Below are 60,948 nucleotides of genomic sequence, written 5' to 3'. Positions count from 1 at the left end.
ACTAAAGCTCAACTTTGCCTGTAACAATTTTGCGCTGATTAAAAATAAAAAAAATGGGAAAGTCTCCATCTGCATCAGCCACCTGTGCTGAGTTGAGGGGATTTGTATTTGATCTGGAGTCGTGGGCCGCACAAAATCACTCCAGAGGTCAAAAATGTTCACCAGGCCGCACATTGGACATCTCTGCCTTACACAGTTTGTCTGACTGTGTAAGACAAACTGTGGAAGTCATTTTGCCTTACACATTTTAACAAAACTCATACAGACAGGTTCCCAGTAAGTACTGGGAGTTTTGTTAAAATGACTTTTTTTTCTCCTAAAGTTCCTTGAAAAGAGATGTTAATTGGCGCCATATGAATAAACTGAACTTTATTGAAAATTCAGGTTGTTTTTGACATTAACATCAGTTTGAACATTTAAAACGTTTAAGTCTGACAAAAAACAACAACATAGTACTGCATACATAATTATCACTGTACAGATTTTTACAAAGTAGTACAATCACATATGTAGCTAGTTCACTGAATACAAAGAACATTTGTAATATGATCTCACGTACAAAGATGAAATTTGGTCCAAAACAGCCCCAGAGATGGCAAAGATTTATTTAGTTTTATAAACCAAATGCTTCAGGTCATAATAATAGTTTTATGTGCAGTCACTCCAGAATCCATTGACGGACACTGAGAAGATGGGATCCACCAGGCTGCATTACTTTTAGATTTTTACTAAAGAGTGAAGGAGGTTGTCTGAGGCTATAAAATAAAGGCTTAAAATGGATTCCAACAGCTTTTTGCTAATACATATTACAAATGTAACAACTATTACTGTAATATTATTAAGGATTTTCTCAAGCCAGTCAATATTGTGCATTTAGAAAGAGCCACTAGGTAAAGTGATACCAGTATCAGTACTGGTATCAGTATTGGGCCTGGTACCAGCAGCCAGAACTCATACTTGTAAAAAAAGCTGATACTCCAAACAGATATCAGTCCTCTGGTGGATTTTCCTCCAGGGCTGAGCTGTGAAAGTTGCTCTGTTATTTTAGTTCTGATTTGTTGTTTTTCTAGACTTCTGTTCTTTTTTTTTTTTGGGTTGAGGCATTGCATGTTGCATGACAATTATTCTTTCTGGTTCTCGTGCGGAGAAGCTGGAAAGATTCAGCTAACTGTTTAAAGCACTTAAAACACTGATCAGCATCTTGAAAGCTCAAATAATACCTGAACTACGACCCCCAAGTCTCAGAGGAGCGTGGATTCGGAGCAGGACCAATGAGCAGAGAGATGGAGGAAGTTCTAACCATCTCTTCTTTCAATCATAATGAGGAAGGATCATATCCTCTACTCCAACCTCTCTCTGCCGTCCAGCCATCCAGGCAGCCAGAGGTTTAAAAAGGAGTGGCAAAGCAAATGAGGTGGATTAGCAGTGCTAGCCAACAACTGATGGTGTCATCCAGAATATGTTGCTGTGGAATAACATCTGCTGCCCTGACATTGAGCTGTTAGCATGTGTTGACAGCCATGAGGCTCTCATTCAGTAACAGCAGCTGCAGTAAGAGGCCTCTTAAAATTCATCGCAAGACTTACTGCGACCCGAGATTCATCCTGCCCACAGCATCACCATCCACAACTCTTTACAGATACTTTCACGACATGAGTCATGACAACATTTCATTTCCCTTTGGGATAAATAAAGTGTTTCTGAATTGAAGTGTGCAGCACACATTTGTTTCCAATGAACAGGAAACTGTTCTTCTCTGTGCTTCTAGGAAACTGATATGACTGAGGCATCTTTTTCATCTACACCAAATCATTTCCTGTTTTTTATGAAAAATTCCAGTTCATATATATACACTGCAGTTGGAGGCAGACACAGGAGTGGCTTTGTGACCAGCATATGAATAAAAACTATCTGTGGAGAAACAGTGGCAGTGTGTATAGAAACAGAAAAGCAGAAAGCCACTGGCACTAACCAATAAATAGTAAATGTAGTGATGAATGGGAATTACCCGCCCATTCAATCTGGTTTACAAACTGACATTAGTTGCGTTTCCACTACAAATGAGCGCAAATATTTGTTGCTATGATGCTGATGTCCAAAAAGACATAATTTCTCAATTGCGATTTCTGTTAAGTAAGAGATTAAATTAAAATAAAAGATTAAATTCACTATGGCACGGCATAGATATTAACAGATACATGAGTTACATGTGTCTGTATTCATTCACTCCTCATCTATCAGCCAATCAGAGGAGACGTCAGCGTCTTATTCAGGCATTGGAGTACTAATGCAGCGTTTTGGGAAAATTTTAGTCTGCAATTTTACAATTTTTTTTAGTTATGGATTCAACACGTTGGAATGACACACAACTTCTTAGAAACTGCCCAACTCTGCGCAGATCGTCCAAAAACACCAAGAACAACATCGTCCGTCCACTTCCTGTCACGTTCTTCATCGTTTTCGCCACTAGTGACATCTGGCTGTTCATCGTGTGACTAATGTGATGCAGAAAAGTGTTTCCATCGCAGTTTTGAGAAATACATCTATTTCAATATACGGCTGAAAAACCACCACATCCTACCGCAAAAAGGATTTTGTCATAATTGTTGTGTTTCCATTAAGTAAAATTATTGTCATAATTTTACTTTACGCAATTCCATGGTTAATGGAAACGCTGCATGGCGACTGCTACAATCTAAACAGATCAGCAGCTCATCACAAGGCAAAGACACACGACACAAACACCTGCACCTGGTACCTGTGACACTGAAATTGCACCTTATGTCTGCAGCAATGAGCCTCAGACTCCCCCCTGGTTGTGCTACGTGTGGCTGGTTTCCCATCTCTGGACCTCTATATTTAGCCGGGCTTGTGACCTGGCTGCTGCAAACCGAACCGGGCTCCACACATTGTCAAAACAAGGGGCTAATCCTGCCCAACAGGTGCTGGGTCTGTACAGACAGGCAGTCTGTGATCACTCCCCAAGCTCCCATGCAACACAGTTAAAAACTGACACTGTTGCTAAGCAAACACAGCCCCCCAAGTCAGGAACACAGTGCGTGTGTGTGTGTGTGTGTGTGTGTGTGTGTGTGGAGGTCAGGGGGGTCAAGACTCTGAGCCGTGCAGGTGATGAAGGATGAGAGTGTCATACGTCACTTTGTGATGATGCCCTCATCCAATGATATCATGTGGTTGTGTCAGCCGTTTAACTCAAGCGTGACCTGTACACAGGTCGGTTAGCCGTGTTAGCATTGGTCTCTACGTGCTGCCGTGCTCCTGGGACAAATCCGGGCATCTCCACTCTTTACTCCTAACGGTGGAATCATGAGAGCTTTAGGGCAGCGAGTCAGAGACCGAGCCGTTCGTTGCGACTTCCACGTGAGGATAAACGTGCAACTCGGCAGGTGGCGCCTCGGTTGCTGCGGCAGGAGCAACGGTCTCCGTTCGGCTTGCGGGGTATATGCTGACCTGAAAGCAGAGAGCGTCAACAGTTCGGTGAGCAGATAGGTCCAGACAGTCGCTGATGCATGTCCTAGCTGAGAGAGTTGTGTTATTTACCATGGGCTGGTGACAGATGGCAGAGTTCATCTTCAGCTCAATTACACTCAGAATTACCTCTATTCTACCCAAACACTTCCCAAACAACCATGTTCCCTAAAACGTTGGGGTTCTGTGTGAAATATAAACAAAACAAAACCAAAGTCCAATGGTTTAAAAATGACTTGAACCCTATTTTTCTTTTTATCAGACACAGCACAAACAACATGTGAAATGTTCATGCATATTTTAGTATCTGGAACCAGAGACACAGCGGGACAGATGCAGCACCTCAGATAAAGTTAAGACACTAAAAAAAAAAATAACAACGTTTACTAGTTGATGCTGGAATTCTGTCGCTTTATGAGGTTCAGCAGTTCAAATGGTTAATACAAATAGCAAATCAGCCAAATCAAAGAAAGACATCTAGATGTGCCGAAGTCAGCTTGGTGAAGTTCAATTTGAGCATCAGAATGAGGAATAAAAGGTCATTTAGATGACTTTAGGTCTGACTGCATTGGCTCCCCAACATTTGCAGCGGTTAGGGTACAACAACAGAAATGAGCAAATACTTCAGCCCCCCCTCTAAAACACTTATGTCTTTTCATTTTAACAGTTTAAACACCAAAATATATCCAAATATGCATTAAAGTGCACAGTCCAAACCACCTTCCTAGTAAAGAATACTCTTGGTCCTCCTTATCTTTACTCTTTGTGGGTACAGCAATTACCAAGGAAAATGGATGCTGCACCTGGATAGTCTGTTTTACAGCCAATAGCATGTCAGATAGAACTACCATGGAAACCATGGATCATCCTGCCAACAAATTTGCAGCAGCTGCTTGAATCAATCATGTCAATGTAAATAAAAGTATCAGAAACGTCTCCAATGCCTTGTTGCCATACCAACAAGGCATTGGAGACAATGTCTTGTTGAAATGGCTACACCATTTCTAAAGGTGTACCCATAAAGACCAGTTGGTGCAGACTTATTAGAAAGCTATAAAGAAACAATTTAATTTAGTTCAGGTAACAAGACACATGGCAAAATTTACCCTGCAACAAAAAGCTACAAGAAAAACAATTCAAAACAGTTTTATAGGACAGATTCAACTCAAGCTTTAATTTTGTGATCTTCTATATCAGTTGTTGTTTGGCTTAAAATTCTGTCTTCATCATTATAGATAAAACAACTTCTCCCCTTTGTGTCTTTGCACCTACAGGCTTTTAATGATCTGTCTTAAGCCGAGCTGATACCTTCCAGTCGGCTCTAATGTCCACTCAACCACAGCGTCGTACCCACTCACTAGACTCTCAGCAGACATCCGCATCCAATCAAGGTTTTTGTGACCACACTGGCCGTGCACACCAGCAGGGAGAATAATATTCAGTCAGACACCAATAGAGTATTGATAATTTATCTTTCAAAGACAACAAAAGCTGAACTGATTTTCTGATACGTCACTTTTTTCTTTTCGGTTCTATTCCTCCTTTGAGTAGATATAAATATAAATCAGAGCATTATCATCCCCAGCCCTCATGAGGTTTGATAAAAACTCTTTTTATCTGTGGAGCTGATGCCCACAATTCAGCTGCTTTGCAAGAACAAGCCAATAGCGTGTCAAGTAATAATATCGTATTTCAGCTGTCCAACCTTAATTTTCTATTGAATAATGTTCAACAAAAAATACTGAACAGCAGTCGGGGTTTCACTGGGTAGAGGTTCAGCTGGGTTAAAAATAGCAGAAGGACTAGGAGCAAAAGCTTCTCCACTAGCACTAAGTGACTTTAATAGATGGACAAGGGAAGTGTGTCAAGTCCTTACAGTTACAGTAGCTGCGTTTCCATTAACCATAAAATTGCGCAAATTTAAATTGCGAAAATAAGTTTGCTTAATCGAAACACGGCAATTTTGAAAAAAAAAAAACCTCAAGTTTTTTGGTAAAACGTTTTTAGCGCTATGACGAGGTGGTTTTCAGGCCGCATCGAAATACATCTATTTCACAAAACTGCATGTAAATTGATCAACCGTACAATGTTACTACTGGCAGAAATGTTGAAGAAGGCAACAGGAAGTAGTCTCAGGATGATGTTTTATTTTTTTTTTTTGAGCTCTCACAGCATCACAATACAATAAATCAGAGCATTATCATCCCCAGCTCTGTGTCATTCATGTTTGACTGAACAACACGTCACGTATTTGAATGACACATAACATTTTGTATCATTCAAAGATATTGAATCCATATTTCTTCTGTAAAATTGCAGATTACAATTTTCCCAAAACGATGCATACGTAGCCGCTCCCAAGTAGGCGGGGCTTTTCCCGCCAAAGCCTGAATAAGATCTGATCTCCTCTGATTGGCTGACGAGCTCTAGCACCATCACTGAATTATCAATATATCTAATGCACCTGTTTCCATCGGTCACTACCATGATTTTTAATGACTCATCGCGTTAACAAGTTTATTCACATGTGATTTTAATTTCACTTCCCTATGAACGGAAACACCTCAATCGCGAAATTGTGTATTTTTTTCAGCATTAGCAGAATACAGACAAAATTTCTGCTCACATTTTTAATGGAAACGCAACTACTCTGTGATGCCTTCCCTGTATGTCGGTACACATGGCCGGTAAAAGCAGCAGATGAATGAATGAACAAACACACGCCTGTTGTTCCGATTCGTCCTTCTTGCACAGACCTGGGTTTGGAGGTAACGAGGAGATTTGAGTTCCAGCAGCTCCTCTTTGGTGACGGTGGGAGCACAGCAGCAAAAGACCTGCTGGAAGCCTGTTCTGAACCTGCCGGTAGGGGAGGAGGTGGGCGGCGTGGGGAGTACACAGTGGGAAAGGATTAATAAGCGGAAAGGATTGTGCACACAAACCCAGATTACAGCCCAACTCGAGGCTAAACACCCACGCTGACAGACAACTCGCCTTTTTTTTTTTTTTTTCATGCTAAGCAGCTCACCTGCTGTTTAAGCAGTAGTAGATGACTGGGTTGTACATGGTGGAGCTCATGGCCAGCCACATGACGGCCAGGTAGACCTGCTGGATGTAGCGCTCCTCAAACAGTTCGGGGAAGAACTGGTGCAGCAGGAAGTAGACGTGGTACGGCAGCCAGCACACGGCGAAGGTGCACACCACCACGATCATCATCTTCACCACCTGCCAGAGGTGGTATGGTGGAGATGACTGAATAGTCTGCTTATTCTCTCCGGCTGCTTACATGTTAGGGATTTTAAGAAAATCACCAGGTTAAATGACGGGTTGGGGAGTTGTCTGGGTTACCTTGCGTTTGGCGATGAGTTGCTCTGCGTAGTGTTCAAATGAGTCTCCTGGAATCTCGCTCGCCCACAGGGTGACGGCCACCGTCATGTACGCCCATCCCATGATGCACAGGGGCAGGAAGTAGATCAGTATGGTCACACACACGTAGTAGCTGCGGCAACAAAAACGCAAGCAGGTCCTCTATGATGGAGCAGTCAGAGTTGCAGTATGGAACACAGTTCAGCTTAAGTAGAGTTTTTATTCAGTCTGGACTGATTAGGTGGCGTTTTAATACCAGGAACACGATGGGTCAAAACGTTGTGAACCCATTCCAGTACCAGTACAGTAAGTGAACAAAACATCCTTGTTCAGATCCTGTTTCACCTTTACACTGAAGAAACATGTCAGTGTAATGGTGGAACGCAATCTGTGGATGCGCAGTATATGGAACCTGGAAGCAGATCTGCTAAAACAAACGGCCAGTTCCTGACAGATTCACAAAAAAAAAGAAAGAAAAAACCCTCTCCAGTTGTAAACAAACAGGACGGGAACTACTCTTCTGTTTTCATACAGATCATGGAATCCAAATCCCTTTGCGGCTGATGTTTTGATGTGTGAAATGATAAAAAAAAAGGTGTGGTGTGTTACACAGAAGACGTGCATCAGCCTGCTGCCACTTCACACTTCACCTACAGTACTCAGAGTTAGTTCACCCTATCAGCACCATTTTCTGACCCTAACTCTTCCTGGGTGGCAATGGTATATACAGAAAATACATAAAAAGAATGACATGATATGGTATGACCAGTTCTGACATACAAACAGAAAATGAATGAAACGTGCAAATTGACTCCAGCTTCAGGAGTTTGACTCTAAATAGAAGGATAACACACATACTGAAGCTTCCAGTGTCAAATGAGACAGAAAGCTCATGATGTGCCCGGAATAAAACTATTAAAGGAAGAGTCACATTTATATGGCAGAGGATTAGACAAAAAAAAAATGGCTAGAATTTACACATTTTCTGAAACATGGGCCGTTTTATATGAAGATGTTTTCTTGTACCTAGTAGCACCGGTTGAGATTTGAGGTGGATCATATTGACAAGCTGTCCACTGAGGCCTGAGCTGACCACAGTGCAACAAGACAACTGAAAAGCTGCAATAATCCACATGACTGTGAGAAATGATCGGGCTCATTTATCACAAACACCCACTGGACCTGTGAGACGTCTTTCATCATGTTCTGTTTACCTTGGATCCAAACCCGTTTTGAAGGCTGTTGTACATCAATCTAACATCATGACTTCTGTGCCGCAGGGTTTGGACAGAACGGTTACGCAGTAATGATGCAAAATTCCTTATGATGCAGAATAACAGTGAGTGATGGAGACATCTACCTGATGGCTTAGGAACAAGCTGAGGTTTTTAATGAATAAAGAAGTTCAGTTCAGTGCAGGACAATAGTCTCAACATGACCAAGTGGTGTTTGCCCTCTACTTTTCTACACACTTTAATCTCAAAATATGTTTGATGTGAAACAGTGTGGACTTCACCAAGGAAACACCCAAACCTTCATAAAAAAATAAAAAAAACTAATCAGAGGTGGACTTCTTTCTGATTATTGCCCTTCTGCTTTATTTAAGTGGAACTAGGCTGATGGCAAAATTTATGTTTCCATCAATTCCATCAGATCATGCTGTAGTACCAGGTCAGCTGCTACCACCACCATGACTCACTCTTGGATTCGTTTTTCTAAAATGCTGAGATGAATAAACAATGCTTCCAAAAAGTACTTTTTTTCTAATCTGTCCACAGAATATTTCTCCAGAACTCTTGGAGATCATTAAGATGTTTTGGCCAATGAGAGATGGGCTTTTCTGTTGTTTATGCTCAGCAGTAGTTCTGGCCATGGAAGTTTCACATGGTGGCCATTTTGTCCCTCTTTGTTGTTGTTTATTCACAAACTCTGCATTTTCCGCAGCCTAATAAAATATCTAATCCTGGAGGCCTTCAATGTGTTAGTATTAAAAAGAGCAGCTGTATTTCCTTTACAAGTGAGTGCAAAACATTCTGCTAATGTAAAACACATAATGTTCCAATTGCTGTGTTTCAATCAAATAACAAACGCCAATAAAAATCATACATGTACAAGTTTGTTCATGTGATAATTAATTAAAAATAAAGCTTCACCATGATCCTCCAACCATGGTTGTTGATCATGTGACTCGTGTGATGCAAAAAAAGTGTTTCCATTGTAGTTTTGCAAAATGCACTAATTTCGATACGGCCGAAAAGCCACTTCGGCCTGGAACAAAAGCGTGAGGTTTTTTTTTTTATTGGAACCTGCCAATTTATTTTCAAAACTCCAATTTGCCCAATTTTCAGATCAATAGAAAACCAGCTACTGTCATTAATAAATGAATTAAACAATTCTGTGAAAAAAATAGAAATAGATCCAAAATTCCAGAGTGACTACTTGTTGTTATCACACCTGATTGCAGTTAGTAAGTTGACCTTTTCCACACAGACCTGGTTGGTTTAGGTTGTTTCTCCTGAATAAATGAAAGCGATATTTGAATGCTGCTTCTTGATCTGATTTCTATCAATTTGTCTGATGACTTGGAACTTGAGTGAGGCTGAAAATAATAATAATAAAATTTTAAAAATAACGGAAGACATCTGTGAGGGAGTCAAAAGCTTTTCCACAGCACTGTAGCAGACCGCCTGTATTTATGAATATTTTACAGCCTGCAGGATTCTCAAAGGCCAGCGGCGCTGTGACACGCAGACTGCATGACAGAAACCTGTCGGCTGGAAGTTGGTGATAATTTTGGAAGAAGAGGAGAAAAAGAAAAAATTGAGACCTGGAGTGCTTCTGGTTATGAATAAAAAATAGTGAAGTACGTCAGAAAGGGTCGGAGTAATCCTCTCCACCGCTGAAGTAAAAGTTGAAATTTTGCAAATAAATATGTAAAGCCAAAATCAATTTATCTCAGTAAGTGAGAACTCTTAACATACATTAATTTGACTGATCAGACTGATGTTTTCAAGGCTTTATTATTGTTAATTATGATGATTTTCCACTTACAGCTAATAAAAACATAACATTTAGGAATAAAATATTACATCAGACCGTCTTAAACGTCGTCATTCTCAAAAAGGGGCTTTTAATCCTCACCAGAACACATATTTCAATTTATTGACTATGACTATAGTTTAAATGGTACATTAAAGGCATGGTCCTGGATTTCTCTTTTTTCTTTGGCTAAAGATCACAAAGCATTTCTCCCACTGGCGCCAGTAACGTTTGTTTTGGTTGGACTTATCCAGAAAGCCCTGTGCCATAGTCCACTTCTTGCATTTGGAGCAGTCTCCAGTCCGCTTGGCATTCACATGTGCATTCAAACCGAATTAGAATTTGAACTGAACCAACACCTACGTTTGTAGGTGGATCAGAGTCTGACAGTGCCTTCACACCTTTCCAGATGAACTGCATTTTCTGGGCAAACAGAGTGGAACTGGATTAAAAGCGGACTAAACGTTTGATGGGAACGCATCCTGAGTCACCGTTTTGTATTGCTACATCTGTAGAGTAAAATTTTCAGTCCCACCATCAAGAAATGATTTCCGCTAACACTTGGCTAATGAACCACAGTTAGATGTCTGTTTGTGACGGCTTTTACTTTGAAACCAAATAAAGTCCAATGTTTGATTTGACCATCATAAATTTAAAATGTAAAGGTTTTGTTACACATTCAACAATGAAAATGCCTAATAAGCCCAAGAATATTTTATTAATTTTCTACTAATGATACAACAACCAGTTTTCTCTAAAGACAAGTCCAGAATTATCTCCTCTTAACAACACATAAAAAAAAAGACTCATGGGAATAACTTGACCATTAGATGATTTCAACTTGTTTCTCACAAGTTGCAAGACAACACTGTGGTCAGGAGGAAACACCAAGTCAGCCACTCACATCTTTTTGAAGTCAACAGTGTCGTATTCAGGCCAGTCTATGAAGCAAACCGTGCGTCCAGGCAGCACTGCGGTGGACGAGTAGAGATACTGAGGAAAGGCCAGCAGCAGAGCCAGCAGCCAGATCACACCGATCACCAACCGAGTCTGAGTGGACGACAACCTCTGCTTCAGAGGGTGGATGATGGCCATGTATCTGCAAACACACACACGCACACGCACACACACACACACACACACACACACACGCACCCAAAGATTTATGGAGCAACTTCACTGAACTGGACTTTCCATGACAATCAGCTATAAATTGCAATTTCTTCTTATTATTTCCAGCGGTTGCTAAGAGCTTGATTTTCCTCATGGGTGGCCTCTGATTTCTATTAATCTCACAGAATGAAAATTAACCGACTCAGACAATGATTTGAGACTCAATTTGAGTTAAATAGACAATTATTGCCTCTAATTTAATAGCACTTGACTTTCTCAGAGAGTTTTAGAACCAGGTTACCTGGACCTTGAAGGATACTGGAAGACTTCATCTACCAGAAACTGAAACTTTTCAAGTCGAACTGCATTGACCTTTCAAGTTCCGCCGAACAGCAGCAGCTGTGTTTGGGGTCATCGCTTTCAACAAAGTGGGATAATTCATAATGCTCGTGGCTCAACAGAGACTGAAACTTTGCATAACTTTTAACCAACAACCTGTTTTGAAGGAAATGAACGTATAAAATGAATTAGGCTAAAAATGTAGAAGGTGCAATGACCCTGGCTGCAGAGGTTTGAACAAGCTTGAAACTGCTGTGGTTATTCTAAATATTTTTTAGTGCAAAATTGATCTTTTCTGATTGTTGTAAAAAAAATGTATATGCACTTTTTTGTGTCTTTAATAAAATAAAGTTGATAAATGACTTTTTATTTTCTTCTTGCTATGGCATTAAGCTGTTGCATTTAACTTGTATTATTTCTTTCTAACCCATATTCATTAATATGGTCACTATGATGTGACAGTATGGTATGAATCTGTGAAAAGATTATGCTCCTCTGCCTTGATCAGAAACAACCAATCACAGCAAGGAGGAGTGTCTTAGCCCCACCCCCATGCTTCTGCTTTACTATAGCTTCCTGTCAGCAGAGAATGCTAAGGATAGTTATCAGCAATACTAATATTGGGCATTGATATTGGCTCAAAATATTCACATCGGTGCCTCCCTGCTCCCATCCCCCCAGTCTCCTTTCTCTGTCCCCATGTGACCAGAAATGTGACCTCTGCTGTTTTAAAGGAAGACTCTCATGTCGTGACAGATTGTGATTCAGACACAAACACCCCGTAGAGCGTGACGCACCTGTCCAGAGCGATGGCTGTCATGGAGTAAATGCTGGCAAATATGGCGGCGATGGGGAAGAAGTTGTGGAATCGACAGTAGACCAAACCAAAGTACCACTCGTTGTGAACGGCGTAGGCGAAGTTGATCACCGTGTTGAATGCCGACATGGCGGCCTCAGCGAAAGCGAGGTTCACCTGCAGAGGAAAGACAAAGTTGACTTTATTGTAACTGGTAAACCTAACATGATTTTGCATATCCTTATTTTAAATCTGAACCTGGATATGGAATGCTATTGAAAGAGAGAGAGAGAGTCCTTTCCAGTTCGATGTTGCAAATGGATGGTTTCTAAGATAAAGCGAATGAGAACGAGCAAACACACTTAGTCAACTGTAACTGTCACAATCTTTCAAAATGCAACTTATTAGACGAGGGTTAGATTCAGAGGACAGACAGATCTGATTGGGAACTGAAAAACACCTTTCATCTTTGATAACACTTTATTGTAAACCCTTCCTTTATAAGAGTAGATCTCAGGATTTATTCTCATTGAGGAAAAGTATTCAAACCCTGGGAGCCTTTCCCATTTTGTCTCATTACTGACATAAACGTCCATGTGCTTCATTGGAAATGTGCGCTATAAATCAACACAATTTGGCGCACAACGTTATACTAGAGGAAAATCGACAACGGCTTTCAAAGGTTCTCACAAACAAAAAATCTAAAATGTGGGAACTGAATTAGTTTTGTTTTTTTAAACAAAAATCAACCAGTTGTCTTCAGATGCCACCTAATGAGTGAACGCAGTTCAGCTGAGTGTAATTTAATTCTGAGACAGGAAAGCAGCAGACAGGTCAAAGGTTAGACTGAAGGAGAAGAAGAATGAAGCTCAGCTGGAGTTTGAGACATCAGCTGATTTTGCGATTTTGCTCAATAAAAGATGTCTGCTCTTTGTTTTTGTTTTTGTGTGGCTGATATTATACGTTTTATTATTATTATTATTATTATTATTTTGCTTAATCTATCAACCAAACATTTCATCTGATAAAGTTCCCTTCACATTAGCAGATTATTCTCTAGTTTACAGAGCCTGGAAGTCAATCTCAAGATCAGTACATTGAGATTTGCTTTTCATGGCTGATTTCTTTATATAGCTCCTACAAGAGTCCCTGACGTAGGCACAGATCGCTGTATACATAGACAAATTCTTGTATTACAGTAAAAAGCCTCATATCTAAAAGTTTCCTCACTCCCGTATCAAAACTCCCTATTTTTACGCACGACTCACTAGAAAGTAGTTGGTGACCGTCCTCATGCGTCTGTGCGCCAGAATAATCCAGATGACCACCACGTTGCCGACCACAGACACCACCACGATGCCGAAATAAGCGACGGCCCACAGCGTGATCTGCCACACGGGCTGGATGAACTTGTTGAAGCCGTCGCTGCAGTTCGCGGAGACGTTCGTCCCGTTTTCGCCGCTGCATTCGGTGGCGTTGTAGAGCGCGTCCATCTTCTGGGCATAACCCCAATCCCAGACTTTAAAAAAAAAAAAAAAAAAAAAAAAAAAAAGGCTCGAGTCTTCTTACTGGAATCCTGGAGAGCAAAAGCAGCTCGGCGCGTCTTCGCTCATTTTACGCACCGCGCACTCAGCGCTCCACTGATGTGGGGGAGCGCAAAACGCAGCGGCACACCAGCCAACTACTTACGCACTTCTGGTCTGCCTCATCTCCACACACACCAGCTGCTATAACCCCCGCTCACCAATCATGATTAGTGTTGGCTCTTTATGCGCAGAATCACATTCCAGGACAATTATATATGACCGTGTGAGCAAACTTAATTCATATGAACAGCTATAATCTCTGCAGGATTAATCTGGGTCAGTTTGATGATGTTGCTTTTTAAGCAAAGGAAATAGCGGGCGGAAATAAACACAACGTGCCTAAAAATGTGCGAATACATAAATGCATTAAACAGAGAACAAGGCTGTGTGGAAACCAAAGGCTTCTATGAATGAAACATTGAAGATGTAAAAGTCTATTGAGAGCTTTTAAGCATCAGGATTGCATAACATGGTCATTGTAGAAGACAACCGGAGGTGTAAATTTTTAATTATTAATTAATATAATTAATTAATAATTTGTAGTGCTAAGATTAATATCAATTATCAATTAGGTTTATAGAAAAAACATGGAAATGTGAGTTTCTAAAGTTGAAAATGTCCAAAAGTCAAAGGTTGCTATGTTTTGAAACTTTTCGACAGGTGCACAAAAAATGTGACGATAAAGATCATGCTAGAAACAGCAGTTCTTACCAGTACAGAGGACTGTGTCTGAAATAATGATGCTGTTTGATAATTTCTTGTAGTAGGTGAAACAATTTAAAGCAGGAGAGCATCGATATATCAGCCAGCCGATAAATCAGCCCAGTCTTCCTTAATTTTGAGAAATTGACATCTGCCGATACTTACACGTGAAACCGATGTTATTTACTTGAAAATCACGAACTGTTCCCATTTGTCTGCTGTGTGAGAGGACTGACTGACAGTCCCACCATCAGGTAATATCTGGGTAAACAGTCATCCATCCTACTGTTTCCAATTTAGAAACTTTGTCAATATAACAAGCAACTTTTCAGACAAAAAAAAATTGTTATGGTCAAAACCAGAATGAGCTGGTAAATCTGTGTAAATATCTATGATCGGCCAGGAAACAGACCAAAATACAAGTATGTTTTTTTTTCTCTATGTAGATATGTTCCAATCAGGATGACCTGATGTTCGTTATGTGATCAGTGCTGGCGGGAAGCCGCAGTCCGGCTCAATGAGTCCAGTTCTTTAAGCCCATCATCAACCAATCCCGCAAAAAACAGATGCGTGGAGCAGCACTTGAACGAGAAGGTTTAGATCCGCAGCCTGTCTGTCTGTCTGTCTGTCTGTCTGTCTGTCGCATCTCATCAGAGCCATTAGACTCCACAGCAAGAAAACAGGAATTCAATCTCATTCCTCACCTGCTCCCCTCGCAGCTGCCGAACCCAGCGCCGCGGCGCAGGCAGCGCAGGGTCGTGTTTGAACGAGAGGAGGAGAAATGATGTGGAATAAAATAAAGAGGCACAATTCACCTGAGAGTGACTGAGAGTCTTCTTAATTTGTCTGTTTATCTGGCAGAGCACCTGCTGTCAGAAATAAACTCAAATTAAAAAAAAAAAAAAAAAGGTGTGAAGTCAGTAATGGGGACGTGTTGACGCGGCTGGGGGTAAGATCTCTGTTCTTCAGAGAATAGGAAAGCAAAAAAACAACAACACACAATTACATCAGATGGTTGATGAAGAGGGGAGAAGAACTGAGCAAAAATAAATACTGAGTAAGAAAAAGGCTCAGAGTTTATTTGTAACATGCATAACTAATGTTTAAATAAAGACACAAAGAAATTAAGTAACTGTCAACATTTTCATTTTGTCTCACAGGGAAACAGTGTAGGAATTTAAAGTAATATTCAAAGGAGAGTCATAATTAAATTTACTTGAGTTAGTTTTTAAAGTAAGTTTTACCTGAACCTTCCACTGCTACTAGTGACTTTATTGTTCTGATATTATGTTCCGTTTTCTGAAGTCGTGTTAATTGAAGGACAAGTGAGTTCACAGAACATTTTATCTTGTCACTTTAAGCACTTAGCTCTATTCTAAACTACATATTTTGTGTGTACTAAAAACATTGGCTTCAGAACTGACTCTATCAAATGGTTCTATGAATAAAGCCTGGGACTTTGAGCTGTGGAAAAAATTTAAACAACTACTAGAACAACTACTTTGTGTTGTTATAGCACTAGCATTAATCTGACCGTTACCTTTTCTACTCAATTCAGTTTAATTCTCATCTCCATTCAGAGCTCCATCTGGGATTTCACCCATTGACACGAATTTCCTCTGGTCAAATTTCTTCTGAGCCAATCAGACAGCAGGAGAAGTTGTAAACGATAACATCCATTTTTAGAATCGTGCTCCGCCTGTAGTTTCATGGCAGTGGAAGAAGTGAACAAAGTCCCTCAGTGAGTTTTAATTAAGTTTCCGAATATTGACCAAACGTATTGAATGCATTAGTTCAATATGTTAATTCTTCCCCCACTCTCTCGCCGTCATATACAGTGCAGGCAATTTGCCGTAGACTTCCTAGTGTTAAACTGGAACTTTACACATCAAGGCCAAACGTTAGTGATTGGTTAAAATTTGAAACCACAGCACAGTCCACGCCTCCATGAAGCAATCACTTCTCAATAGCCGAGGGTCCAGACACTCTGGACAAACCGAAGCGTAGAGCAAGAGATGGAGAACGACAACAGTCTGGTAAATGAACAGCTGCAGCTCTTCTTTTCACCATAACAGACCAGGAGCAGATTTACTACATGCTGCCAATCTGTCTATGCAGGTAGAAAAGGTGAACTGGGAGAGTCTGGTGGAGGAACCCCTTCTGGAGATCATCTCACACCTCACAGAGAGTTTTGACAATTTCCTGAAGGATTCTGGGAACATGGGAACTTGCAGGAATTCCATTGCAGACGGCAGCTTTAAAGACATTATTGTTATTATTCTAATTGGTCAACTCGGGATTTGTCTTTATCCATTTAGCTTTTGAATTATTTTTGAAAAGTACATTATAGGAGCAATATTATGTGTTTTCCAGCCACATTATGCTATTTTATAGCACAGTCAAGTTACCTTCAGTTATTGTAAAAAATTATGTCAAATAGGACTTAAAAGAAATTTGACTTCATAATATTGCACCTTGAAATTGGGCATCTGTCTCTTTAAGAAACTCCTGCTCTTCGTGAAACTCCAAATTCAGGAAGTCATCACAACGTGGCTCCTCTATTAACCATTTCACAAGGTTTTAGCAGCATTGCACTGAGAAGAATCTCTTAAAATGAGCTCAGCAGATACTCAGTTCCACCAGGTGTTTGCTAATTGCCACTGGCTAGTCTGAAGGAGCTGAGTGGGGGAGTCGCAGGGGAGGGCTGCTTTGTGAGGTGGAAACTTGGAAACTGCGTCTCAAAGTAGGAGCTAGCTCCACCCAGGTGTTTTGCACAGCTAACCAGTTGCCTTGGAGACTAATGAATTTCTCAAACCTGCATGAAAGAATCAAGGCAATACGTCAGGTATGTTTTTGATGAGGGAATAACATTATAGCATGATGTGAAGCTCAAAAAATCATTTATTTTACATAACACTGCCTCTTAAAGATGGATATGCGAGAAGGACGGACATTTAAAGCTCCAGCCTACAGCGGCTCTCCTCCTTCACTAACACAAAGGTTATGCGTCTTTTGGGCTTGAAGCCAGTCCTTGTAGCCAGAAGTCCAAGGTCAGCTGTCCTGGCTTTCCAACTGACGTTTTAGCCTGAAGGAGTTAAACAATACAACTCAAACACTAGAATGAAATAAAGAAAGATAGAAAGGAAGAAAAAGGACAAATCAGATACAAACAGAACAAAGAGTGAAACGTAATTTGAAGAGGCTCAACAGCAGCGCTGCTCCTCCTCTTCGTGTTTCGGTTCAGGCTGAGATAAATCACAGATGTCAGTACAGACACTTACGTATGTCCCACACAGTGCAGGCCAATAGTAGATTTTCCCTGAGCTACAATGCTGCGTCAATATTTAAAATATTTATTGCAGATTATCTAAGAGTAGATGATAAATAAAAGTTTTTTAAAAATCCACTGCCTTCAGATAGAAATTATTGGAACAGCATCTCATTGTGTCTTTCTTTGCGGCTCGGATCAGGAAGGAGAAAAACAAGTAAAATCAATGGCTTTCGCCCTGAGGTGTCGCCGCCTCACATCACAGAGGAAAAGCTGTGTGAGTGGAGCCAAACTGACACAGTCACATAGGATTATTCCACACAGGACTCTTCAGACGGAGCGTCATGCCTTCCATGTCTGACGTCCAGATCAGCAGACTCATTAAGCTCAGCAGCCGAACTCAGTACAGGGGTTTGCTTGGTGTGTTATAGATCATAGGACGCATTAAAACTTCCAATTTACAGTTTTATTTTTGCTTTGGTTGTATTATTTTCCATCGTGACTCTGTTCCTCCGCAGAATCACATTTTAAAAGCCTTTTATTTCAGTATTTGGATGGATTCACGTTTCACAGTTCTGTTTAGGAGTCATATGAAGACCTCTAGGAGGTGTTTTATGAAACTGAACAAACTTTTTTTTTCTACAAACTTTGCTTTTGAGATCATCCAATGCAGTATTGCTGTTTACACATGCAAATGGTAAAAAAAGTGAAGATATTTTTCCTGCTTTGTATCTTCAGTGTGTTTTTCAGTTTTCCACGTACTTAAGACAAATACGTGGCAAAAATATTTTTATTATTTCTGCGCACAAAGTTAAAAAGATCGGAGACACAGTATGACTTACACAAAATAATGTTTTTACATGTTTGTTAAAATGATCATTATGTTGTGACAGATAACCTGTGAAAAGCCTGAGCTCCTCCATGTCCTCCCTGAGCTGCTGCTGCTGTCTGAGGAAAAGCACCGCTGCCACCAAACTAACTCATCCAACTTGTAGTGTCCACTTGGACTGGTGGATATGAGGAAATTTGTCAGAGAAAATGTCTGCAACCTGCACACTCCATTATGAAATCTCAACCGTCCATGGACATTGTGCGTGAACTCTGAGTCCGCCTATCTCACAGGGTAAAAACCAAGCAGAAGAAAATATAACAATACAAGCAATAAACACAATGGAGGAGCTACTAGCTGCAGATGAAATGAATGATTTAGAAAAGCAATTTATTTTTGGCCCTGTGATGGACTGACAATGGAGATAAGCATCCCTCCCCCCTCCTGCAACCCTGCAAGGATAAGCAGGAAGAGGCGATGGATGGATGACGGAGGGATTTGTTTTTGTCAGGACCCTGACAGAACCCCTAAAGGCATCAGAATAAAGCACCAAGAGAAAACGTGTCTTTGTTTTGGGCGGAGTATGCACTCCGTCTTCTTCTTCTTTGCAAGAGTGAAAACACATCTCTGTGTGGCAACAGTAATAATAATTTTGTGCATTATTGCCTTAGTCACTGTGATTGTCTTTAACAGGAAGATAATATAACCAGCAAATAAGAGAAAAGAAAACAAGACGGTCAACAAAACGAACCAGACAAGACTAAGGCTTTGTCCACAGCTGTTTACATTAGCAAAACTTTTTCAATATTCTGCTAATGTTTAAAAAAAGCACAATTTCACAACTGCTGTGTTTTTATTAAACGCAATTAAAATCCCACGTGACTGAGCTCATTCACAGGATAAGTCATTAAGAAATAAAACAAGCTGTCATCCTCCTACCACTTCTTCTTCGTTGTTTCCGCCACGAGTAACATCCGGTTGTTGATCACATGACTAGTGTGATGCGGAAAAAGTGTTTCCATTGCGGTTTTGCAAAAATAATTTTGAAACAGCAGAACTATCTCATCCTAGCACAAAAAGCAAATATTTTAATTTGCACACATTTCAAGAGCAACTATTTCTTACCAATGTCCACTTCATAAAACTTTGTGAATCTTTACAGAAGAGCGAACAAATAAAAATCTTTGGCACTGCATTAGCAGCAAAACTGAAATCTCACTTTATCTCAGTTGGCCTAAAATACTAATTTTATTGAATCATCTATTATTGCTTTTTTGGCCATGGTCTGATTTCACAGAAAACGCTTGGCAGAGTTCAATTTGAATAAAGGAAACAAGAATAGCAGTTTGACTTTTCATCTCCATCCGCTCAATTCAACAGGGGAGAGGAGCCATCTAGTGGACAGACAAGGTACAACAGGGAAACGTTGTGATGCCAAATTATCAGGTAGATAATCAGTGAGGCTCTTTTTGTAGTTAGGACAAGCTAATTTATCATAACAATCTAATGTAATTCAAAACAGATTAGATTAGAGTCTTTTAACTAGCAGTTATTAAACAGTTTTTGATTAGGAAACATGTCTTCACTCTTAAAAGAGAAGAAAACAAACCTCAGTTTTTGTTATAAAAAAACTACAAGTGTGGAAGCTGAATTATTTCACACAACTTCAGAGATGGTAACAACTTGCATGTTTGCAGCAGATAAATATAAACCACTTGCACAACAAAAAACATATTTTAGGAATATATTTAGATAATAAATATAAGACCGTGTTACCTGGAAACAATAATTTGTAATAATAATTTGTTTCTTCATTGCATACCAAAATTCAGTTTTGCTTTAACATCTTTATAAATTACTCCTCATCTCTACTTTTCAGAAAAGTTAGATGGAATTTAACTATTCTGCTAAGTCTTGCTGAATTAGCTGATTTAGCTAACACCCATTTAGCTAGCAATTAACTGAATTAGCTATTAACTGAATTCCCAGTGCCAGGAATGGTGGTCAGTGTTGATTAATGTGCACTGTCAGAGAAATTAAATTAGCATAGAAGCTAAAATATTGCCTTAAAAATATCTTGTTATTCTGGCATCTAGCAAATAGAAATACTTTTGTAATCTAATTGACCAGAAACAGGAAAAGTTTTTTCTAATGTCACATCAGACACAGTAAAAAAAAGTGAATGTGTCTTTTTATGTAGTGTATGTAAAGTTCTGGTCTCAACTGCATATCTAGTAGCAGGGCACATCCTGATTAGATCACCAGTCCATAACATGGAGCCACACATACACACATACACATGCCCACACACACCTAGAGGCAAATTAGAGCAACTAGTTAACTAACATTAACCTTCTTTTTGTAAAGCAAGAGCACAAATATCAACAGAGTGGCACTGTTATTTATCCATTCATGTATTCTACAGCAGGAATTACAGATTTACGAGTCTTCATCAACATTATTTGATCAGGGGTCAGCAACATTTACAACCCAAACACCCATTTTTTGCTCATATTTTTACTAAATATTGTGTGTCCATAAAACCTGCATGATCATATTTTTAGTTTTATGATCACCTTGGGAAAATTGTTCATGTTTCATTTTTAAGTCAAACGAATAAAAATGTATGTACTTCTATGAAAAGACAGTAAAATCATTTCTATATTTATGGGAATAAAGAATATAGTTTGCAGACTAAATCTAAACAAAAGAAATACATTCACAAAAAAAAATGCTAAAACTTAACCCTTTTTTTCTTAAAAAAATAAATAAATCAGGCCTTAAACATTTTTGACCAAAGTTATGAAAAGCCGCTCTAGAACTAAGGGGTGAAGATCCTCAGCTGAATAATCAATCCAGTCTGTAATCACAGGCAAAAACTGCAATGGGAAAAATCTCCTAGTAACTGAAAAATCTGTTATTTAAACATTAATACCAATATTTTATTTTCATTTGTTTTTCCTATTTTCATATGGATCTGCGTGCTTCGCATTGGCCCCAATTAGGGACAAATGAAGCATATTCTATTCTATTCTATTCTATTCTATTCTATTCTATTCTATTCTATTCTATTCTATTGTTTTCCGAATTCATGCAGCAAAGTTTGCAAAGTTACCTTCAGGATCAATAGTTTTCTCATTATGAAAAGGGAAGAAAATGTGAATGGAAAGCCATCTGAGTGAATCGATTGGAATCCACACACTGGTTCTCCAATGACAAACAACCAACACACAAACATCCCCTGCAGGAACATCCAGAACTCAATACACAGATTTTCTGGGCAGTCACTTTGGCTCTGTCTGTCTGTGTCCAACTGCAGGACTTTCCTTCTGTTTCTGCCTGCTGCACACAGAGAGAGAAATCTTCTTCACTTCTGCACTTCTGGCAGCGCTGACGTCTGAAGATCCTGCTGACAGTTTGGACTTGAGGTTTCCTCGACTTTGCTGCTCACAATCAGGTAAGAAAATCTGTTAAAACGCTTTCGAGGCCTGTAATTTAATTGTAGTTTGTTGTGAATATTTTGGGCTTTTACATCAAGGAGCACAGTGACAAGCTGGAAAACGTAATCTGACGCTTCTTTCAACGGCGTGTAAAATGTGCAGAAAACAACAAAACAGGTGGCATGCAGAATTGTTTTTGTTTTGATTTTACCACCGATAAGATTTTTGCGTAAGTTGTGGTTGTAATATGACAAAACATGAAAGATGTCAAATGAGATTTGGGTGTTTTGTTGTAGCATCACCAGTGGCAGCCGTCCAAAGTCGAACATAAACAATCAAAAGTTTGGCAGCTGCTGTGGGACGTTTTCAATCTTATTGTCTGTAAAGACAATCTGGCACAAAACAGCTACTGAAAGCATAGATAACAATTTCATTTTTCCAATATGTCAGGACACAAACAAACAAACAAACAAACAAAGAGTGGAATCAGCTTTGAATGTCAACCAGCTTAATGACGGCAAACAGAGACATCAGGGAGGATAATCCATTAAACAGACTCTAGCACTTAAAATGTTGGTTCTGATCAACTGAATCTAAAATTTAAAGGAAATTAACAGAAACAAACCAAATAATCCAGCAGGACCTGAAGCTCTGTGATCTGGTCCCTGTGGAGGAGTTCAACATTTTAATGAAGGGATTTCAGAATGTGTCTGCAGGCTCTTGTGTTTGTCATCTGTATTGATTTTTAGACGTGTTGACTTGTGACATTATTGCTCTTATGTTACTTGTTGTGATGGCCTCTATTGTAAATGAGACAGTGAGTCTCAAGAGGTTTACTTGTATAAACAAAGGATCATATTGTCATCGTCCCGAAAATAAATTCAACAGCGTTGGTGGTGAGATGTTAGATACTTATAGTATTCTGACACAGGAGAGAGAGAGACAGAGAGCCAATGAACAGCATCATTTGAAAAGATGGTTTTGATGAATCCAGTTTGTTTGCATCGCACATTTCAGCAACAAGACAGTTGTTGATGAGGCCGTATGATCCATGAATTCGTTCTCGATTTAGACAGGACTGCGGTCACAATGGATGGACTCTCATTGCTGTGTGTGCAGAGGCTCACGGCTGCACCATGTGACTGTCCTTCACAGTCACTGATCAGGCTTCAGGAAGCAGCAACCAATAGGAAATGACACGTATTGATCAGCCTAGAAAAGAATCCCAAGCAGGGTTCAGGAAGAGAAACCGACGTCATCAGACCACGAGAGCGTTCAGGATTTCAGGCTGTTTGATACAAATTTGGTCCTTTGCCAAATTGCAGCCCTAATATGTTTTCACAACATATTAGGGCATTTTATGGCATTTCACGCACATAAACAAACAGCGTCGTACTCAAGCAGCCGTCGCAACAGCATTGTTTTTCTAGTCAATGATTTGTGTGACGTTATGGAGGAAAACAATCAGAAAGTCCTCAAGTCACACCTGTTGGATTTGACAGTGTGTGTTTTTCATTCTTAATGCCTATTTCCAATTGTTTTGGTTCTCATGTCTGCTTGAACCGCCTGAATCAAAAGTTACATGACAAATCTGAAACACTGATCAAAGTTTCTGTAGGTAGATATTATTTAATCGTATTACTCAAGGAACAGTCTGTTACCTAAAATCAGGTACGAATGCAAGCAGGATAAAAATGCACAGCACTATAGTTTATCTAATTGTTCATTTATTTCAAAGAGGAGCAAATTTCTTACATCCGTTAAAACCAAGACTAACAAGCATTAGTTATAAAAATAAGATTAAAAACCTAGAAAGCCTGTTTTTATACACTAAAAATATGTGTGTGTGTTGTCATCAGTCATGGTGGTGGAGAATCTAAACACAGCAGGATGTTTAAGGACTGAGATAGAAAAATAAAAGGCAAACTTAGAAAGAGACGATACCAGAGGAACAGACAGAAACTCTTTATACATCTGGGACAAAAACTGACAGGTTGATCTGACAGAGAGCTGACTGAAGTCAGAGGATGGTGATCACTGAACAGGGATCTGGAACTGGGTGTGCAGCTGAAGGGGAGAGAGAGGGAACTGAGAAAACCTCCAGGAAAATAAAACTCCAGACAAAATGAAAAGTAAGGAAATTCAGAATGCACATAACCGTAAACCAAAGTTACTGACAAAACTCAAACTCTTAGAGATCCTTACATATTTGTACATTTATAGATTGAAGGTTTAAAGTTAATCAACAGTTCATTCACTTTTACTGGAATAACCTTGTAACAAATTGATTCCTGTTTTTGTAACTGTTGTCAAGCTTTATAGTTATGACTCCTAACTATGCTAACTGTTAATGATACTGGGAACCCTGGGCTGACTCGCCCGATTTTAATGCTACATTATGGTCCTAAAGTGTTGTTGTTGTTGTTGTTTTTTTTTTTTCCATTGAGTTTTCCCTTTTGTCATCCATTGACGTGTCGGTGTCATGATGGCACATGTGGTCCCTTGTGGGCCTGCAGGTCATGTGATCCGGTCTGATCTGCTGTAAAACCAGCAGGATTCCCTCAACCAAATTCATCCCTACAGAAATAACACAGTAAACTGTGGATTTGAGGTTTGCTGTAACAATAAGCCAGAGTTAAGACTGGGACATCATCTCATTGTTTTCTTCATCGTAATCCTCCATCGTGATTTTTACTGTGATTTTCAGGATGGACCACCATGACTGGCAGCGGGGAAGAAGTAGAGGCCACAGGCACTATGAGGATGATGATGGTGAGACAAGATGAAGCTGTGAGGCCGCTGTCCAGCTCCTGATACAGGAAGGTCACCGGCTGTAACTTTGTTTCATCAGCTGTTCCAGAACAAACTGTTGCTTTTTGATAGTCATTCAATTTTTGGTTGAATTTATTTATTTAAAGTGGAGGTGGCTGGAAAACACAGACACTCAGATGAACACAAAAACACCAAACTATACTTAGAGCCGCATATAATTGTGAAATTTGACATTTCAAAAATAAATTTGCTTATAAGACACACGACAATTCTGAGAAGCAAAACAATTGTTTTCCTATAAAACGTTTTGGTGTTAGGATGCGGCGTGTTTTACTGGCCACAAATAAGTTGGTTTATTTTTGCTAAACTGTAAAGGAAACACTTTTATCACTTTTGTCACAGGAGTCACATGATCAACAACCGGGAGAGCCACAAATAAAAGACGACGGGAAGTTGTTGGAGGATGATGACACAGCATGTCTTTGAATGACTTATCATGTGAACAAATTCATTCACGACTGATTCTAAATGTGTTTCTTATTTAGTGGAAACTCTGCAATTGCAGAATTGTGTTTTTATTTTATTTTTACAACATTTGCGTAACATTAACACAGTTTATGCCACATTTGGAAACAACTACTCAGGCGAGCAGAGATTTAACTGTTAGCCTAAATATCATATGTGACCATCAGTTTGTTTTTTGTTTGTTTTTTTTAAATTGAAACATCTGCTGAGTTAGAAAACAGCGCTGCACTGCGCCTGGAACTCTTTGCTTGGCATTTTCAAAACCTGATGACTAATGTGGAACTCTGTTGGACAGAATTCGGGCAGCTGCCTAAACTTTCCCATTTAGATCAATCAGGTGACCAATCAGTGTCACACAATGACGTTTTGTGGGCGGCCTTAAAAGAGACAACAGCTAAAGCGATATGTTTCAGACCTACATTTACTAATTGCAGGTGTTATGACAACACATCTGTTGTTCCATAAGTTAAATAAACAACCTTTGGCAATATTTTCTTCAGGACAGCCACAGAATGACGCTCCATCATGGGGTTAAATAGGTTAAAGCTGCTGTAGGAAACCAATGAAAATAAGTTTTCACTGGTTTGTCACTATAAAAATGTCACTATGTCCTGACAGTATAATACATGACAACTAATCTGTGAAGAAAAATCGAGTTCCTCTGCCTCCCCCCTGTGATCCTACTGCCATCTGCAGAAAAAAAAAGACCAATCAGACCAATATTCATGCAGCTTGCTACAATGCAAAGCTAATATTAGCATGTTAACTCTTCATTTTTGTGACATGTTGAAATTTTGGCGCGTAAGACACGTCAAGACAAAACTTGCTGAAAATGAAAAATCTACTTTTTTGTGCTTCACATCACACAATAATAATATTCACTCACCTGGAGTGTTACCTTGATTTTTTCATGCATAATTGAAAAATCTTGTAATCTCCTGTGGCAACCATTCTGGGTTCAGATATAAGTGGTGTAACCCAGCGACAAAACTCCCCCTGCAGTCTCCAAGCTGAGCTTCCAGTCCGCTCCTTCAGACTAGCCAGCAGCAATTAGCAAACTACTTCTCAGCGAGGCTAAATGCTTGAAAGAGGAGTGTTGTGATGGTGTGCTGAAGGCGGCATGTCAGAAAGAGCAGGAACTGCTTAAAGGTTTCTTAAGTCATATTTGACACAAAAGCATGAAGGTAACATAGTTACTTGTTTGTGCTATCGAATGGCTCCATGTGTCTGGAACTAAATGGGAGCTCACAGTGAAAGCAAACACACTGGGCGTACAGCATCGGCTCACATATTCCGTCTGCTCCCTTTCAGAAGCCCAGCCGTTCTACATCGGCGTTCCCGTTTCCCACAGACGGAAAAGACGCAGGCACCGCTCCAACACCGGCGACGCCGACCGCGACTCACGACACCTACACTACGATCACCACGCGCACCATGAGCACTCCCACAGACAGTACTACCACGACAAGGAGGAGAGCTACAATGATGACGGAGGCAGCACAGAGCAGCAGGAGCATCTCGACCCCTCAGGTCAGTCGCCACAGATCCTAAATGTTTCATTACACGTTCCACTGTAACGTTGTGCTCTGGTGTCAAAAAGCAATGAAAGATGCAAAGACAAATCTGAGTTGAGACATTTTACCCCTGGAGTCGTATAGAAAAGTAGAGAATTATATTGATAATTATTTAATAATATGTAATAATTGCAATGCTTATAATTTCAGCTGTCCAAATAATTAGCTCTAGTCAGCAGTAAACAGTAAAGAAGCAGACGTATTTCGTTTTGAAAACCTGAGCTGTGTCCAAACCTTCTAACTGGCTGCATTTCCATTACAAATGTACACAAAACTTTGTCGATATTCTGCAAATGTCAAAAACCCCCCACACAATTTTGCAATTATGATGTTTCCATTAAATAAGAAACTCAGTTAAAATCAAAAGTGAATAAGTTTGTTCACATGATAGGTCATGAAAAAACAATCCATGCCATCTTCCTCCTTCCACTGTTGTAAAATAGTCAATCTGCTTAATTTCAGAAAGACTCAATTTCTTTTTCATTTTGCTTATTTAGTGTGTGACTGATCATCAGTTTAGAATGATCAAAATCAACAATCCAACCTTCCTGCTGCCTGTTCACAATGTGAACATATGACCTGGTCTGACGAGGAGCGCGTTTATGTTTTCCAGCAAGAGGCCATAAAGTCTGAAAGCTGTAAGCTGATTAGAGCTGAGGAACTCCAAGCTGAGTGTGTGTGTGTGTGTGTGTGGGCGTGTGTGTGTGTGTGTGTGTGTGCGTGTGTGGGAGTACAGTACGTGCTTGAACCTGGAAGCTGAAGTTACTGTGAGTGCTTATGAGTGACCTGCTTTGCAACTTTTTAAAATATTTTTGGCCTGTTTGAGATAAATACCAAATGTGCAGCATTGAAGGTGTGTTGTGTATCTGCAGATGCCTCACGTACAAGTTACATTGATGAAGTTTGTGTTTTTGTGACATGTGAGCACAAGAGTCAGTGCATGGGAGGAGAGTCCTCCAGAGCCCTGTGGTGTGTGTCGACCCTCTTCAAAGCCTCTGGCTTCTTGTTGCTTTGGAGACTTTTTGTTGCTTTCCTGATCGACTGAAAGGCGGAGCAGCCGCACGACAAACTATTTATCGCTAGCTGATACTACGAAGCTGGAAGTAATCCCTGAGGAGGACGACGTTACGGGACGGACGTGAGAAGGTGTGAAAGTGAGTCGCTTTGAGCCACTCAATGAGACGTGAGCTGAAGACTCTGTCTTACCAGGCGGACAGGAAGACAAAGACTCATCTATCCTGAATCAGACCCAGTGGATGTCTCTCTTCGATTGGATCTTATTTGGATCCAGTGAGCATCAAATATGACCTCTCACCTGACCTTACCGGGCTCCAGCGCAGGTAAAGATTCCAGTAAAAAGAACAGATACCAGTAGCCGCGTTTCATTACAACTGTGCACAAAGTCTTTGTTGCTATTCTGCTGATGTCGAAAAAACACAATCTCGGAATTGCGTTGCTTCTATTAAATGAGAAATGAAATTAAGATCACATGAGAATTAGTTTGTTCTTGCAGTACGTTGTTAAAAATGATGGCAGCAAAAGATTTAAACATTTGCGTAAAAAATATTCATAATTCAATCATGGTGCAAGCGCTCAGCCAATCAGAGGAGTCTGGTTCTGGTGTCTCATTCAGGTGTCGGAGAGACAAGCCCCGCCTACTTGGGAGCGGCCACATACGTGGCATCTTGAAAAAATTGTAGTGAGTGATTTTGCAGAAGAGCAGTGGATTCAACATGTGGAATGACAAAACTTTTTATGAACTGTGATGCTGTGAGAACTCTGGAGGAGCCGGCTGCACATTGTCTGAAAAACAAAAACAAAAACAAACCATCATCCTCATCAAACTACTTCCTGTCTTCTTCTTCGTTGTTTTTGCCAGTAGTAACATCCAGCTGTTGATCATGTGACTCGTGTGATGTGAAAAAAGTGTTTCCATGGCAGTTTAAAGAAATTCACCTATTTTGATACGGCTGAAAAAACCACTGCACCGCAGCGCAAAACATTTTAATCAAAAAACGTGAGTTTTTTTGACATCGACATTTATTTTTATAATTGCAGTTTGTGCAATTCTATGTTTAATGGAAACGCTGCGAGTCAGAAAGAACGGTTGCATGTCTTTGGACTTATAATGTCCTGACTGTGAGGTCAAAGGGCACCAACAAAAGCTTTGCTTAAATTGCCTGTTTGCTTGTTCGTTAGGCACTCAGACCTGAGCACCGACAGTTAGGACTTGAAACGTTTTTTGTTCTAAGACAACATCACAGCTTGTCGGCGACAACTAAAACCCCCTGCTTATACTGCATGGAAAAACTGTCATGATCAATATAGCAGAATGAGCTCATTGCCTTGGAAAGCCAGTGCTATTCAATACAGTCTGTTGCCACATCACTGTAGTTGCTGGAAGTTGGCTTAAGCTGATTTTTCGGGGCCACATAACAATTTCAGATGGGCAGATTTGTGTTCAGGTGAGTGAGCGCCGCAGCTTGGTTTTGGAGAAAATGGACGTCGGGTTCTGCACAGAACGGCACGCAGACTGCAAAATTCTAAACAAAAAGATGCAAGATTCAGCATCTGTCAGGGTGAAGGATGCATCAACGTGGATGGGCTCCATTTTGGCAAGTGACTGATGCAAAAGTGTTGGCTGTAGTTTTGATGATAATAAAGCTTAAGCTGTCCATATTGGGAATGTTTTGCCCAGAAACAGAGAATCCTTTGTTAAGCTCCAGCATTTTATGTTCTCGGGTCACGACTTAACACCTGCTGTCTGCTCAGTCTGCATGCACTGTGATTTCTTTTCATGCAAACACGCCACACAGAGAAATGCCATTTGCTTAACAGGACAAGATATGGATGCAGATTTTCTTTTGCTGTAGCGTCAATTAGAACTTCCCTTTTTCAAAGTTTGTACACATTGTTACTGAGAAAAACATTCTCAGTACTTCAGTGAATCCGTTTGTTAGTTTCCAAACAGCTAAGAGTTTGAAAGGAAACACTTATAGAAAGTATTGCCATGGATCCCCTTATAGCTATTTGAGAAAGTTAACATGAAATTCTGGATTAACTTAGACTTCAACAGATTTTGAGACCAAACCAAACAGTCTGGTCTACGGCTCTCTAGACTAAATGTATGCACCTGAATAAGTTAGTTAATATGATCATTCATTATAAAAAAGCCACTTCATAATACTCCTACTACTACTTGATACTGTCTTCTTTATTTTTTCCACCAGTACCAACATCCGGTTGCTAATCACGTAACTCATGATGCAAAAAGTGTTTCCACTGCAGATTTGTAAAACACACTAATTTCAGTAGAGCCATAAAACCACCTCATCCTAGCACAGAAACCTTTTTTTAATCAGAAAAATTCAAGTTTTTTCAAAATTATCATTCAGCAAATTTATGTTTTTGTGTTTCAATTTGTGTCATTTTAAGGCAAATGGAAACACAGCCACTGTTCCTCATTGACAGAATAACTAAAACAACTAAAACAATGGCTCTGTTAGTGAAGGAAGACTACAGATCGGATGAACGCTACATATTGCTCTATTGTTGTTTTATTTTCATAACATTTTTAATCATACAAAACCTGCCCTTACCAGATATTTGCTTAATAACCTACTGTCATAGTCTAAAATAGTCCTTTCAGGTTTTCAGTCATGCTTGTGGTAAAATTGATGCCCCCTATGAAACCTGTCATCATTTGATCAAGTGGTCACATGGTGTTGGTCACCCTGCTGAGACAGACTGTGTTTTTCCTTCTTTAGAACTGATAGGTTAGTTCTGCAGTGAGGTCAGTAAAGGAGAATGATGTTCTCTTTCCACTGGCTGGAAAAAAATGACCCAAAACTTGATAAAAACAACACATGCCAGCGACCCCCCCACCCCTTCCTGAGGGATTACACTGGCTGCTCAGGGTTCAGCCATAAATAGGCACCCAGAGTCTGAGCTGTATCTGAAACACTGATTATTCTTGGGGATATTGTTTTGAACTAAATACTGCTAAATACTAAATACTGTAATTGTTACACACAACACAAACCCTTCGTGAATAAAAAGGAATTCAATTGTTTCACCATTTTTCATCAGTAACTTCCTTTTAGAGGAGCAAAGTGACGATCGTTGTGTTCTCTGGCGTGTGAGTGAACTGCAGCCTCCTGGCTCAGGATGGTAATGGAGATTGATCTGTTTAAAATAAAATTAGAAAGAGGTGTTGGGTGATGGCTCTCACATGGTCACCAGATAACCAGTACAGACACTAAAGTTTGTTTGGTAAGGATGAATAATGTGTTTCAAAGGAGCAGTATTATGTAAAATTAACGTTTCTGAGCTTTACATCATGTCATGATGTTATTCTCTCATCAAAAACATAACTGGGGTTTTGCCTTGATGTTTTTTATACATACTTGAGAAATCAAGCAAAATTGTGTTTTGCTTGATTTTGGTTTGGTTTTGTATTTGGATCATTGTTGGTTTGTTGCCTAGCAATCACTATAGGAGTGATTGGGTTTAGTCACTCACAACATGGCTCCCCTGTTAACCTTTGACAATGTTTTTACCAGCGTTGCTTTGAGAAGTAGTTCATATGATGAGCTCAGCGGAAGAGCAGCTCCACCAGCTGCCTGCTAATTGATGCTGGCTAGTCTGTAGGAGCTGAGTGGGGGAGCATAGGAAGAGGGCTGCTCTGTGAAGGGCAAGCTAGGAAACATGGAAACTGCAGCTCTGTGGAGGAGCTTCGTCCTTGAAGGCTATCCAGACACCAGTGACCAGTCAAGCAACATTCACATAACAGTTCAACTCAGGGCTGGTGTCACGAAGTGAAGGCAAATGTCTCCCTTCAAACAAAATTATGCAATTTTGTCTCCATGTCAATGAGAACCAATTTTAACACTTTGGATGAAGTATGTGAGTCAAGTGGTCTTACCTCCTTATTGGAAAGCTGAGCAATTATCTAAACTAAAATTGTAATCAATTAAATAAACTGATTCATAAACATTATGCAATAATCACCATCCACCATTTAGGTTTGGATGAAATTAGCACCGAATCTGTCAGGACTGCCAATAAAATCTGAGCCTGATTGTGTGTATCTGTAGTTTCTCCAGCTGCAGAGCGTCTCCGCCACATCCTGGGTGAGGATGACACCACCCCAACACCAACCATTTTCACTGAGATGGACACACTGCAACATGATGGAGAAGAGATGGAATGGAAAGAGTCTGCCAGGTACATTCATCACAGAATCACAAGTACCAGGAAAGAACCAAGGTGGCTGTTGCTTTAGGATTTCAGGTCGCCTTTTATAGGGTCTAAAGGTTCCACTTGGTTCCCTGAGGCCGGTGAGTGAAAGCAATCCAACACTTCATGGGACTGAAGCAAAGGGAAAATCAGCCTTGTTAATTGAAACACTATTTGCTAACCTCTAGCTAGAAATATCCATCTCTCCATCTCTCTCTTGGAAGATAAAAACTTGACTGTTATTTGCTGAGTTGAGCCGGTCCTCTTCAGGTGGGTGAAGTTTGAGGAGAAGGTGGAGGAGGGCGGAGAAAGATGGAGCAAGCCTCACGTCTCCACGCTGACCCTCCATAGTCTGTTTGAGCTCCGGACCTGCCTGCAGACAGGAAGCATTCTGCTGGACCTGGAGGGTTACTCACTGCCACAGATAGTGGGTGAGTCTCACAAGACGTGTCGTTTCAATCTCAAAAGGACAGTTTAGGTTTTTAGCAAGGAGTGTAAAATGGTGTAAGGGTTTGTGTGAACTTACCAGAGGTGGGTAAAGCAATATTTCAGAATATTTTCAGTCAGATAAAAAGTAAACAGTAGTCGTCCAAGAAATTGCTCAAGTAAGAGTAAAACAGTATTTGGTAAAAATAAAAAAAATCTACTCAAGTGCTGAGTAACTGATCAAATTATCAATCATTTAATATTTAAAAATGATGTCATCCGATGGACCAAAATCTAAAGTCTAAGAGGAAATTTGGGTATTTTAAGGATTAGAATGACAATAATGAATTTGTTACTTATTTGTTTAAGTAAGAAAAACATAACATAACAAAAAAAAAAGTTTCCAAATTAGTTTGTTTCAATAAATATATATACTTATGAAACTTTAGCAAAAACTGCAGGTGTGTTTCTGGTGAATCTTTGGTTAAAACAAGTTTGTTTCTCATTCAATCAGTGGATAAAGAATCCAGAAGTTTTACTCAAGTAAGAGGAGAGATACTTCATAATGAAATTGCTCAAGTAAAAGTAGAAAGTGCAGTGCAGTAAAAACACGCTTAAATGTAAATTTTTTTCAAAAGGTTACTCATAAATGTAACTGACTAAATGAAACTAGTTACTGCCCATCTTTGACTGCAGCCAGAAAGCAGAATTTTATGGAAACAACAAATATTGCAGATATTAAAATTCTATATATTGTGAGGCTCTATTTTACAGAAAAGATTCAGAAGTGGATCAGAACATTTGCAGAACAAAAGGGACAGACACTAAATCCTGTTTGCACTCACTGGTACAAATGGTAGAAGTTGCTGTTTGTATTTTCTAACTGGGCAAAAAGTTCAACCCAGTGGCAGTGTTTGGGTTTACCTTAGTTTTAAGATTCTCTGGAACAAAAACTTCAAATATTCCCATAAGGAAATGGTGAGTTCATGTTGTCTGAATCTGAATAATAATGCATAAACATTTTGCCTCAGAGGAAATTGTGGATCGCCAAATAGCCGACGGTCTCGTTCCTCCGGATCTGAAGGAGAAGATCATCTTCGTGTTGCTCAGAAAGCATCGTCACCAGACCAAGAAACCAATTCATCGCTCGCTGGCAGACATCGGAAAGTCCTCCAACCCGCCCTCCAGTGAGCATTTACATTTTCACTTACAAATCAACAGAGAGAGTCTAGAAGTTCTTGATTGTTTTCAATCTTATTGCTTCCTTTGTTTTCTGCCATCATGATGATCACCAGTTGCCCCTCTCTCCTTGTGAAATCATTATTCATTATTGAAATTCATTATTTCCATATCTGCTGCTGGTCTGTCAGACCGTAGTCCTCAGGTTAATCTGACTCGTAGTACTAGCTCAGCTTCCGGGATCCATCACTCCACCGAAGACCTACGTTCTCGGCAGTCAAGCAGCCTTGGCCGCCTGCGTGAGTCTCAACCACACACACACACACACACACACGCACACGCACATGCCCGCACACACACACACACGCACCCGCCCACGCATGCACACACATATACGACACATATGTTCTAACCATATATGAAAGAAAATTAAATAATCAGGGGTGTAACAGCGATGTCCAAAGATATCTGCTATCTTACTGAAAACAAACCCTGGTGTGTTTATTAAGTGGAGCTTGTTAAACAGCAGAAACAGCATTTATTAACGTCCACAGAGTTGCTATAGAGACCTGGAATATAAAATAATTAACAGGTCGCCAAGTCTTGCAGTGGTTTGGTGTGGAGTGCTGCAGAAAATACTCTACTGTCATGGCACTTTAATGAATCAATGAACGGCTGAAATATGAAATCTGTACTGAGAAAATTTGGAATGTGCTGCTACACCCCTAAAAATATAGGTGTGGTTAAATTTATTGGCAGTCATGTTAGGAAGGTGTTAATGTGGTACATAACTTTGTTAAACAACAGGATTTTTACATATTTGTTAAAATTGTCGCTATATTGTGACAGTATAATTATGAGACAGGTCTGTGAAAAAAAAGGAATCAAGCTTCTCCACCTAGTGCTACTATTGTCACCTGCAGAAATGCTCCGCTTCCACTCAAAATCAGCCAATCAGAACCAGGAGGAAGTTCTTAACACTATCAATCATGTTTGTGTACACGCTCCGCAGTGTGTGAATGGTGGAGGGCCAAATTACTGTTCCAGGAAAACCGTTTTTCCACCGTCATCAGTGGCCATGCTAACTAGCTTTAGCATTCATCCAGAAGAAGCAGTGGCAGTGCAGACAGCATGGAGGAGAGCTTGATGAGCGTTAACTAAGACCCTCCTCCTGGCTCTGATTGGGTGTTTCTGACTGAGCTGTGTGTTTCTGTAGCTAGTACTGGGATACCATACTGTCACAACATAATGACAGTTTTAACTAATATGTAAACTTGTATTCAAATGAAAGGCAGGGTTTTTTTTTTAAGTAGTCAAGGTGAGATTATGTTAATGCAATAACACACACATTGTACTTCTTCGCAATCTTTTAAACCTCTCAGTTTCTTCAGTTGAATGTGCTATTTTTTTGATTTAATCAACACCGTTTTCCACAGATTCCACCTCCGGCTGCATGATTGCGACACTTAATGCTCTCTGTGTGCACTCATGGAAAGATCCGTGTGTGCTTCACATTATTTACGGTGCATCTGGAAAGTATTCGCAGTGCTTCACTTTTTACCACATTTTACGTTACAGACTTCATGTTACAGAAATCAGAATTTATGCAAGTATTCACAGCCTTTGTTTGATACTTTGTTGATCTGCTTTGTTGAGAACCCTGGTGGCCTACCTGTACCTTGATGTAATGACTCGGCAATCATTCAATATATAATGTAAACAACTGTTGATCCTGTTAACTACATTTGAACGTCTCTGTGATACCAGGATAAGTGTGCTCTTTCTCCACAGATCCTGACCAGAGCCGAAGCATGAATGATATTTCAGACACGCCGAGTACCGACCAGGTGAATGTTGTTTTACTGTACTTTGTGTAACAGGAAGTACTGTGTTTATTGTTGCTATTTTGTTTGCCTTTACTTGATGAGAATTTATAATTCCAGTGCTCATTTCGGATCATTGATATTTATATCTCATCCTTGTAATTCCAATTCTGGTTCCCCTTTAAATTTTTGGACTCTCCTTTTTAATTTTACTCTATGGGTGTTCTCATACCTTATAGTCCAGTAGGCTTGGTTCGATTGGGGACCAGAATTGCAACATTTGTTCTATTTTCAGTTGCTGTGGTTCTATTTCACACTGCACTGTCAAACCAAATACGTTGCAATATCTATCCATCCTCCTCACCTGTGGGGGCGCTGCACCAAGAACAACCGAAGGAAATGACATGAAATCCTCTGAAGAACATACTGAGTGCGACTTTCTTCTTCACAAAATGTACATAAAAAAGGAGTGGTGTCAGATTTTAACGGTTATGGGATTTCTTTTTTTGTCGTTGGTAAAAGACTACAAGACATTTCCTCTCTCTAGTGCTGGCCTTGCACGTTTGCTTTGGTTGAATTTACCCAGAATGCCTCACGCTAGAGTCTGCTTCCTGCTGGTATCCACGTAAGCTTTTGAACCAAACCAGAGTTCACTTTAGTCAAACCGAGACCGAGGTTTGAGGTTGGTTTTTTGGTCCTTATCAGACTTTGATTATGCATTCACAGACGACCAAATGAACCTTTACAGGCAAATGAACTGGAGTTTGATTAAAACTGACAAAAACTAAATTAAAACGGGGTTGGTGCTCTGCCAGAAAAGCTCTGACTTCTTCAGAACATTTAAAGAAACAGGTGTAATTTATAACAACCAAACCAGATTATAAAATGTGCAGTTCTCTTACAAAGCAGCTGTACATTTAAATTAAAAGAATTTGCAAAACATTGAAACTTTTTCAATCCGATCAGTTCTTTTCTCACCATAAAGATTTGAGATCCTGATGTGACCATGGACTGCTACTTCCATCAGTTTATAATAGGCTACGTGGCAAAAAAAACAAACCCATTGGCAGTTCTTTGAGGATTTCCAAAGTTCACAAGTATTGCTTGTTACATAAGCGGCAGAAATCATGTGGTGTTTGGGGAAATATGTGGACACACACTTCAAAGCGAAGTAACGAAACATTCACATGTGACCGACTGAGAGGAGGTTAGCATTTGTTCAGAAAAGCTGGCTTTGTACCTCCCAGTTTTCTTTGTTCTTGATAGTTTGCATAATTACGGGATAAAGTAGCGGACGTGCTATCAAATATTCGCAACAAGATTTCATATCATCGCAAACAAATATCCAAAAGAATAAATGCAGATAGCAGAAGGACAAAAACAAAAAACAAACAACTTTGGCCAAGTGTTTGTGTGTATGTGTGTGTGTGTTGTACTGTTTGTTTAGGACCAAAATGCAAAGGCAGGCAGTGAAAGAGGAGCAGCTGGTGTATTGACTCTGAAAGCAGCATTAACAGATTATGAAGAGATTTTGATTTAAGCGCCCACCGCTCCACTGCCACGTGCTTTTTGGCAGAGAAGCAGGGGTACACAACAACAAAGCTGTAACACAATGTTACAAGATATTTTTTTAAATTTTTATTTTTTTACTGTATCTGTGTTTGCAATTATGAAATAACAAAACAGCTTAGTTGGAATGTAGAGGCATAGATCCCATTTAGTAATGAAAAACAAGTTATGGTCACTCTGCAACTGAGCAGCTGGCTGTGTACTTCAGTATGCTTAGTATTGCTACTAATGAGAGTAATTACTTCTCAGAGATCAAAAATGGGTTCTAGTGTCAGATGAACTTCTTAATACATCTTCAAGAATTTCAATATTGTGTATTTTATTGTATAAAAGTGCAAAATTGTTGCCATTTATGTTAGAAAGTGAAGCAGTGATTTTATAGACATCCATTGCACATGCAGTAAAATGTTTCAGGATTTTACCTTTCAAAATGTTCATGATGATGTGTGTCAGGTAAAGAAAACCCAAAATTCAGTGTCTCAGAAAATGAAAACATTACATTAGACCAAATATTTAACTAAGAAGTGCATTTTTATGTACTCATTACTTGGTTGGGGCTTCTTCTGCATGAATTACTGCGTCAATGCACTGTGGCATGGAGGAGATGAGCCTGTCACTGCGTAGGTGTAATGGAAGCCCATGTTGCTTTGATGGCTGCCTTCAGTTTAGTTTAGAGGCTCAGGAAACCTTAGCAGGTTTTTTGAGTTAATTAACTAACACCATGAGTTTCTATTACTGTTCTTTTTCACAGTACTCTCATTTTCTGGGACACTGAATTGTGGTTTTTCATTATCTGTGAGCCGTAATCATAACAACTACAAGACGCAAAGGCTTGGAAAATTTAACACTATGTGTGATAATTCTGAACGAAACATGAGTTTCCCTTTTTCAGACGACTGGCAAGAAAAATTGCACTTCTTTGAGATCTACTGGTCTTTGAGGGGGGGAAAAAACACCACATCACTCTTTTGAGAGTTTGCCTCCCTTCTTACAGCTGAAGAATAAGTTCATGAAGAAGATTCCTCGTGACGCAGAAGCTTCCAACGTGCTGATTGGTGAGGTGGACTTTCTGGACAAGCCGTTTGTCTCCTTTGTACGCTTGGCTCAAGCCACCACTCTGGGAGGCCTCACTGAGGTCCCTGTGCCAACCAGGTAGGATCTTCCCTCCATCATCGCTCTGACAAATGTTCTGGGTTTATCAACCACTCTGCTCTTCAGGTTCCTCTTCATCCTGCTGGGCCCTCAAGGCAAAACTAAGTCCTACAATGAAATCGGCCGAGCCATCGCGACTCTGATGGTGGACGATGTAAGAAGCTAGCTCAGTCAGACGTTTCTAATAAAAGCATTTGATCATTGGTGTGACTGCAGCCTCTTGTTGCGATCAGCTCTTCAGTGATGTCGCCTACAAAGCGCGGGACCGTGATGACCTGATTGCAGGAGTTGATGAGTTCCTGGATGAGGTGATTGTCCTTCCCCCAGGGGAATGGGACCCCAAAATACGCATTGAACCCCCAAAGAAGGTTCCATCAGCAGAAATGAGGCAAGTCCTGGGAAGATTGTTTCTATGACAATGTAATGTTCTTGTGAGGACAAAACCTGTTTCAGCCGCTGCAGGTATTAGACCTTTGACTCGATTCCCCTGGTCTGGAGTGGGAGTGTCAAGTTCATTTACATTTTGGGTCAAATCAACAACACGTAGGTTCTTAAAAATGATGGTTGTTGATGTAATACTTAACAAACTGTTAACATATGAATAAATAGCAGAGTTTGAATTTTATAAGTACTTCTTAAAGTTAAATAATATTGAAAATCGTTTCCCATCCATCAATCCCCTACAGGATTTTGTGACAGTTTTTGTTTCACTGGTTTTGTGGACCTAATTTTAAAATATTTGCAAGAAATTTCACAATATTTGCAATTGATGATTGTAAATGTGACTTTTTGTTGGGCATGTATAGACTGTAACTGGTAAGGAAATACTGCTTCCTGCAGGTGGAAGTTATCAAAAAAAAAAAAAACGAAACACTGCAATAAACTCATGATTATTCATTAGTGAAACATTTTTTCAGATTCTGTTGATTTTTAATTAATTTTCACAAAAAAGTGGAAGGATTGATTAATGTAATTTGGCGGCAAACAGATAAAAATGCCTTGAGTTGATTGATAAAATAATATTTAAGCATAAAATTGTTATCTTGAAGGTTTTATATATATTTTGTTATATAAAGTAGGTCACGATCATTTTATGCAGTATAATTCACTTGCAGCATGTATCATTATAGTTTTACAGTTGTAATTTAAAGGTCTTGCAGTCTGTGAACCTGATAATGGCTAAGAAGCTATTGTGGTGAATAAGACCAAATTTTGCTGACTACTTGTGTTACAGGAAGTCAGTCCTCAACCTGAATGAACTGGGTCAGATGAACGGCTCGGCTGGTGGGGCCGCTGGTGGAGAAGACGATGATCTTCCTGTTCAGCATGAATTGGGAGAAGAGCTGAAGTTCACTGGGAGGTAAGCAGAAAACTTTAAAGAGAACTTCTGCAACAAATAGTCACAGACAGTCTGTAGGATATTCGAAACACAAAGCGTGTGTGTGGGTGTAAGCATGCAGCAATATCTGCTGGAAAAACATGCGGCGCCATCGTCCAACTACTTCCGGTCATCATCTTCTTTGTGTTTTGCATCAGTCACAAAATCTGATTGTTGATTATGTGACTTGTGTGATGGAAAAAAAAAAGTGGTTCTATCGCAGTTTCAAGATAAACCAATTTCAATACAGCCAAAAAACCCCATCTAATCAGGAGAATCAGGAATCAGGAGCAATATGTATTTGACCTGGATTAGACCAGCTCTGAACATCTCTGAAGCTAAAAATAGTTGCCTACCAAAGCTTCCTATCCGACCTGACTGAGACTGAAAGGAACTGCTGAATGAGACAACATACTCAGACTGGTGTGTCAGTCTTGTAAAGACATAACTAGGAGGCTGTACAGTGCTACCAATGACGCTCCAAACACATGTAGTGCGAAGACTTGATGCTTATGTACATGTGATCTATTAATCTTTTTTATTTAAGACCAGGAAGATAGAGCACATTACCCAGTTCTACACTCCTTCCACTGAGAGAATAGACTTTATAATACTGTTGTTAGTTTAAAAAGCACTGAACGGTTTAGCACCACAACACATTAAAGGCCTGCTGCTGTTGTATCAACCGTCCAGATCTCTCAGGTCTAGAACCAAACATGGACAAGCTGCATTCAACTTCTATGCACCACAAATCTGGAAACAACTTCTAGAAAACTGGAATTTGAATTTGCTTGTTGCTGAACTGTGCTTTATAAATAAACTTGATCGATCGATTGATTGATAAATTTGTGTTGAACTCAGTCCTGTATGTTGTTTTCCAGATTTTGCGGTGGCCTGTGGCTGGACATCAAAAGGAAGATCCCCTTTTACTGTAGTGATATCTACGATGGCTTCCATATCCAATCCATCTCTGCAGTGCTCTTCATCTACCTGGGCTGCATTACCAACGCAATCACCTTCGGCGGACTGCTGGGAGACGCTACGGACAATTACCAGGTCTTAATATTAGTAATGTCTGTTTAATGCTGAAAGTAACAGAGCTGTAGATTTAACTGACTGTAGCCTACGTTTGACAAGCTACCCGTCCTCCTCGTCTCGTTCTCTCAGGGAGTGATGGAGAGTTTTCTTGGCACTGCTCTGGCAGGAACCATCTTCTGTTTGTTCGGCGGACAGCCTCTCATCATCCTCAGTTCAACCGGACCCATTCTCATCTTCGAAAAACTGCTTTATGAGTTCAGCAAGTGAGACAGACAAATAATATTTCATTTGCTTCACTGAGTTTGTTGGTTCAAAATGTTCTCTTCAGACTATATTGAAACTGAAAGGAATACTGTAACAGAATGAGGTAACAACTAAGCACAACGGGAGTCTCAGTAGTTTTAGCATGACAATTTGTATTTATTTTTTGTATTATGAAGTTTATTAGTTTTGATTTATTTGCTCTTAATATAATTATACAATGTCTAGTTATTGACATTTTTGGCATTATGTTCTCGTCTTTTCCAATTTGCAATTCTTTTTCTTTTTAAAAGAAATCAAAAGAGAGAAAAACGCATATAATAATTTAACCAAAAATTGGTAAAAGTGCATAAACATATGTAACCTTAGGGGGGTCCAAATAATTATTTTCTTACAAGATACAATCTTATTGGATTAAAAATAGTCTGTCTACTGAATTTAAACAAAATTCTAAAGACAGACCAAAAAAAAAAAACAAAAAAAGAACACCCTGCATTTTTATCTATCGGCAACAAGTTGACGTTTTTTGGTGTCTGGAAAATGAGCTGTGTAAAAATCCTCCTGAATATAACATCACAAATCAGCAGGCAGTGAACACCCACCCAACAACCCCAACCCATCCCCGTTACCTGGCAACCCAATTTGAGCTCCAGTCCATTTGCTTGCCTGGTTTTACCGCTGTATGAGCTGTAATGTGGCTGCTGGAAAAGACAAGTGTTTTGTTGCCTTACCTCCTGCACAACCAACAAGACTTGCTGCAGTCTTGTTGGTTGTGCAGGAGGCTTGCATAATTGCACATCTGCCATTTAAACAAAGACTACAATTTCATTATCTAATAATGATCTTGAGCAAAAAATGTAATGAGCATGTTTTGTAAAGCCCATTGACCTATTCTAACCCGTTCAAGGAGCTTAATAAATCACCTGTAATATTGCTAAATAATGAACACAAGATGGTGCATTGTCACTGATGGTATTTCCTCTTACTTCTACTCTGATTGGCTGCCCTACCAGGAACAACAGCATAGACTACATGGAGCTGCGGCTGTGGATCGGTCTGCACTCGTGTCTGCAGTGCTTTCTGCTGGTCGTTTCTGACGCCAGCTACATCATCAAATACATGACCCGCTTCACAGAGGAGGGCTTCTCCAGCCTCATCTCCTTCATCTTCATCTCGGACGCCATTAAGAAGATGGTGGGTAACATGACGGAAGGTTTGTAGGCATCTTCATTATGAACACACAAACATGTTCTATTTCCCACAGGTCGCAGCCTTTAAGTACTACCCAATCAACCGCGGCTTCAAGCCAGATTACGTTACATCCTACAAGTGTGAATGCGTGGCCCCGGACCAGGGTGAGACTTCAAACTGTCCACAGTTTGTTCTTTTGACTAGAGCTCAACGAGAGGAATGTAAAGCATGAGACAGTTTGGCTCAGGTGACACCATCTGGTGCTGAACAAGCATTAAAAAAAAGCATCTACTTTTTTCCCGCTTCTCGTTAAATTTCTGCTTGTTTACATAGTCAGGAATGACAACGACCCAGAATGACTGCCAGATTAGTTAGAAAGTGGCGATGTTTTGGAATAACCATCACAAAAGCTCAGATTTCAGTCCCAGAGAAAATGACAGAGTAGAATTGAAAACGTGTGTAGGACGAAGTGCCTACAAAGTGGACTGAAATCCCAGCAAACCTATGGAAAAATACCTAAAACTGCTGACAAGTCAAAAAGTGAAAAAAAAAAGAAATTTCTAAAAAAATCAAATCAAATAAAAAAATTATTAAATGTATGCAAAGTTCTGGACTCTAAACAAATTGGAAAGGTTTATTCTGAGAGGAGAAGGTAAAACATAACTTATACAGTGTTTGTAAATTCTGGAGTCAACTGAATACAATGTTGAAAATTACAATTTTAGGGAAGCTATGGAAGAGGATTAGAGCCACTGAAGGAATAATAAAAGAATTTTCACTTTTGATTTCAAAAGACTAAAGTCAAAATTTTGAGATTAAAGTCAGATTTCAAGACAAAAGTCTTCTTAGACATTTAATGTGGTTGAAATGAAATCTTTATTTTTTACTCAGTATATATATTTTCTGTGTTGCCTTTTTTTTTTGCCTCATTCTTGGATGCTGTGTGGAAATGTGAGTAAACACCACAATTAGTCAGACCATGTAATGAGAACTGATGAAGCGGTCCAACAGTCTGAGAATGAAAAACAGAAATCATCAAAACTGACAGGATTTCTGTTTGTCCTCTCCAGCATCTGCTCTGGGTTTAAACGTTTCAGCTCCTATGTCAGATGATAACATGACTCTGCTGGTAAGTGACCAACGGCACAAACGTTTCTCCATCACTTGTGGTTTGCCATCTTATTTGTGAAGACAAGGGTTGCTACTTTTTGTGCTGTTTTTTCTTTTGTTATCGCCGTTTTTTTTTCTTCTCTGTCTTCTGTTTGCCTTTCTCCCTCTCCTCTCTTCTGCCATTCCCTTTGGTTTCCTCTGATCCTCCCCATCCCGTCTCCTTTTGCCCTGCTCTCCATCTCGGCTCCTAGTTTAACCTGACAGACCTGGACTGGAGCCAGCTGAGTAAGAAAGAGTGTGTGAAGTATAGTGGTGTGTTGGTGGGGAGCTCCTGTAAGTATGTCCCCGACCTGGCCCTGATGTCCTTCATCCTCTTCATCGGCACCTACTCCATGACCGTTTCTCTGAAAAAGTTCAAGTTCAGCCGCTACTTCCCAACAAAGGTAAGACGTCTGCTTCACTTAGTTGGAAAAATTTCCATGTTTTCCCTTTTTAACACTCATAGAACGTCTTCAGCCCAACAAGATGTCCCTGCATGAGAAAATGCTTCAATGCTACAAATGCTACAATCCTGTAGTTGTTCAGTTTGAAGGATAAAGCTGGTGATATTTCTCATTAATTTCCAGATATTCATTTACAATGATCCTTCAAAACATTCAGCTGCTTTTCCAGTGACTTTATGAAGCTAAAATTTCTTCGCTTTCTGACTTCAATTCTCTTGACGTTGCTTTAATTAGAAGCCTTTTTCGTACAGTAGCTGCTTTTCATTGACCATATAAATGCACAATTTGACATTTTGAAAACAAGTTCACTCAATGGAAACACTTAAAAAAGAACTTGCGGGAAAAAAAAAAGCTTTGGTACTAGGATGATGTCATTTTTTTTGGCCATATCAGAATTGGTTTATTTCATTAAACTGTGATGGAAACACTTTTTGTGCATCACACGAGTCACATGATCAACAGGCAGATGTTGCCACTGGAGCAAAGCACAACCACAGGAAATAGTTGGAGGCTCACGACGCGGCGTGTTTATTAATGCTTTATTGCATGAACAAACGTTTTCACATGTCATTTTAATTGTGTTTCTTGTTTAATGGAAACAATTGCAATCCTGTGGCTTGTTTTACATTAGCGGAATATTAAAGATTTATGCACAATTGTAATGGAAACGCAGCTATTGAATATAAACACGGTTCACTCTTCTTTTTAATTATTTAAACAGGAATGAGAAAATGATCAATTGGTTTAAAACCTCTTCCACCTTTGATGTAACTTTGATCAAACAGTCTGTGAAAACAATTCAAAACTAGAGTAGAGTCCAGCACCTCTTAATAGAGGTACTGTTGCATCCTGGACTGCCAAAGAAACGATTGTTTAAAGCAGGGGTGTCCAAAGTGGGTCCTGTAGGTCCGGCATCCTGCATGTTTTAATTCTCTCCCTGGTTTAACGCACCTGGACCACATGGTGGCTCCTTAGAAGGCCTAAGAAGAACATTGACCTGCTGAAGAGGTTGTTGGTGCCACCAGGGAGAGAACTGAACCGTGCAGGATGCCGGCCCTCCAGGACCCACTTTGGGGACCCCTGCTTTAAAGCTAAGTCATTCACTGTTGAAGGGAGCCATGGTGATTTGACAGAAATGATCAAAAGCTGGTCTTGAAAGCGAAGCTAAGTGATCTGAACAACTGTCTGCAGTCACTAAATCAGCTAAAGTGTTGGACAAGTTACTGAATACGAAAGATATCAAAGCTGCAACAAAAACAGTTCAAATTCAAAATAAATTTGAATAACATCTGCATAAGATAATTTTATGCTATTTAGAATTTATTCTAGACATATGAACAATAGTAGTGCATGTTCAGTATAATGTATTAGATTTGTTTGCTACCCTTCTCCCATGGGCTTTGATCTATTAAAACCTCTCTGCATATTTAAATGATGGTTGCAAATAAATAAAATATCAGGAAATGAAACCTGAACTCTGTCATAACTGATGGCAGATGTAAACTGAAACTCTGTTAGGTGAAGGGTCACATACAAACTGGTTATTTCAGCCTTATGCATGTAACATTTCCACTCAAACATTAATTTGTTTTTCCTTTGAATTACATCATAAATATTTCACATGAAACATCAAAAACATTCAGAATTAATTTATCATCGTCTCATTCGTCACAGGTCTTACTTTTAACAGGGGTGTGCAACGAGAAAAACCCAAAAATATGTACGTTTAAAAAAATTCTGTTGCAAAATATCACCAGCTTAAAGAAACAGATCACTATTTAGAGTTGATGCATTCCTTGTTGTCTGTGAGTCTCACCCCTGGAAACCGAATACAACACAATGTCTTCCTTATTCCCTTATCCATCTTCTCCCTGCATGCCCTCTAGCTCCGCTGCCTGATAAGTGATTTTGCCACCATCCTCGCCATCATGTTTTTCTGTGGCTTGGACTGTCTCCTGGAGCTGGACACCCCGAAACTGCGCATACCGACCCAGATAAAGGTCCGATCGTCCCCCAAGCAATTCGTCTCCCATCGTCCCTTGTCTTTGTGAATGGTGGCTGAATCTCCTTCCCTAATAATGAATGATTTGAATAATTCTAATCAGTAGTTTTCATGTTAATTCATTATTATAGGAATTCTTGAACATGTTGTGTCACTTCTTATCTTCCTGTTCTTTGTCTGTTCTTTGTCTTCTTGCCCCGGTCTGTGTGTTTGGGTGTTCTCATGCTAGATGAGGAAGCTCATCAGTGATTTTGCCATCTTCATGTCAATCATGTCCTTTGTGGGTCTGGATTTGTTGATGGGCTTAGACACACCCAAACTAATCGTTCCAACAGAGTTCAAGGTATTTCTTTCTTGCTAAATTAAACGTTGAAATATGTGCATGTCTGTGGCGTTCGGAGGATGGAAGTTCCTATACTCGATACATTCAAAAATAATTGGATCAACGTCTAGCTTTGTCATTTAGGACAGCAGAGTTTTCCCCCAATTGACTTCTGTCAAGTTCTGGTTCATGTAAGAAAAGTTGATGCACATATTTCCATCCTGCTTGCTGTTTTATTACTTTTCTCTTTGTTTCAAACATACATTTTGATTTGCTGCATCCAAATACCTCTGTCTCTCTGTCTCCATGTAAACATATATACCAATAGTTTTTTTCACTGTCTGACAAAATCAGCCATGTTTTTTTTCAGCTTTTGATCAGTTAGGATTACCGCAGTTATTAGTGTTACCATTTCTAAAAGCTAAATCTTTGTGTAACTTTCCTCAAAATCAGCCGTTTCTCTACATTAAGATCAGCTACTATTAGCGATACCAAAAACTCACAAGACGAGACAGATGAGATTTTAAATAATGCAAGTCTTTCTTTTTATCTCTCCAGACCTTAGATCAGTGCTTCATTTACAGATGGTCCATTTTTCAGTTGTTATTGTTAGAGTTCGCTGTAATTGTGACATGGCACAACAAACCGCTAGACTTTTGGCCATCAGTTGTCATAGTGATGCCTGCACAACTTGCAGTGCTTATATATTCTATGTGCCTCGTCTTTTACTCTGTCGCCAATTTATCGTTCCTATTTGAAGCCCGACAGCAACTGGCTGGTGCGCGATAGTTAGCAGTCACTTCAACCAGAAATGTTTTGGTGTTTCAGTCTCATGAGATCTTGTACGACAAGATCTTGTTCTGCTCCTAGGTACCACATGGTTAGACCATTTGGGAAAACCAAGGGAATGATGTCAGTGTTGTAAGCTTCTGATACTTGTGGATTTATTTCGACACCTCAACACTTAGGTAGACCTGAGGAAATCAGTGACAACATCAGGAAAGAAAGTGTAATGGCCAGTTAGGAAAGAGACGGTTCTGCAATTATCCACATTTTTCACCTCTGATACAGATGTGAGTTATTGACCGATGCCGATCCGATACAGAAAAACAGTTCTGTACGGACTAAAAATGTTTCTATTTTGAAACAGACATAATTGCACTGAATTACAAACTTATATAATATCTCTGCACCAGAACGGCAGACTTAAACACACCAATAGCATCATAAGCTTGGTCAAACATGTAAAAACAGCTTTAATTTGTTCAATCAGTGGGATTAGGAGAATAACAGCCAATCTAAAATGAATAATAAAAGGACAAAATGAATAGGTTGACGATTTTGGTCAGATATGTAAAGAATAAACAAATCTTCTTTCAAGTGGTTCAGAAAGTGCAATTAGAAATTCGAAATATCATGTAAAATAAATAATATAAAGCATGACGTCACTCAGAGCACTAAACATAGAATTACACTGATTATACGTGGTGTTATGAATCTGGCACATGAGGAAATGCCAGGAAGTTAAAGCTCGATATAAAAAGTTCTTCCAAAAGGATAATGAGACTAAGTATAACACCAAGTTATTTCAAAAGCAGCGGAAGGAAAACAAAGTCGTTGTTTTATGGTGGCCGTTACAAACCCTGGACTCAGTCTCAAAGAAAATCAGTGAGCAGATCTGAGAAGATATGTGTGAACAAGCTGCTTACAAAGCTGACCCAGTTATTACACAAGTTCTGTCAGGAGAAATGGGCCAAATTCCAGCAAACTATTGCATGAAGGTTCTGGAAGGACAGCCTACGTTAACCCAAGACGTCCAGTTTAAAAGGCACTGCTGTATTATTTATCTCATTATTCTGACTTTTAGCTAATAGAAATTACTTTGGTTTTCCTAACTGATTCAAAATAATGGACTAATTGAATTTGGTCTAATTCAACTCCAGACAGAGAAAAACAGAATAAAAAAAAGATGCATGTATCCTTTTATTTGAAAACAAATTTTAGCTTAGTATGATTTCATCTTACAGTGAAGGACTACAGGATTGTGTGTTTGATCCATGCTCACCTGTCATTCTCGGATGTGTTCGTGTGATGCAGCCCACGCGTTCGGACCGTGGTTGGTTCGTGCTTCCGTTCGGTAAGAACCCGTGGTGGTGGTACCTGGCCAGCTTTCTTCCGGCTCTCCTCGTCACCATCCTGATCTTCATGGACCAGCAGATCAGCGCAGTCATCGTCAACCGCAACGAAAACAAGCTGAAGGTCTGAAATCCCGACACTCCTGAACCTCAGAGAGAAGACAACATTTCAGTCAGGACTGAGCGAGGCACAACAGATCTGTCATTTGTAAACACATTTATTTTTATTTGTTTAATTAGGACAGTGCGACATTACCGCAGGTCACAGCAGTGTAAATATGCAGGAGTTAGCACAATAGCTACATTTCATACTTTCTCCTAAGGCAAGTGAGCACAAAACAACAAAACAATTTCTTAGACAATTTACAGGACAGAAAACAAAAGAAAAGAAAACTAAAACAAAGAAAATATACCAGACTCTATGCAATGAGGGTCTGGTATAATAGAAAAAACTTTGAATGTTTGTACTGCATTAGTGAGATTGTAAATGTGAAAAAACAAACCCTTGATACTGAAAGGAGCTCAGCTTCTCTCTCTGTGGAGTTTCCTGGTGTCAAACATAAGCTGGAGCTAAAATCTGATCCGACTGGTTCTGCAGCTGAATGTTTGTGGAAAGTCGGGGAAAACAGCATGTGATGCTTTTTTAATGGATTAGACTCAGATCATTATTTTTGCATGACTTTGCTCTGGCACGACTCCTGGCGACTGTACAAATGAAACAAATGGACATTTTTAGCAAAGCGGGCCTTTTTGTGGAATATTTTAACATTAAAAGTTTGATATTCCAGAGATGTGAAAGATGGTGAAACATTTCTCAGTTTCATGCTGCCTGGTAACAAGACTGTGTGGTAATTAACTTTGGATTCAGCGTTCAACATAAATACTGTTCAGAATGAAAGCAACGATGTAACTGGATTTGTTCCTCCCCCAAAAACCTTCATTTTCTGATGCTTATACTTGTGTAGCAGATGTTATTCATTATGATTACATGCATGGAATAATTAGAAACAATAACTGCATTTTCAGTAATCATAGAACTGTGCAATTTGACATTTTAAAATAGATTTGCTCAGTGGAAACACACTAATTTAAAAAAACAAACATTTTTTAATAAAAAGTTTTGCTGCTGAGGTGTTTTTTTGTATCAAAATTTGTTTATTTCACAAAACTGCAATGGAAACACTTTTTATTAGTTGTTACATTTTTTTTTTAAACTGTCTCATATTGCCCAACAATATGTTGGACAATATGAGACAGATAATCTGTGGAAAAACTGAGCTCCTCTGTGGTCCCACTGCCATCTGTGGAAATGCTTTGCTGCTGGTCAGAAACAGCCAATCGGAGGCAGGGGGAGGGTCTTAGTGCTATCAATCAGGCTCATAAACATGCTGCTGCTCACACTTTCCCCCACCGAACACATAGAGGCTCAAGATTGCTGGGTTTCCTGCAGCTGTTCTATTGGAGGATGAGCTGCAGCAGCACTGTTAATCACAAACTGTGAGCAGTTTGTGATTAACAGTGCTAAGACCCTCCCACTGGCTCTGATTGGTTGTTTCTGACTCAGCACTGTACCACAGGCAGGAAGGAGACAGGAGCTTGATGTTTATGTAAAACGTAAAAAACACACTTTTGCGAAGGCTACCTACATCAACTATATGATTTTACATGATTTTCCTGATTTCCACAGACTGTTTTCTGCGGTTGTAGCCGCACATATCTGAAATGTTGATATGAAAAGTTTTTTTATTAATTATTTTTGCTGTTATTTATATAACAAGGATAATTTATTTAATGCAGCACCAGCCAGATATGTTGAGCCCCATTAAAATGCAGAACATGTATTTTTTCTAACTAACTCCCTTTATTGGCATGCGGCTGCAGAAAGGCTGTGGGTACCACTTGGACCTGTTCTGGGTGGGTGTGCTGATGGCTGTGTGTTCCTTCATGGGCTTACCCTGGTATGTTGCTGCCACCGTCATCTCCATCGCCCACATCGACTCTCTGAAGATGGAGAGCGAATGCAGCGCCCCCGGAGAGCAGCCGCAGTTCCTGGGAGTCAGGTAAAGCCGTCCTGACGCTGCCACTGAGAGAAACACTAAATCCCTGAGTTTTCATGGTGAAAATGACTATTAATCTCCTTCTGAGATTGTATTTGTAATTTGTACTTTTCTTCCCAAAACTCTGTAAATACAATGTCTTAAAAACTGAAGGAAAGCTGATTCTACTTGTGTCTGATGGCATTACAAGAATGTCTGGTTATTTTGTAGGGAGCAAAGGCTGACAGGCATTCTGGTGTTTGTGCTGACTGGACTCTCAGTTTTCCTCGCTCCCATCCTTCAGGTCAGTGGAAAGATGAAGAAGAGAGTTACTTCCATCATTACGTCACTTGTTTTTCTTTGACTCTTTCTCGCTATGCTGTTCTGTGTAGTACATCCCAATGCCAGTCCTGTACGGAGTCTTCCTTCACATGGGAGTGGCATCACTGAGTGGTATTCAGGTACGTCAAGAGGCTTTTTCCCTTTTTAAAAAAAAATTTAGTCTGTACACCCAACATATCCGATTGGGTGTCCTGGGTGTGAAGACTGGGTATAAACATCCTATCTTGTAGCAACTTGTTATCCATCTTTGTGTTCCAGTTCTGGGAACGCATCAAGTTGTATCTCATGCCGCCCAAACACCAGCCGGACTTTTCCTTCCTGCGCCACGTCCCCCTGAGACGCATCCATCTCTTCACACTTGTCCAGATTGTCTGTCTGGCTGTCCTCTGGATCCTCAAGTCCACCTTCCTGGCCATAATCTTCCCAGTCATGGTGGGTTTCATGTCTGTTTAGCTCTGCCATTTGTGTCTGGTTGACAGCTGTGTTTTTCAAGGTAACTTCAGTCAGTTGAGTTGCATGGCTAACAATATGTGGTCGTATACATTCCAATATGGAAACAACTTGTCAATAACAGGGGAGTCAAATGCTAATTTCTTATACACATTATTATAACCAGAGTCACCTATGGAAAGCAGCATTTTCATACAGCTGATTGGCTGGAGACTGTTCACATTAGTGGTGGTGATAGTGCTGATGCAGTTGTCAATTTGCACATTAATCACTTCATCCACTTTTTTCGCAATTCTGTGATTGTGAAAAATTCACGGAAAATTCATAGATCCTCGCGTTTTTTCACCTCGGTGCATGATTGCGAGTTTATTGCAAATTTTCTGCAGAATTGTCAAAAACATTGAGTATTAGTGAGTTCTAGCTCTCACCTGCAGGTGGCAGTGTTTCTTACCGCTAATACACTGACGCCTCAGGTTTACTTGGTGTCATATTATAGTCTGATCAATGGCGAGTTACAAAATAATAAAAATATGAAAACACATTTACCATTATACATAAGTCCAAACATTGCAAAATTCCTTGCAAATATCTCTAAATTGACAGCATGACTTCAATGATTTTGGTAGCAAAAAATCATAACCCTGGAATCCTTGAGGGTACAGATTAATGCATATTCAGATATGGAGTATGAGCTGCTTCAAAAGGCAGTTCTAAGTGATTTTGGATGGAATCTCAAGCATTTGTGGACTTTAAGTATTTATGGGCAACAATTGTCCTAAACCTCCACAAATGGCAAATACCAGATAAAGAGTTGCAACTATTCTGTTTTTTAAAATGCAAATGGACCACTAAACTAAGTGACTCAAGTCTTTTCTGACCTTACAAGTCAAAGTAAAACACATTTTTACCAGCACAGCTGGCAACAGCAGTGTGACAGCAGATTTCCTCTACTGCCCTCTATTATTTTATTCATTTGTCTTGCGTCGTGAGTAGATCCTGGGTCTGATGGTTGTACGAAAGCTACTGGACCTGATGTTTTCACAACATGACCTGGCCTGGCTGGACGACATCCTGCCAGACAAAGACAAGAAGAAGAAAGAGGACGATAAGAAGAAAAAGAAAGAGAAAAAGAGCGTGGAGCCGGAGAGCGACGAGGAGGTGAGAAAACGGAGCTGCTATGGCAGCGCCTTCTCTGATAAACCCACTCTTACTCTAATGTCCAAAACTCTGAGTGTGTTTTTCTTGAAATTGAAATCACGTGCGTCACTCCATCTGCTGCGGGTGTGTTGCTTCTGGCTCTGCTTTTTTCTGACTAATACTGTATGTTTCTCCTCTCTTTCCCACAGTGTTGCTGAAAAGGCACTGTATAACACTTACTACAGTCTTCTTGTCTGTCCATCCTAATCTTAGAGGATTTATTTCCTTTTGCACTTTCCTGCACCGTAGAAACAGTCCATTTGCTTATTCAGACCCATTTTGTCTTTGCTTTGACATAGAAGAGGCTGATGGTACTCTGCATCTTGTTTCTGTTAATGTAGCTCACAAACATTTGTTCAGGAATGAGTTCAAAGGAATTACTCAAAAGTCTAAAATCGCATTTAAAAGAATTCTAGATTTGGACTTTCATAGCGTCACTGGGACTAAAGTTTGTCTTGTGTCTTCGTTCAAAAAGCCTCCAGTTACTGATGAAGATAGAAAATGGCCTAGATACATTAAATATGTTATTAACACAAGAAAATAACTTTTGACAGGCAAAACCAAAATTTATCGAGTAATTGGTGCAACATTTTTGACAGAAGTCAAAGGTCTGACACATTAACATTCATTGGCAGTAACACCAGTGTGGAGTACATCTTGCTTCTCTTTAAGGAGGAAGTCACTGACAGATTTTTCTCTTAGCCTGGGCTTTATATTTCTTTTTGGGGGAGAAATTTGAGAAAAAAATATTCAGTTATTGCCAAATCATCTCTGAGCTGAGCATCAACAACAGATCAACCTGTTGCAACTAGGATGAAACTTATCTACACAACTTTGGAAACATATTTACCCTCATGGATGATTTCCTCTTTTTTTTCTTTTTCTTTTTTTTTTTTACTGCATTTATAAATCAATCATAATGAACAAAATCTGGCTTTTCCAGTAAAAACAAACACATTTCTACTAAATGAAAACAATTAAATAGAAATTTATTGCATGACATAAGTGAGTGCATAGATACTCATCTCCTTTAAAGTGACTGACCTAATTCCAAGTGGTTCTAATGTTCAGGCTATTCTGTATTTGATATTGGGTGTTTTGGGGCTATACTTCAATTTTCACAAGCCAATCCTTTTTGGTTTTATGTTTAATAAATCATTAATACAATATGTGGTGTGTGTTTTTCTATTCATAGTTTGATTTAAATAGAAACTTATTTTAACATGAATATATGAGACCTCACAGAGGGTGTATGCACGTTCTATTGTACATCTTTGTTCTGTTGACCTGTGCATAAAGGAGTATAGGTCCGAGGTTGAAAAACTGTCTAATGCTCCTTAAAGGCTTGAGTTCTTTCCTGCATGCCAACTGCTTCCTGTTTCCCTCAGCCCATCAGTCCGTCCTCAGTGAAGATTCACATGGAGGCTGTGGGCCCCCACACAGAGTCAGACCCCACCCAGGTTAACCCCCGCATTAAAAACCAAACCTCTGAGTGAGTAAACCAACCACTTCCTCTTCCTTAACAGAATCTGTTATCCGTTACAATTTCAGTGTTGTAAGTGTCAAGTATTTGTATCTTTGATGCTGTTTCTTAGTGTGACAGGTGGGACTGTTCATAGAATGCTAACAGAGCTATGATGTAACGGGATGTAACTATTGTACTTCATCAGTGTAGACAAAGTGTAACACTGATGTAACGGAGAAAATATTGCTGACACTAGATTTGTTGTGTTTTGGTTATAAATAAGAAATCATTGTCATGCATATAGATCTAAAATATTTGTTATCTATTGGGAGTCTTCTTTTCTAACTCTGCCTTCATGTCTTTGTGTTGTGTTTTGGTGTACATGCCTGTGTACGCTTGCTTTGTGTCGTTTCGTGCGCGTTCTCTCTGCTGGTGTTACGTACATGTGGTTCATTACAGGAGATGAACCCTTACTCAACAGTCACGTCGGATCAAAATGAACTAGACCGCAGGTACTGTGTGCTGAAACCGCCCGTCCAATTCAGAGAGCTGATGGATCCTCCTTGCTAGGGCAACACCTCCACAACACCACACACACACACACACACACATAGCTAAAACATAGACACACACACAGCTGCTGTACCACTTATACCATGTGTTGATATTAAAATCCTTTTCAGAGTAAGGACTTTAATTGTTGAGAGAATTTGGATATCTTTTATTGTTCAAAATAAAAGACTAATGATGCTGTGATGAGTTTGGATCAGATAATAGAGGAACCGTTATCATGCAGTTAATCTTTAAAAATCTTTAAAAACCTCTGCTTTAGACCAATTATTCTAAACCCACTTCCTCTATAGTACATCCCGGCATTAAAATGTTTTAATTTACTTCGAACAAGTGTACTGTATTGGGGACTTACTCATGACTGAAACTTCATCTGTTTTCCTTTGTGCTGCAAAGAACTATTAACAATATTCAGGCAAACTACAGAAGAGGATTAAGGCCACTGAAAAAGAAAAAGGATTCAGATTTAAATCTCAATTTTGAAACAAAAGCTGAAATTCTTATTTAGTAATCCTTATCATCTTCAGTAGAAAACCAATCTCAGCTCTGCATGATGGATAATTATGAGTGGACTTACCAGAAATGAAATGGTGGTTCTATAAAAGAATGAAAAAAAATTATTTAGTAGTCATTAATCAAAAAATTTAAATTGTTTTGTGGCTTGAATTTGGTTATTGCTGGACTGAGAGGAAAGCTTGTTCCTTGGATTGTGAAGGCTACAAACCCCTGGTTTACTTAATATTTGAAGTTCATGTGTTTTATGAAGATAGTTTAAACATATTCATTATTCAGTGGCTGTCTGCCTCTTCAGTTTCCAACATGTTCAGAGAAACCCCCAAACATTTTTATAAAATAAAAAAGTAAAAAAAAAAAGTTAAAAAAAGAAAGAGGATTTGTTGCCAGACTGTTGACCTTCTTTGAGAATAGAAAAGTGAATGATGAAGAGTAAAAGTGTCCCTGCTGTCCCCCAGCATCACTCTGCACCTGAAGATCTCCTGCCCCCCGTCTCCCACCCCCTCCCAGACGAGCCTCACCTCCGGGGACAATCAGCCTCAGCGCCCGCCACACCAACCCGTGCCCCAGGTCAGCATCCGCGTGGATTCAGACGGCGACCGCGACGATTCTGGCTGCTTCTCCAAGCAGCAGCGGTGCAGCCCGTACGCCGCCCCCAGCCTGCCACCGACCGGAACACCCAGGGGTTGTCGCCGGAAACAGCACGCTCACTTCAGAGACTCCTGCGCAGAAACCATTCTGTGAACAAACAAAGCAAACTGCACCTTGTGATCTTCCTTTGTGTGTGAATTTAAACATGTCGTGTATAACTCAGCCGAAAGTGAAAACAAAATACGTCTGTAACACTTTTCTGTCCAAGTGAATGAACCCGTTGATCCTGAGGTGAACTAAAAACATAAATGTCTGAACTCTCCCACCCCAAGAACGCTGATTGTTTTTGAGGAGTAAGCAAAATGTGAATTATGCCGAGTTAATGTAAAGAGTAAAGCACATCCCAATAATTGTAATAAAATGCTATTAAATTCTATTTGTTTAAATGCAAATTTGATGAGGGAGGTTCTTTGCCTAATCTTACCTTATATACTTACATAATACTGTTTAAAATCACATTGTCATTCTTTAGGCTCTGTTTCATAACTTAACCCCATGGATCTCACATTTAGTTTCAAATGAATCTGGTGACATCTTGAAACATCATTATGACATTATGAGAAACACATCAGGACTTAAGCTGAATTTTTAACATTTTAAATGAGATCAAATATAATAAATGTAGAACAGGAACAGCTAATTTAGTGTAATTCTTGAACCATATGACTAGGCATTAGGTGTAATTGAAATGTATTTCACAAACTGAAACTGAAATTGAGAAGCATGATATTTTAAAGGAGCAGTATTGTCAAACCAGCTTTTTGAGCTTTACATTATATTATTTCCTCACAAATATACCTTTAGCAGCCCTCCCCCGCTCTGCTCCTTCAGACTAGTCAGCAGCAATTAGCGAACACCTGGTGGAACTGCACATCACATCACCTGAGCTCATAATATGACCTACTTCTTCCCAGAAAAACACTGGTATGAATGGTAAAGGGTGAACAGCGACATGATGACTTCCTGAAGGCAGAGTGTTGGAAAGAGGACTTCTTAAAGAGACAGAGGCCCGCTAAGTTACAAACTTAAATGTCATGTATATATATTCACATTTGATATATATAGCATATTTATAACTGTAGGCAACAGTTAATTGTGCTAAAAAAATGATACTGTGGCTGGAAAACATAATACTGCCCATTTAAAACCTCTGCACAGAATCCCCCCCCCCCCTCATCATGTGAGCCACATTACCAAAAAGGCTCACCATCGCCTTCTGAGAAACCAATGTTTCCCATCTATGAAATGTTTTACACATCTTCCATTTTATATCCCATCCTGCTGCAGTTTTATAATGAAAGCAAAACTACCCAGAATCAACCAGGCCAGCAAAATCATTGGTTGAGTTTAAAGCTCAATCTGCTGGATCACCAGGAACGCTACACAGATCAGTCATATTCACCGTTTTTCTGCTTCTTCCCTCTAGGAGGCGTCAACATTCCTTTCCAGTAAAAATAAAAATTTGTTTCCTCTGTAATGATCCTTCTAAATAAGTCTGCATACTTTTTACTTTTTTTTTCTTTTTTTTTTTACTTTTTTCTGAACAGATTTTTCAGTGAAGCCCTGTCAGAATGTCATATCCGGGACAAAGTTAAACTACAGCAGGTTGAACGAACTCCCTTATTAAAAACACTGGATGCTTTTCAAAGAGCGACGCCAGCTTTAGTTTTGATTTCATTCATGACCTCAAGTATCTAGAAGTATAACCACCTTCTATAAAGAGTTGTTGACCCAACTGGTTGTGTTGGGTAAACATTCAAAACCTTTTAGTCCTGGACTAAAGTCAAAACATTTACACCCAGGCTTTGTTCAATCATCTAAAATCGACTGAAATATTTGAAGCATTTCAATTTGGACTTTTAACAATGCCGTCTTTGACCATATGACAGTCATTTTAGAAAACATGGATCGGTACAAGGCAAGGTCTACACAGTGAGTGGGATGAGAGTAGTCCCCATCATGCTCTTGTGTCAGTCAAGCCTCTCCCAGTCAGACATGCTGAGGTCAACATAAAGGTCATTACTGATTAACAGCAAAGTTAAAATCTGATTTAATTAACTTCAGTTAAAACTTCACTAATGGAAGCAAGTTTGTTTAACAAAACAGATTTTTACCCACTCTTAAGTTAGACTAATGATCAATTGGACTTTGAAAAATTCCAGATAAGCAAGTCTGCATAGTTGAGGCACATTTGGACTTTTAAAAGGCTAACTGACCTGCTCCAAAACATAATGCAGTTTTTACCCCAATATGAATATTTGGTTAATGAACCTGGTTTTCCAAATTAAACAACTCATTCAAGTCAGGAATGTTTCAACTTTATTAATATGTTAAATGTGAACAAGGATCAAATCTCTTCAAAACTGAACCCCAACATCTTTGTGAGCAGGTCCTCAGCGTCCTCCCCTCAGGCGGAGCACCAGGTGGAGGGTGGACTCCTTCTGGATGTTGTAGTCCGACAGAGTGCGGCCATCTTCCAGCTGTTTTCCAGCAAAGATCAGCCTCTGCTGGTCAGGAGGAATGCCTTCTTTATCTTGAATCTTTGCCTTCACGTTCTCAATGGTATCACTGGGCTCCACCTCCAGGGTGATGGTCTTCCCAGTGAGGGTTTTCACAAAAATCTGCATGCCTCCCCTCAGGCGGAGCACCAGGTGGAGGGTGGACTCCTTCTGGATGTTGTAGTCCGACAGAGTGCGGCCATCTTCCAGCTGTTTTCCAGCAAAGATCAGCCTCTGCTGGTCAGGAGGAATGCCTTCTTTATCCTGAATCTTTGCCTTCACGTTCTCAATGGTATCACTGGGCTCCACCTCCAGGGTGATGGTCTTTCCAGTGAGGGTTTTCACGAAAATCTGCATCTTCACACTAGAGCACATAGTAGTCATTTGAAAAATTAAATGCTGTAAAGGCCAATACAATCATTTTTACCATTTCAGTCAAACAGAGTTTGATAACTATACTGCTTTTCGCCTTCCTTGAGTAGCAAAGTCACTAAAAGTCAAATTTTGATACATCACAGAAAAGAGCTGCTCCAGCTTCAAATCAGCCACAATCGTGTCTCACCGCAGCGCTGACAGTGGTGTACCGTGAGTTATGCTAGCTAGCTAGCTACATTTAGCCTTCTGGTGCGAGTCCCTTTGCTCTTCACAACCAGTTAGCTGGTTGTACAGTCCGACATGAACTCACTTGTTTTGACTCAAAAGTCGACATTAAGTTAACTTCTTGCGGATAAACCAGAGAAAAGTAAAGGTGGAAGTAGAGATAAATTTGCAGTTTGGTGACGTCAAGCCAATTTGCGTTAGTAACCTCACTTAACAACCCGGACGTATATTAAATATAATTTTAAAACACTCATTTAAAATAGTGAGATATGGACAAACGACCAGATTCGTACGAATTATTAATTTAAACTGAACTTGTCTCACCTGTTAACTTGGTTCAACTCCGGCAGAATATGACTGGAAATTATCACAGCAACTAGCCGCACAGGCGGTATATATACCCAACAAACCCATATCCTTCCGCCGCTCCAACCAAGAGGTACTATATAACAAGGTCACGTACAACCACAGACGTGATGATAGCTTACGACAATTAGCCACGAATATAAATAAAAAAAAAAAAAAAATATATATATATATATATATATATATATATATATATATATATATATATATATATATATATATATATATATATATATATATATATATATATATATATATATATATATATTTTTTTTATGACAATGGACAATTAAAACCCTTTTAAAACAGGACACAGCTCATAAATTAATATTTTCTCAAAAGACTGAATTATTAGGCTACAAGTAGTTGTGCATTGTAACTGTCAAGTTACAGTCAGAGAATGACATAAAACCCAACTTAAATACGTTCCAATTATGGCATTAATTGATTATTGATTATAGAATTTTCAAAAATCGAATTTGAACTTTACAACATCTGGGAAAAATGGAAGTCAATCATAAAAACACCAAATTCTTCAACCATTCATGAAGTGCAATTGACAATAAATACTTAGACAACATAATACAAGACACAGAAGAATGCCTATTGCAATGTCTTTCTAGATAAAGGCACTTGGAAAATGTTGTGCTTTTGTTGTTGCATTGCTAGATGGCTACTTTAGCATTCATGCATTCCACCAAACTGGACTTACACTCAGGAGGCTTGCTATCACAGTGCTAACGCTGGAATTCACTCAGAGCGGCCCTTTAATTCACAAAAATTTGTAGAAGCAATCTACACCTTAATGTAATAGCTTTGAAGGGTGAGCCAATACCTTTGGCAATGCATTTCTTCTGCATCTTTTCAAATATTACTGATGGATTCTTACTGCATGTTTTTCCTCAGCGCTGCGTATTGTTGTATACGTATTGTTTCTTGTTGTATTAAGAATCTTTTTCTGTCGCTGCATTCCCGAGTGTCTCTGGATAATGGTACCACCAGCCTTACACAGTAACTGCAGGTGGTAATTCTGGTTCTGCGAGTGTCTTTTGGTTCATTAAACCTGTGTGTGGGTTTCTCAGAGAGCCAGATATTATCAAGCATCTGGTTAAAAGCTTCTCAAGAGATGAATTAAACGCAGCAGGGAAGCCACTAGAAACTGTTACCATGCAAGAAACCTTGTACTCCGATTAGACTTCCTGCTGGCTACAGAGAGAGTCATTAGGACATTAAAGGAGGCTGGAGGAAGGGAAAGCCGCATGCGAGAATTTGCCTCAAAGCCGTTATACATTTGCAAGATGACAACATTAGGATAGAGAGAAGTCATCAATCAAACAGAATGGAAGTCAAAGCTGCAAACAGAAATGGAAGCTCTTCAAAGGAATTTTACCATTTGTTTAACCATCACAATGTGGAAATATTTACTTTATGTCATAGACAGTTTTCTATGTGGCCTGTATGACAGCTCTGGTTGCTTTGCTGTCAAATCACATGTACCCCAGGGTCAGACACTTCAGACATCCAGCACAAGTCTGACCTCTGTCACCTACAGAAATACTCCGATGACTCTGCAGTTGTTGGGTGTCTCTGAGATGGACAAGAGGTTGATTACAGAGAGCTGGTGGACCATTTTGTGGCATGATGTGGGGACAATGACCTCATCTTGGATGTAAACAAAACAAATGAGATGATTGTAGATTTCAGGAGGAACAGGGTTATCTCAAACCCGATTTCCTGCATGGGAGAAAAAGTGGAAGTAGTTGAGGAATATAAATAACTCTGTGTTCACCTTGACAACAGACTGGACTGGGAGCCGTTACATAAGAATGGAATTAACAGACTGGACTTCTTGATGAAGCTAAGATCCTTCAAGGTTTGCGGCACAATGCTGCAGATCTTCTATCAGTATGAGAGCGTCATCTCTACTGCTGTCATCTGTTGGAGCAGCAGCATCAGAGCCAGGGACCTAAAAAGGCTCAACAGCCTGATAAAGAAGGCTGGTTCTGTTCTGGGAACGACTGAGACCTCTGGGGATGATGATGCAAAGAAGGATTACAAATAAAATAAAGAAAATTATAGACGTCTCTGACCATCCTCTGTG

At 39.6% G+C, this 60,948-nt stretch overlaps 4 protein-coding genes across 7 annotated transcripts; 2 read left to right on the top strand and 2 right to left on the bottom strand.

The window, feature by feature from the left end:
• Window positions 1-354: 354 nt before the first annotated feature.
• LOC122819249 (substance-P receptor-like) lies at window positions 355-13,874 on the bottom strand. 3 transcript variants are annotated; one of them, XR_006368577.1, is made up of 8 exons: window positions 13,405-13,874; window positions 12,138-12,313; window positions 10,793-10,987; window positions 6,832-6,982; window positions 6,512-6,708; window positions 6,243-6,342; window positions 3,559-3,670; window positions 3,327-3,468 (listed from the first exon to the last, which is right to left on the bottom strand). XR_006368577.1 is itself a non-coding variant. In XM_044095821.1 (7 exons), the coding sequence occupies exons 1-7, from the start codon at window positions 13,627-13,629 to the stop codon at window positions 3,334-3,336; spliced, it is 1,179 nt and encodes a 392-aa protein (XP_043951756.1). In that variant the 5' UTR covers window positions 13,630-13,874; the 3' UTR covers window positions 355-3,333. The 3 variants fall into 3 exon arrangements, 2 of the variants coding, with proteins under 2 accessions (XP_043951756.1, XP_043951758.1); XM_044095821.1 differs by lacking the exon at window positions 3,559-3,670 and having other exon boundaries at window positions 355-3,468; XM_044095823.1 differs by lacking the exons at window positions 3,559-3,670; window positions 6,243-6,342 and having other exon boundaries at window positions 355-3,468.
• Window positions 13,875-21,887: 8,013 nt separating this feature from the next.
• On the top strand, window positions 21,888-27,877 carry LOC122819435 (mediator of RNA polymerase II transcription subunit 19a-like). The gene is made up of 4 exons (XM_044096171.1): window positions 21,888-21,978; window positions 24,669-24,733; window positions 26,570-26,788; window positions 27,705-27,877. Exons 2-4 carry the CDS (start codon window positions 24,670-24,672, stop codon window positions 27,875-27,877), a joined length of 456 nt encoding a protein of 151 aa, XP_043952106.1. The 5' UTR covers window positions 21,888-21,978; window position 24,669.
• slc4a5b (solute carrier family 4 member 5b) lies at window positions 27,688-55,229 on the top strand. Of its 2 annotated transcripts, XM_044095818.1 has the most exons (27): window positions 27,688-27,978; window positions 28,042-28,172; window positions 31,929-32,058; window positions 32,341-32,501; window positions 33,528-33,683; window positions 33,867-33,974; window positions 35,467-35,522; window positions 38,062-38,219; window positions 38,286-38,373; window positions 38,453-38,607; window positions 39,454-39,579; window positions 40,479-40,653; window positions 40,765-40,898; window positions 41,910-42,090; window positions 42,161-42,251; window positions 43,158-43,216; window positions 43,449-43,640; window positions 45,587-45,700; window positions 48,122-48,283; window positions 50,041-50,219; window positions 50,427-50,499; window positions 50,588-50,656; window positions 50,796-50,969; window positions 51,981-52,145; window positions 53,573-53,676; window positions 54,109-54,161; window positions 55,191-55,229. In XM_044095818.1, exons 2-26 carry the CDS (start codon window positions 28,136-28,138, stop codon window positions 54,113-54,115), a joined length of 3,054 nt encoding a protein of 1,017 aa, XP_043951753.1. In that variant the 5' UTR covers window positions 27,688-27,978; window positions 28,042-28,135; the 3' UTR covers window positions 54,116-54,161; window positions 55,191-55,229. The 2 variants fall into 2 exon arrangements, with proteins under 2 accessions (XP_043951753.1, XP_043951754.1); XM_044095819.1 differs by lacking the exon at window positions 33,867-33,974 and having other exon boundaries at window positions 27,688-28,172.
• A 2,456-nt stretch (window positions 55,230-57,685) lies between these two features.
• Window positions 57,686-58,925, bottom strand: LOC122819248 (polyubiquitin). Its single transcript, XM_044095820.1, has 2 exons — window positions 58,806-58,925; window positions 57,686-58,245 (listed from the first exon to the last, which is right to left on the bottom strand). The coding sequence occupies exon 2, from the start codon at window positions 58,236-58,238 to the stop codon at window positions 57,777-57,779; it is 462 nt and encodes a 153-aa protein (XP_043951755.1). The 5' UTR covers window positions 58,239-58,245; window positions 58,806-58,925; the 3' UTR covers window positions 57,686-57,776.
• Window positions 58,926-60,948: the final 2,023 nt, after the last annotated feature.

This window comes from Gambusia affinis, linkage group LG17, assembly GCF_019740435.1.
Source record: "Gambusia affinis linkage group LG17, SWU_Gaff_1.0, whole genome shotgun sequence".
Taxonomy (NCBI): Eukaryota; Metazoa; Chordata; class Actinopteri; order Cyprinodontiformes; family Poeciliidae; genus Gambusia; species Gambusia affinis.
Note: the sequence above shows the minus strand (reverse complement) of the source record. Positions and strands in the feature narration are given on the sequence as shown.

What these genes read in the sequence shown, in the direction of transcription:
- LOC122819435 (XM_044096171.1), top strand. Translation starts at nt 24,670, where the DNA reads ATGGACCACCATGACTGGCAGCGGGGAAGAAGTAGAGGCCACAGGCAC. An exon ending in GCACTATGAGGATGATGATG is followed by an intron (nt 24,734 to 26,569) that starts GTGAGACAAGAT and finishes GCTCCCTTTCAG; the next exon opens with AAGCCCAGCCGTTCTACATC. An exon ending in GGAGCATCTCGACCCCTCAG is followed by an intron (nt 26,789 to 27,704) that starts GTCAGTCGCCAC and finishes GTGTATCTGCAG; the next exon opens with ATGCCTCACGTACAAGTTAC.
- LOC122819249 (XM_044095821.1), bottom strand. Translation starts at nt 13,629, where the DNA reads ATGGACGCGCTCTACAACGCCACCGAATGCAGCGGCGAAAACGGGACG. An exon ending in ACTGTTGACTTCAAAAAGAT is followed by an intron (nt 6,983 to 10,792) that starts GTGAGTGGCTGA and finishes TTGTTGCCGCAG; the next exon opens with CTACTACGTGTGTGTGACCA. An exon ending in TACTACTGCTTAAACAGCAG is followed by an intron (nt 6,343 to 6,511) that starts GTGAGCTGCTTA and finishes CCCTACCGGCAG; the next exon opens with GTTCAGAACAGGCTTCCAGC.
- LOC122819248 (XM_044095820.1), bottom strand. Translation starts at nt 58,238, where the DNA reads ATGCAGATTTTCGTGAAAACCCTCACTGGAAAGACCATCACCCTGGAG.
- slc4a5b (XM_044095818.1), top strand. Translation starts at nt 28,136, where the DNA reads ATGACCTCTCACCTGACCTTACCGGGCTCCAGCGCAG. An exon ending in GAATGGAAAGAGTCTGCCAG is followed by an intron (nt 32,059 to 32,340) that starts GTACATTCATCA and finishes GGTCCTCTTCAG; the next exon opens with GTGGGTGAAGTTTGAGGAGA. An exon ending in TCCTCGCTCCCATCCTTCAG is followed by an intron (nt 50,500 to 50,587) that starts GTCAGTGGAAAG and finishes TGTTCTGTGTAG; the next exon opens with TACATCCCAATGCCAGTCCT.